General features: G+C 45.2%; 2 protein-coding genes, 1 long non-coding RNA gene and 3 other non-coding genes across 6 annotated transcripts; 1 reads left to right on the top strand and 5 right to left on the bottom strand.

Moving 5' to 3' along the window:
- Positions 1 to 22,596: 22,596 nt before the first annotated feature.
- LOC136159677 (uncharacterized) lies at positions 22,597 to 25,415 on the bottom strand. Its single transcript, XR_010661499.1, has 5 exons — positions 25,256 to 25,415; positions 24,835 to 24,943; positions 23,922 to 23,987; positions 23,523 to 23,600; positions 22,597 to 22,814 (listed from the first exon to the last, which is right to left on the bottom strand). It is a non-coding gene; the product is annotated as an uncharacterized lncRNA (long non-coding RNA).
- Positions 23,754 to 23,845, bottom strand: LOC136162314 (small nucleolar SNORD12/SNORD106). Its single transcript, XR_010662117.1, has one exon. It is a non-coding gene; the product is annotated as a small nucleolar SNORD12/SNORD106 (small nucleolar RNA).
- LOC136162315 (small nucleolar SNORD12/SNORD106) lies at positions 24,066 to 24,156 on the bottom strand. Its single transcript, XR_010662118.1, has one exon. It is a non-coding gene; the product is annotated as a small nucleolar SNORD12/SNORD106 (small nucleolar RNA).
- Positions 25,016 to 25,107, bottom strand: LOC136162316 (small nucleolar SNORD12/SNORD106). The gene has a single exon (XR_010662119.1). It is a non-coding gene; the product is annotated as a small nucleolar SNORD12/SNORD106 (small nucleolar RNA).
- A 139-nt stretch (positions 25,416 to 25,554) lies between the features above and the next one.
- Positions 25,555 to 51,875, top strand: ZNFX1 (zinc finger NFX1-type containing 1). Its single transcript, XM_065922153.1, has 14 exons — positions 25,555 to 26,013; positions 27,966 to 28,121; positions 31,815 to 33,626; positions 37,311 to 37,442; positions 39,026 to 39,174; positions 39,750 to 39,899; positions 41,171 to 41,285; positions 42,574 to 42,827; positions 44,509 to 44,648; positions 45,651 to 45,805; positions 46,240 to 46,385; positions 47,220 to 47,330; positions 47,654 to 47,749; positions 48,380 to 51,875. Exons 2-14 carry the CDS (start codon positions 28,061 to 28,063, stop codon positions 50,816 to 50,818), a joined length of 5,760 nt encoding a protein of 1,919 aa, XP_065778225.1. The 5' UTR covers positions 25,555 to 26,013; positions 27,966 to 28,060; the 3' UTR covers positions 50,819 to 51,875.
- A 1,284-nt stretch (positions 51,876 to 53,159) lies between these two features.
- Positions 53,160 to 70,223, bottom strand: DDX27 (DEAD-box helicase 27). Its single transcript, XM_065922151.1, has 21 exons — positions 70,073 to 70,223; positions 68,659 to 68,805; positions 66,688 to 66,747; positions 66,269 to 66,434; positions 65,344 to 65,387; positions 65,135 to 65,221; positions 64,251 to 64,356; positions 63,081 to 63,254; positions 62,271 to 62,421; positions 61,463 to 61,562; positions 61,201 to 61,342; positions 60,231 to 60,384; positions 59,163 to 59,244; positions 58,873 to 59,050; positions 57,216 to 57,322; positions 56,944 to 57,046; positions 55,544 to 55,638; positions 55,325 to 55,448; positions 54,494 to 54,581; positions 53,466 to 53,540; positions 53,160 to 53,331 (listed from the first exon to the last, which is right to left on the bottom strand). The coding sequence occupies exons 1-21, from the start codon at positions 70,163 to 70,165 to the stop codon at positions 53,313 to 53,315; spliced, it is 2,295 nt and encodes a 764-aa protein (XP_065778223.1). The 5' UTR covers positions 70,166 to 70,223; the 3' UTR covers positions 53,160 to 53,312.
- Positions 70,224 to 70,497: the final 274 nt, after the last annotated feature.

The raw sequence follows: 70,497 nt of genomic DNA, 5'->3' as shown, positions 1-70,497 counted from the left end.
TATACACTTTGAATATGTGCTATCTAGTGTATTTCAATTATACCTCAATAAAGTCAAATCAAAGAAAAAGAACATAGGACCAAAAAGAAAGACGTGTGTTTGGATGAGCGTGCGTGCTAAGTTGCTTCAGCTGTGTCTGAATCTTTGCAACCCTACGGACCGCAGCCTGCCAGGCTCCTCTGTCCGTGGGATTCTCCAGGCAAGAATACTGGAGTGGGTTGCCATGCCGTCCATCCTACAGGGGATCTTCCTGAATGAAGGATCAAACCTGTGTCTCTTATGTCTCTTGCATTGGCAGGAGGGCTCTTTATCACTAGCACTGCTTGAGAAGCCTGTGTTTGGATAAATACACACCAAAAATTAATCATCATTACCTTGCAGAAGGGTGTGGGGCAAGAGCTATCACTTGTTACCTTGCATGCACGCAGCTTCCTAGGTTAAATTTCCTATGACAAGCGCATATGACATGCGTTTAAGAAAAAGAGCAATACATTTTTTTTATCCCAAGCCTCAGCCCAGCGCTCAGGAGGCCTGTGTCACATGCCCCCAGTGGACCAGCTTGTTCCACTAAACAAAGACACCTCCTGGAGTTGAGCCGAGGGTTTCTAGGCCAAATTCCCATCTAGAGACAATGAAAAATGTGCTCCCTCAGAACAGGGACTTTATTTACACCTTATATCTACATTCTGGATGGAGGCCCATGTGGGATGATTGCCCAGGAAGATAATGGAGTCATTCATCTCTGCCCCAGACCGACTTCCCAGCCAACTTCCCACTGGGGAAATTAAACCGTCTGGCAGCCTGGTGTCCATCTCCATGGGGTCTGCAGGGCAGAGGGACCAGGCCTCTCTGGATGCCACACTTGGCTTCTCCAGAGGGGCCGGTTCCTGGGCGACTTTAAGACGAGCAAGCTGAACCCAGGCCGGGGTCCATGGTCATGACTCGGCTGAACCCAAGACTCAGGCAAACATGGACTTCTCGGAGTGGCAGGGGGCTGGGAACAGCTGCCCGAGCTTCTGCTTTGGTGAGGTTGCCCATGTGTATATGTCCATTCTTCTAACCTCACACTGCTTCCGTTGACGGGCCCAGGAGTGGGCTAGTCCACCTCTCCCCCGACTTTCTCCCTTCCTCAATCACAGCATCAAGACGTTTCCCCCTGCCCTCAGACCCAGAAGGTCATATTGGCGTGGCTTGGCCCTCACTATTCAGAACTGGGTCCAGCATCCGCAATCACCTGGGAGCTTGTTGGAAATGCAGAATCTCAGTCTCCACCCCAGACCTACTGACCTAGAATCTTTGTTTTTAAAATATTTACTCATTTGGCTGTGCTAGGTCTTAATTGCAGCACGAGGTTTCTTTTTAGCTGCAGCCTGGAGGATCTTTGGGCTTCCCAGGGGGCGCTAGTGGTAAAGAACCCACCTGCCATTTCAGAACACAGAAGAGAACCGGGTTCGATCCCTGGGTCGGGAAGATCCCCTGGAGAAGGAAATGGCAACCCACTCCAGTATCCTTGCCTGGAGAATCCCATGGACAGAGGGGCCTGGTTCACTACAGTCCATGCGGTCTCAAAGAGTTGGACACGACTGAAGCGACTTAGCCCAAGCGAGATGTTTAGCTGTGGCATGCAAACTCTTGAACCCTGATGCCCTGATGTCCAATATGCTGATCTAGCCACTTCCTCACGTGGCCTTCCTCTTGTCCTCTGTGTGTGTTTGTATCTTAGATAACATGTTTTTTTGAGGATAGAGCTAACTCAGTGGACAATGTGTAACTATGTGACTTCTTGTATGGCCAGTCACACCCAGAGAGAAAAGATGGATACCTGATAAAACTGGAATTTCCCCAGCTGATTTTGGATACCACCCAAGTCAAAATGCATATGGCACCCTCAGACACCAGGAAAGCATTATCTTCACTATTTCCTGCCAAATGCCTAGCTGGCTCCATTGGTAAATGATGAGGTTCAGGGTGTAGCCAGATGCGTGACCCTCTCTGGATGGATAACTTTCTGACTCAATTTCCCAGACAGAGAGAGTCTGGGAAACTGGAGGCCTGTGAGTTAGAGATGAGGAGAGTTTCTCCAAAGCTAATGAAACATGTCAAGTGTTTTTAAAGAAATGTCTGGTGACTTCCCTGGTGGCCCAGTGGTTAAGAATTGCTTTTCAAGGCAGGGGACACAGGTTCAATCCAAGGTCCAGGAAGATACCACATGCTGCAGAGCAACTAAGTCCATGGGCCACAACAAAAAAAGCCAACGCAATGAGAAGCCCACCCACTACAACTAGAGTAGCCCCCGTTCACTGTGACTAGGGAAAGCCCGCACGCAGCAATGAAGACCCAGTGTAGCCGGAGATAAATAATGAACACATAAAAGGAATACCTGGAGTTTTCCATTTTTACCCCACATTCACATGAGTCCAGGTCTGATAAGTGTTTAACTGGTGTTAGTTCTATGTGTCTAAGATCCAAGTTCCATCTGCGGACAGGTTGTTCAGAAGCTGAAGCAGAATGTTCAGCACAATTTTGCTCATTCCCACTGGACAGAGTTTGCACTTTCTATTCCTTTTCCCAGGATGCTTTCTCTTTCAGATTTTCTCCTGCCCAGCTCCTGTTCACCCTTTGGGTCTATCACCTCCTCAGAGAGACCCTCCCTGAATATTGTAACCAAAGCAACCCTCTATTCATTTTCTCTCCTATCCCCCTATTTTATTTCCCTTATCGCATTTCCCACTGTCCAACACTACCTTCTCTCTGTGTGTGTCTACCTGCTTATTGGCTGTGTCCCCAACTAGAGTGAAAACTTTACGGGATCAGAAACCACATCTTTCTGACTTGCTTGGCAGTATAGCAGTTAAGTCTCTGCACTTCCACTGCAGGGGGCCCGGGTTCGATCCCTGGTCAGGGAACTAAGATCATATATACTGCCCTGTGAGGCCAAAAAAGCAAGACAAACAAATAAATAGCTTAAAACACACACACACACACATCTTTCCTAACTCCACCTGCTAAGGGGCCTGGCAGCAAGGAGCATACCTGGTGCCTAAATCAGAGTTCCTTGGATAAAAGACTGTTTCCAGAGCTCAGCAGGTAAAGAATCTGCCTGCAACGTAGGAGACACAGGAGACACGGGTTTGATCCCTGGGTCGAGAAGATCCCCTGGAGGAGGAAAATGGCAACCCACTCCAGTTTTCTTGTCTAAAAAGTCCCATGGAAAGAGGAACCTGGCAGGCTAGAGTCAGTGGGGTCACAAAGAGTCAGACATGACCACACAAAACAAGAGCCAGAATAAGGAGCATGCACATTACCTAGTTAACATCAGCAGTTGCCTCCTGGACAAACTGACATCGTGTGCCTCCTGATATTCTATATGGAGAAGGCACAATAATATTTCTGTGTATTCTTGCTCAAATGTGTAGAACCTGAATTCTTCCATAAGGAAACACCAGACAAACTACGTGGAAGAACATTTTACAAAATAACTGGTCAGTACTCTTTACAAGAGTCAGGGTCAGGGAAGACAGAGTGAGGAACTGTTCCAGATGAAAAAGAGTTGAAGAAGAAGAAGAAGAAAAAGAGTCTAAGGAGACAGGACAACTAAAGGCACCATGGGATCCTAGATTGAACCTTGGACCAGAAAAACAATATTAGGAGGGAAACTGGAATAATTTGAATAATAACCAGAATAGACTGGTAGCTCTTAACGTGTTGCTGCTTAGGACACTTTCAGAAGGTCTGCAAGGTCAAAACTATTCTTCTAATAACTGTAAAATGTTACTTACCTTTTTCACAGTGTTGACGGTCACACTAATACTATGAAAGCAGTGATGGGAAAAACTGCAGTCTCCTCAGCATGAATCAATACACTGGCACCAAACTCTGCTGGATATCATTGTGCTCTTCACTCCTACACACTCACGGTTTAAAAAAGAAAAAAAGAGAGAAAACCAATTTCACCTAGGAATATCCGTTACTGCTGCTGCTGCTGCTAAGTCGCTTCAGTCGTGTCCGACTCTGTGCGACCCCATAGACGGCAGCCCACCAAACTCCCCCGTCCCTGGGATTCTCCAGGCAAGAACACTGGAGTGGGTTGCCATTTCCTTCTCCAATGCATGAAAGTGAAAAGTGAAAGTGAAGCCGCTCAGTCGTGTCCAACTCTTAGCGACACCATGGACTGCAGCCTACCAGGCTTCTCTGTCCATGGGATTCTCCAGGCAAGAGTACTGTAGTGGGGTGCCATTGCCTTCTCTGGAATATCCATTAACAAGGCAGTAAAAATTATTGACTTCATTACATCTCAACCTTTGAGTAAATCTTTTTAATTATGTAGAAAAAGCTTAGAAATAAAAATGATAGATTATTTTGTGATCACTTGCTATGTACTAACCATTTTTTTTTAGTGATTCATATCCATCAACTCACTTTACACTCACAGTAACTCCAGTCTGTCTAGATCATCAGGCACTGCTACGTAGAGATTCAGGATGAAAAATCATTTAAATAACCCAGTGCCCCTGTAGGAATGGTTTTCTTTTCTTTTCCTTCTTTTTTATTATTTATTTTTCTATTTGTTTTTGGTTGCTCTGGGTCTTTGTTGCTGCACCTGGGCTTTTTCTAGCTGCGTTGATCGGGGGCTACTCTTTCTCACGGTGTGGGGAGTTCTTATCACGGCAGCTTCTCTCGTGGCGGAGCACAGGCTCTAGGCACACCGACTTCAGTAGCTGCAACACGCAGGCTCAGCAGTTGCGGCGTGCAGGCTCTAGAGCTCGGGCTCAGCAGTTGTGCACAAGCTTAGTTGCTCCATGGCATGTGGAACGCTCCCAGACCTGGGATTGAACCCTTGTCTCCTGCAGGCGGATTCTTATCTGCTGTACCACCAGGGAAGCCCCAGGGATGGATATCACGAGCATCTTATTTGGGGTAAGCGCATCTCACCCAGAATCTGATTGTTCTGCCTCAAGAGCACTTTTAAGAGCTTAGCATCATGCAGGACTTGACATCAGGTAAAATTTATTGCTCGGAAAAATAATCTCAAGCTGAGCACTTTTCTCTAACCACCAACTGGCCAGCTTCTACAGTGATCATCAGCAATTTAGCAGAGTTTTCACTAGAAGGAACACATCAACCTAGGACTGTATTTGGTTATTTAGGGAGTCAGCATATTGAAAGAGACAATTAGAAAGGGGGAAAGGGAGAAAGGAAAAGAAACCCATGATTGTTTTAAGTGGATCTAAAAAAGAGAGAGAGGGAGAGAACTCAATTTTTTTTACTTTTTCCAGAATAATGCCTTCAAGGACAACAATCATCCCAAGGTTAAATTCAATAGCACGCTATTAAGTTGCCTGTGCCATTCACTCTCCTATCTTGCTAATATCTTTGGGGTGGGCATTAAGAGTTTTTACAGGACTTCCCTGGTGGTGCAGTGGATAAGAATCCGCCTGCCAATGCAGAGAACACTTGTTGGATCCCTAGTCCAAGAAGATTTCACATTTGCTAAAGCAGCATAACGACGGAGCCCACATGCTGCAGCTACTGAAGCCCTCATGCCCTAGAGCCTGGGCTCTCAGCGAGAGAAGCCACCTCAAGAGCAAGTCCAAGCTCCGCAACAAAGAGCAGCCCGTGCTCACCACACCTGGAGAAAGCCCGCACAGCAACAAAGACCCAGCACAAACAAATTCAATTAATTAGTTTTTTAAAAAGAGTCTGTCCATTTCACAGATCTTTACTGAGCTCCTTCACTGATCCCACACCGGACATTTTCCATACTTCATTATTGCCCCAACCCAGTAAGACATTGTTATGAGGCCCATTTTACAGGTAAGAAAACTGAGGCAAAGAAAAAGTACATGATTTTCTAAAGTCTCACAGCTGGGAAGTGATGTATCCCAGGACACCAATCTCTGTGGGTTTTGCATACAGAGTGGGAGTAGGAGAGGCAAGGATTCAAACACACAAAACATACTTTCTCTTCATAACAAGAGTCTGTCTCCCATGGGAGCCATGGCATATCCTGTGACTTTTTCTAGCTGGAAAATGTGAATAGAGATGTGCTTTGTATTTTAATACTGTTTTCTTTTCTAAATTTTTAACATTTTTCATAAGAGCCATATATTTTTATATTCAGAAACATTTAATAGTTTTATGTTCTTCCAGACTGGCTGCAAAAGCATCTTTCTTTATTTTTTAAGATAATACAGAAATTTTTATTTATCTCTCAAATGTTTCTTAAAAGTCATTTTATCTTAAAATAGAAGCTTCCTTTGTTTGTTTTTTTTTAAATTCATGGTGCTCTTTTATTTTTATATTTTTATGAAATTTTTATTGAAGTATAGTTGATTTACAACATTGGGTTAGTTTTTGCTGCAAGGCACAGTGACTCAGACATGCACATGCATACATCTTTAATATTCTTTTCTATTATGGTTTACCATCGAATATTGAATGTAGTTCCCTGTGCTATACTTCCAATGAACACCCAGGACTGATCTCCTTTAGGATGGACTGGTTGGATCTCCTTGCAGTCCAAGGGACTCTCAAGAGTCTTCTCCAACACCACGGTTCAAAAGCATCAATTTTTTGGCGCTCAGCTTTCTTCACAGTCCAACTCTCATATCCATACATGACCACTGGAAAAACCATAGCCTTGACCAGACGGACCTTTGTCGGCAAAGTAACGTCTCTGCTTTTTAATATGCTGTCTGGGTTGGTCATAGCTTTCCTTCCAAGGAGTAAGCGGCTTTTAATTTCGTGGCTGCGGTCACGTTTCGGTGGTGACCATGTCTTGGCTGTCGTGTATATGCTGCTATGAACATAGCTGTGCATGTACCTTTTTGTATCATAGTTTTGTCCAGATATGTGCCCAAGAGTGGGGGTGCTGGAACATATGGCAGCTCTATTTTTAGTTTTTTGAGGACCCTCCATACTGTTTCCCATAGTGGCTGCATCAACTTACATTCCCACCAACAGTAAGGGAGGGTTCTCTTTTCTTCACACTCTCTCCAGCGTTTGGCAATTATTTTTAACGATGGTCATTCTTACTGGTGTGAGGTGGTACCTCACTGCAGTTTTCCTAATGATTAGCAGTGCCTAGTATCTCTTTGTGTACTTTTGGTCACTCGTATATTTTCTTTGAAGAAATGTCTATTCAAGTCCTTTACCCATTTTTAATCAGATTATTTTGTTGCTGTTGAATTGTAGGAGTTCTTTATATATTCTGGCTGTTAACCTCTTATAAGATATATGATTTGCAAATATTTTCTCCTATTCTATAGTTTACCTTTCTTCTCTGTAGGCTGTGTCCTTTGAACAGGGCTTTAAATTTTGATGTAGTACAATTAATCTATTTTTGCTTCTGTTGCCTAAGAATCATCTTTTATGCCATCTTTTTAATTATGTAACACAACACTGAAGAAAGAAAATACAGAGACATACAGTTGACTAAAAAGCTTATTAAGATCTTCTACATTATAGGTCATCAGGATATGAAAATTAAAGTAACAATGAGATACCACTACACACCTATTAGAATGGTCAAAATCTGAAATACTGACAACACCAAATTCCAGAAAGGTACTGTCATATACATGGTTGGTTGGAGAGCAAAATGGTAAGGCACTTTGCAAGTTTCTTACAGAACTAAATGTACTCTTACCATATGATTATGCTCCAAAAGAGTTGAAAGCTTATGTTCACACAAAAAAACTGCACAAAGATAGCAACAGAAGCTTCATTCATAATTGCCAAAACTTGAAAGCAACCAAGATGTCCTTCATTAGAAAAACGGATAAATAAAACACGGTACATTCAAACAAGGGAGTATTATACAGTGCTATAAAGAAATGAGCTACCAGGCTCATGAAAAGACATGGAAGAACTTTAAATGTTGAATTGCAGGGAGACGCTTTAACCTCTGAGCCACTGGGGAATACCAGGGCTTCCCTGGACACGACTGACTGACTTCACTTTCACTTTACTATTACCAAGTAGTGAAAGAAATCAATCTTCTACTACTAGAAAAAGCTACTGTATGTACACAACATACTGTGTGATTCTGGCTATATTCTGGAAAAGGTAAAAACATACAGGTAATAAAAAGATCAGTGGCTGCCAGGGATAGGGAGGAAGGAGAGATAAAATAAGCAAAGCATAGAAGATTTTTAGTGAAAATAATCTTTATTATGTTATGTATGATGATTAATATATGTCATTAGGGGCTTTTCAGGTAGCTCAGTTAGTAAAGAATCTGCCTGCAATCCAGGAGACCCCGGGTGGATTCCTGGGTTGGGAAGATCCCCTGGAGAAGGGATAGGCCACCCACTCCAGTATTCTTGGGCTTTCCTGGTGACTCAGATGGTAAAGAATCTGCCTGCAATGCAGGAGACATGGGTTTGACCACTGGGTCGGGAAGATCCCGTGGAGGAGGGCATAGCAACCCCACTCCAGTATTATTGCCTGGAGAATTCCATGGACAGAGGAGCCTGGCGGGCTGCAGTCCGTGGGGTCACAGAGAATCGGACACGACTGAGTGACAAAGCATAGCACACATATATGTCATTAATCGTACTTTTATCTAAACTCATAGAATGTGCGATCCCAAGGGTGAACTGGAGGTGAGTTATAGACTTTGGATGATTGTGGTATGTCAGTGTAGGCTCACCCTTGGTTTAAAAAAGAAAGAAAAAGAACTTCCCTGGCAGTGCAGTGGTTAAGACTCTTCCCACTTCCACTGCAGGGGGCACGGATTCAATTACTGGTTGGGAAACTAAGATCCTGCAAGCTACTCTGTGCAGCCAAGAAAAAAAAAAGGAGAAAAAGAAAGAAAAAAATGTATTATTTGGTGAGTGACACTGACAGTGGGGACTTCCCAGGTGGCCCAGTGATAAAGAATCCGCCTGCCAATGCAGGAGATGTGGGTTAGATCCCCAGATCAGGAAGATGCCCTGGAGAAGGGAAAGGCAACCCACTCCAGTATCTTGCCTGGAGAATCCCAGACAGAGCAGCCTGGCGGGCTACAGCCTATGGAGTCGAAAAGCGTTGGACAGGACTGAGCAACTGAGCAAGGACACATGTTGACAATGAGGGAGACTTGACACCTGTAGGGGCAAGGAGGTGTGTGGGGAAATCTCTGTGCTTTGCTCTCAGTTTTGCTGTAAAGCGAAAGTTACTCTTAAATACTTGCATTTTAAAAAACAGATTCCTCCAAAATATATATACTATATATAAACACATAGAAAAAGGTCTAGAAAGATATGCAATAAGGCTTAACAGTATAGTCCGATTTATGTGAATATAATGCTTATTTTTGTTCTATATTTTACTTTCTAAAATGTGCTTATTCTGTTCTGGTAACAATGAAATATTTTAATTTTTTATGTGAAATATAGGTTCATAGGAAGCAGACCTTGCTTATTTAACTTACATGCAGAGTACATCATGACAAATGCTGGGCTGGATGAAGCACAAGCTGGAATCAAGATTGCCAGGAGAAAGATCAGTAACCTCAGATATGCAGATGACACCACCCTTATGGCAGAAAGCGAAGAACTAAAGAGCGTCTTGATGAAAGTGAAAGAAGAGAGTGGAAAACTTGGCTTAAAACTCAACATTCAGAAAACTAAGATCATGGCATCTGGTCCCATCACTTCATGGTAAATAGATAGGGAAACAGTGGAAACAGTGCCAGACTTTACTATTTGGGGCTCCAAAATCACTGCAGATGGTGATTGCAGCCATGCAACTAAAAGACGCTTGTTCCTTGGAATAAAAGTTATGACCAACCTAGGAGCATATTAAAAAGCAGAGATATTACTTTGCCAACAAAGGTCTGTCTAGTCAAAGCTACGGTTTTTCTAGTAATCATGTATGGATGTGAGAGTTGACTATAAAGAAAGCTGATCACTGAGGAATTGATGCTTTTGAACTGAAGTGTTGAAGAAGACTCTTGAGAGTCTCTTGGACAGCAAGGAGAGCCAACCAGTCCATCCTAAAGGAAATCAGTCCTGAGTATTTATTGGAAGGACTGATGCTGAAGCTGAAACTCCAGTACTTTGGCTACCTGATGCAAAGAACTGACTCACTGGAAAAAGACCCTGATGCTGGGAAAGATTGAGGGCAGGAGGAGAAGGGGAAGATATAGGACGAGATGGTTGGATGGCATCACTGATGCAATGGACATGAGTTTGAGTAAACTCTAGGAACTGGTGATGGACAGGGAGGCCTGGCGTGCTGCAGTCCATGGGGTCACAAAGAGTTGGACACAACTGAGTGACTGAACTGAACTGAACTGAAGGAAGGAGAAACATAATGCATAGACTATCATGTATCCTTCACCCAGCTTCCCTCAAGAGTGACATCCTATATAATGTAATGCAACATAAAATCCAGGGAATTGACTTTATTGCAATAATATTAACTAGACTGGGGTTTCCCAGGTGGCTCAGTGGTAAAGAATCCCCTGCCAGTGCAGAAGATGCCGGTTCCATCCCAGGGTCGGGAAGATCCCCTGGAGAAGGAAATGGCAACCCACTCCAGTGCTCTTGCCTGGGAAATCCCATGGATAAAGGAGCCTGACAGGCTACACTCCACAGGGTTGGAAAGAGTTGGACACAACTTCGTGACTAAACAACAATTAGCTAGACTACAGAACTCTTTCTGTTGTCACCATTTTTTCACACATTTATTTGTGTCTGAACACACAGGCACATATAATTCTATGTAATCTTATCCCATGTATACATTCATGTATTTGTGTAAACACCATCATAATCAAGATACAGAACACAGAGATTCTTCTGGCTGTCCAGTGGTTAAGACTCCTTCTTACAATGCAGGGGCTGCGGGTTCAATCTCCAGTTGGGAACCAAGATCCCACATGCCACATGGCTAAATCAAAAAGAGAGAGAGAGAAAACACAAAGGAATTACCTAACACTATCCATTTATGTTTGCACGCTTCCCCCCAGTCCCTATACATAGGCAACCACTAATCTGTTCTCCTTTTCTATAATTTGGTCATTTCAAGAATATTATATCCATGATCGTACATATGTAACCTTTTGAAATTTACTTTTGTCAGTAAATATAACACCCTTAAGATGAATCTAGGTTGTTGTATGTTATCAGTAGTTCATTCTGCACAGTAAAAATTTTATTTTTTAATCAGAATATATTTGAGTGTATATCCCACCTGAATTTAAAATTTAAATTTAAAAAACCTCTGTGTGTCCCTGTTTCCAAATGTGAGGCTAGAGTCTGGAAACCACAGGTAGAGAAGCTTGTTCTCAATCCCCATAAAATTCTAGCCTGAAAAATTAATCAGGTAGTTGGTGATATGGCTGTGAATTGTTTTAGGGCAGAGACTGAAGGAGAGTTATCCATCTTGCCACTCCTTTAGCTCCACTTAATGTTTTTCCACTTAGGGAATGTTCAGGAAGCACTTCTTAAAATGATTGTCATTAAGCACTTGGGGGTAGGCTGAGGATGAAGGTGCAAGTCTTCACTAAGAACAAGTCATATCAAGCCAGCGTTGTTTTTGATTTGTTTTTAATAGGGTCCATACACTAGCATGTGGCTTTCCAGTTGGTGCTAGTGGTAAAGAACCTGCCTGCCAATACAGAAGACATAAGAGACGTGGCTTTTATCCCTGGGTTGGGAAGATCCCCTGGAGGAGGGCATGGCAACCCTCTGCAGTATTTTTGCCTGGAAAATCCCCATGGACAGAGGCCCCTCATGGGCTACAGTCCATAGGGTCACAAAGAGTCAGACACAACTGAAGTGACTTAGCCCGCACACACATACATGAGCAGGCTTCCCAGACAGCTCAGTGGTAAAGAATCCACCTGCCAATGAAGGAGACGCAGCAATGATCCCTGGGTCGGGAAGGTCCCTTGGAGTAGGAAATGGAAACCCACTCCAGTACTCTTGCCTGGAAAATCCCAAGGACCGAGGAGCCTGGTGGGCTACAGTCTATAGCGTTGCAAAGAGTTGGATGCAAACAAGCACGCATGCATACAGTAGTAGGCACAGAAAATGCACTTTACAACATCTCCTCTAATTGTTGGAGAAAAGGAGTAGGAATAGACTAGGTCGTGATCCAAGCCTGAATGAAAACCCTGTGCCTGGTAGGAGCAAGGAGCAAGCAGTTTTAGAAGGCCATGAACAAAGAGGTTATTTTGGAGTCCTTGGGTTCGGATTCCAGCTCTGCTGTTCTACTGGTTCTGGCCCTCTAGAAAGAGAATAACAGCAGAATGTAATTCAAGAACACAATGATGCTCATAGGATATAAGGCAACCACAGAAGCTAGTGCAAAACCTTGGGGCTGGAATAGATGGGGTCCCGCTACATCTGAGAGGGCCAGGGAAGGTGCATCAGAGCTCAGAGGGAGAGTCAGGTAGAACATCTGGAGAGGTGACCCGACAGTGGGGAGCCAAGGGAATGCACAACTCAGGTTCACTCCTCAGCCCCATCCCGTCTCCTGTGGAGGACCACAGGGCTCAGAGCCGATGCTGATGAGTCCCTGCTCCAGGATCACTGAGGAAAGTAGACTAGGGTGAGGACGGGCCCTGGATGAGCAAAAGGAAAGGCGCTGGCAGAACCATTTACTAACTGCGTGACTTAGGAAGGCCACTTGCCCTCTCTGAACCTGGTTTCCTCACCTGTAAGTCAGGATAGTAATATTATTGCCCTCGTAGAGTTGACATGATGAATAAATTATTACTTTTCTTAAGGAATAAATTATTTAAAACAGTAAAGGACCTAGCAACGAAGCTGGTAAGAAATTTCAACAAATGGCATTTCAGTTATTGTGCTATTACTATTATGATTCAAGGAGGGAAACGTGGGGGACTTCCCCGGTGGCTCAGACAGTAAAGGATCCACCCGCTATGCAGAGAGGAATGGAGCTTAGAGAGGAAGGTTTGGATTTGACCAAACAGTGGGGCAGCGAAATATTTGAGGCAGCCTAGCTTGTATGATGATAAGTACCACCACACTCAGTAGGTAGCTCCTCTAGCTGTAAAAATCGGCAGCGACCAAATTGATGACGAAATCCCAGGCTGCACACGCCACCATATTAACACTGGAGAGAGAGAAAAACGCCCTTACCCACCAGGACCACCCCCATCCCAAATCCTCCCACCTGCAAACTGGCTCCATGGTGCCAGTCTGTTTTAGCAAAAGGACCATTTGTTTAAATGAGCCTGCCAAGCGAGAGGATCCAGATGTCTCCTTTTCTCTCTTTTTAAAAAAGCCACAGATAAAAATCTGCCCAAGATGGCCTGTTTCTGCCATGACGTACAGATAAAAGAAAAGACAGTTGCCTTCTAAACAGACCTGCAATTAATCAACATTGGGACCTCAGGAGAAATGGGTCCGCGAATCAGCTCAGGGGATTGTAGGACCTGCCAGTTCTACCCATCCAGGCCTTGAAGGTAAATTGTAAACTATTGAGAAGTTCCATAAGCCACCATTTCCCCGCGAATAATCCGGAAGGAAAGTTCAAGTCGGCAGAGACACAGAAGTTACTCAGAAGGTACAAAGTCCATCGAGGGTTCCTCAACGAACAGATGCATCATCCCAGGCCAGATGCTCTCTACAACGAGGTTGCCAGATTTAGCAAATAAAAATACAGAACACCCAGGTACACTGGAATTTCAGATAAGTAACAATTTTTTAGTGTGTGTCCCAAGCAATATTTGGGATACAGTTAAAATTATTTGTTACCTGAAATTCAAATGTAACCTGGCATTGTGTGTTTTTCTGGCCCAGGAATGACAGGGCCATTTTAAGGATTTCTGGCTTTCTTTAAAAACTGGAAGCTCCAGCCATGCTTGTAGCAGCTGCCCCACTGTAGTAACATAAAGAGAACAGAAGGGAATGTGGAAGAGTGAAAATTAATTACCGATATGTTAGATCGAAAAGATCATGGGCAAATTTGGTCTTGGTTGGTTTGTTACACAATGAATTGTGGTCGCAAGATCAGTAGCCCGAGCTTCAGACCTGGGGAGCTCGATCTTTCTCAGGTTCCCCACAGTGCTGGCTGCAGAATCCGAAAAGTTGGCCCAACCGCCAGGCTCCTGTGAACCATCTTCCCTCCTCCTAACCGAGGCTTCACGCTCCTGGTGGAGAAATGTGTGCGCACAGCGCCCCCTGCAGACACAGGCTGGAGCTGCAAGTTCTAGAAGGGATAAAATCAATACAGTTCAGTTCAGTCACGCAGTCGTGTCCGACTCTTTGTGACCCCATAGACTGCAGGACGCCAGGCCTCCCTGTCCATCACCAGCTCCCGGAGCTTGCTCAAACTCATGTCCATCGAGTCGATGATGCCATCCAGCCATCTCACCCTCTGTCATCCCCCTATCCTCCTGACTTCAATAGTTCCCAGCATCAGGTTCTTTTCCAGTGAGTCGGTTCTTCGCATCAGGTGGCCAAAGTGCTGGAGTTTCAGCTTCAGCATCAGTCCTTCCAATGAATATTCAGGACTGATTTCCTTTAGGATGGACTGGTTGGATCTCCTTGCTGTCCCAGAGACTCTCAAGAGTCTTCTCTAACAGCACAGTTCGAAAGCATCATTTCTTTGGCACTCAGCTTTCTTTATAGTCCAACTCTCACATCCATACATGACTACTGGAAAAACCATAGCTTTGACTAGACGGACCTTTGTTGGCAAAGTGATGTCTCTGCTTTTTTAATATGCTGTTTAGTTGGTCATAGCTTTTCTTCCAAGGAGCAAGCATCTTTTAATTGCATGGCTGCAGTCACTATCTGCAATGATCTCGGAGCCCCCCAAAATACAGTCTGTCACTGTTTCCATTGTTTCCCCATCTATTTGCCATGAAGTGATGGGACCAGATGCCATGATCTTCGTTTTCTGAATGTTGAGTTTTAAGCCAACTTTTCCCCTCTCCTCTTTCACTTTCATTAAGAGGTTCTTTAGTTCTTCTTTGCTTTCTGCCATAAGGGTGGTATCATCCGTGTATCTGAGGTTACTGATCTTTCCCCTGGCAATCTTGATTCCAGCTTGTGTTTCATCCAGCCTGGTACTCTGCATGTAAGTTAAACAAGCAGGGTGACAATATACAGCCTTGGTGGACTCCTTTCCTGATATGGAACCAGTCTGTTGTGCCATGTCATGTTCTAACTGTTGCTTCTTGATCTGCATACAGATTTCTCAGGAGGCAGGTCAGGTGGTCTGGTATTCCCATCTCTTAAAGAATTTTCCACAGTTTGTTGTGATCCACATAGTCAAAGACTTTGGCATAGTCAATAAAGCAGATGTAAATGTTTTTCTGGAACTCTCTTGCTTTTTCGATGATCCAACAGATGTTGGCAATTTGATCTCTGGTCCCTCTGCCTTCTCTAAATCCAGCTTGAACATCTGGAAGCTCACAGTTCATGTACTATTGAAGCCCGGCTTGGAGAATTTTGAGCATTACTTTGCTGGTGTGTGAGATGAGTGCAATTGTGCAGCAGTTTGGACATTCTTTGGCATTGCCTTTCTTTCGGATTCGAAGGAAAACTGACCTTTTCCAGTCCTGTGGCCACTGCTGAGCTTTCCAAATTTGCTGGCATATTGAGTGCAGCACTTTCACAGCATCATCTTTTAGGATTTGAAATAGCTCAACTGAAATTCCATCACCTCCACTAGCTTTGTTCGTAGTGATGCTTCCTAAGACCCACTTGACTTCACATTCCAAGACGTCTGACTCTAAGTGTGTGATCACACCATCGTGGTTATCTGGGTCATGAAGATATTTTCGGTGCAGTTCTGTGTATTCTTGCCACCTCTTCTTAATATCTTCTGCTTCTGTTAGGACCATACCATTTCTGTCCTTTATTGTACCCATGTATGCATGAAATGTTCCCTTGATATCTCTGATTTTCTTGAAGAGATCTCTAGTCTTTCCCATTCTATTGTTTTCCTCTATTTGCATTGATCACTGAGGAAGGCTTTCTTATCTCTCCTTGCTATTCTTTGGAACTCTGCATTCAAATGGATATATCTCTCCTTTTCTCCTTTGCCTTTAGCTTTTTATGTCTCAGCTATTTGTAAGGTCTCCTCAGGCAACCATTTTGCCTTTTTGCATTTGCTTTTCTTGCAGATGGTCTTGATGGCTGTCTCCTGTACAATGTCAAGAACCTCCGTCCACAGTTCTTCAGGCTGTCTGTCTATCAGATCTAATCCCTTGAATCTATTTGTCACTTCCCCTGTATAATCATAAGGAATTTGATTTAGGTCATACCTGGATTGCCTAGTGGTTTCCCCTACTTTCTTCAATTTAAGTCTGAATTTGGCAATAAAGAGTTCATGATCTGAGCTACAGTCGGCTCCCAGTCTTGTTTTGCTGACTGTATAGAGCTTCTCCATCTTTGACTGCAAAGAATATAATCAATCTCATTTCAGTGTTGACCATCCGGTGATGTCCATGTGTAGAGTCCTCTCTTGTGTTGTTGGAAGAGGGTGTTTGCTATGACCAGTGCGTTCTCTTGGCAGAACTCTATTAGCCTTTGCCCTGCTTCATTCTGTACTCCAAGGCCAAATTTGCCTGTTATTCCAGGTGTTTCTTGACTTCCTAGTTTTGCATTCCAGTCCTCTATATTGAAAAGGACATCTTTTTTGGATGTTAGTCCTAGAAAGTCTTGTAGGTCTTCATAGAACCGTTCAATTTCAGCTTCTTCAGCATTACTGGTTGGGGCATAGACTTGGATTACTGTGATATTGAATGGAATTGGATATTGATTTGGATTGATTTGATTCCAATTGAATTGGAATTGATATTGAATGCCTTGGAAATGAACATAGATCATTCTGTCATTTTTGAGATTGCACCCAAGTACTGCATTTCGGACGCTTGTTGAATAGGAGGGCTACTTCATTTCTTCTAAGGGATTCTTGCCCACAGTAGTAGATATAATGGTCATCTGAGTTAAATTCACCCATTCCAGTCCATTTTAGTTCACTGACTCCTAAAATATCGACGTTGACTCTTGCCATCTCCTGTTTGACCACTTCTAATTTGCCTTGATTCATGGACCTAACATTCCAGGTTCCTATGCAATATTGCTGTTTACAGCATCAGACCTTGCTTCTATCACCAATCACATCCACAACTGGGTATTATTTTTGCTTTGACTCCATCCCTTCATTCTTTCTGGAGTTGTTTCTCTACTGATCTCCAGTAGCATATTGGGCACCTACCGACCTGGGGAGTTCATCTTTCAATATCCTATCTTTTTGCCTTTTCATACTGTTCGTGGGGTTCTAAAGGCAAGAATACTGAAATGGTTTGCCATTCCCTTCTCCAGTGGGCCACGTTTTGCCAGAACTCTCCACCATGACCCGTCCGTCTTGGGTGGCCCTACATGGCATGGCTCATGATTTCTTTGTTAGACACACTGTGGTCCATGTGATGAGTTTGATTAGTTTTCTGTGATTGTGATTTGCCTGCTGTCTGCCCTCTGAAGGGTAAGGAGAAGAGGCTGATGGAAGCTTCCTGATGGAAGAGACTGACTGTGGGGGAAACTGGGTCATGTTCTGATAGGTGGGGCCATGCTCAGTATATCTTTAATTTTTTGTTGATGGGCAGGGCTATGTTCCCTCCCTGTTGTTTGACCTGAGGCCAAACTATGGTGGAGGTAATGAAGACGATGGCGACCTCCTTCAAAAGGTCCCATGCGTCTACTGCCGCACTCAGGGCCCCTGACCCTGCAGCAGGCCCCCGCCAACCCTCGCTCCCACCAGAGACCCCTGGACACTCACGGGCAAGTCTGGGTCAGTCTCTGTGGGGTCTCTGCCCCTTTCTCCTGGGTCCTGGTGCCCTCCAAGAGTCTGTTTTCCAGACCTGTGTAAGTTCTGGCAGCTCAGTGGTGGGTTAATGGTGACCTCCTCCAAGAGGCTATGCCACGCCCAGGTCTGCTGCACCCAGAGCCCCTGACCCTGCGGCAGGCCGCTGCTGACCCACACCTCCTCAGGAGACACTCAGCACGCAATGGCAGGTCTGGCTCAGTCTCTGTGGGGTCTCCTGGTGTGCACAGGGTTTTGTTGGAGCCCTCTGAGCGTCTCTGACAGGTATGGGGTTTGATTCTAAATGCGATTTTGTCCCCCTACCATCATGCTGGGGCTTCTCCTTTGTCCTTGGTCGTGGGGTATCTTTTTTTGGTGGGATCCAACATTCTCCTGTGGATGGTTGTTCAGCAGTGAGTTGTAATTTTGGAGTTCTTGCAAGAGAAGATGACCGCACATCCTTCTACTCCACCATCTTGTAAATGTTTTAGGGATAAAACAGGATGGTAGTAAACAAGGGTGGGGTATGGATTAATGAGAAAATAATTAACACAATATCGCCCATGGTAAGCACTCAATGAGCTCACTTCTTACATGTCTCCAATATAGATCTTCTTCCATCTCAATGTGGCAGGAAGATTTTATTCACTAGACAAGAATTATGTTTTGGAACTTTCCTGACACTTTAGTGGTTAAGGTTTTGCCTTTCCCTGAAGAGGGGATGGGTTTGATCCCTGGTCAGAGAACTAGGATCCCAGATGTTTCCCAGCCAAAAAACCGAAACATAAAACAGAAACAGTATGGTAACAAATTCAATAAAGATTTTTTAAGTGGTTCACATTAAAAAAACAAAAAACAGAGGTGAAGTGGGCAACAGCATTAAAAAAAAAAAAAAAAAAAAGGAGAAGAATTGTGTCTCTATTATGTGCCAGGCCTGGGCTAAGTGCTTTACAGACCTGATCTAATTGACACTTACAACTCTCTGAAGCAGGTATTGTTATGAATCCCATTTCACAGATGAGGAAACTGAGGCCTATAGAAGTAAAGAATGTGCCCAAGGTCCCTCAGCTAAGAGGACAAAGAAGTAGGATGAGTCTGAAGCATCAAACGTTTAGTGAGACTGAAGCTGGGGAGACAAGATGCAAAAAGTTTGAGCAGCTAAGGCCTAACATTGCCTGCAGAGTTCAGAGAAGCAGTAACAGCAAAGGTGTGAGATTCAAGCTGGGTGGGAGCTCTCTAGTGAATGTCTTCAACCCTGGCTAGTAGGCATCTGGGGCCACTTCTGACCTCAGAGGTATTTCACCAAGGAAGTCAGAAGAATTTGAACTTGTAAGAACCGGAAATTGACTCCTTCCTATAAGACTGCATTTCAGTAAGAGGCTGCCGTTAAGTCAAGGGTTATAGCCTCAAGACTGACTGGGTTTGAATCCTGGCTCTATTACTTACAGGCTGTGTAAATTTAGACAGGAAGTTTTACCTCTCTGAGACTGATCCTTCAACTGGCATATTCAATAATACAACTGTCTCATACAGTTGTTGGAAGAATAATGCTTTATTACGTGTGAAGAACTCTAATTAACACACAGTGAGGGCTCAATAAATGTTAGCCATTTCCTGTTTAGTTGCTAAATGGTATCCGACTCTTTTCAACCCCAAGGACTGTAGCCTGCCTTGCTCCTCAGTCTATGGGATCCCCACATCCCTTTTACTACAAGGGCAGGTACATTAAAGAGGGAAATACACCAATGTGGGGAAATGGAAAGCACATGACCTGCCTAAAAACATACACACAGGGACTTCCCTAGTGGTCCACTTGCTACGACTCCACACTTCCAATGCAGGGGGAACAGGCTCAGTCCCTGCTCTGCTAGATCCCACATGCCCACGTGCCGTGGGACAACTAAGCCCAGGCACCACAACCACCTTGTTCCTGGAGCCCGTGCTCCCCGAGAAAAGAAATCACTGCAATGAGAATCCTGTGCACCACAACTAGAGAGCAGCCCCTGCTCACCTCAACTAGAGAAAACCCACCTCAACTAGAGAAAGCCCACTTGCAATAACGAACACCCAGTGCAACCAAAAATAAATAAATGAGCTAAAATAAAAACATGCATACACACATGTGTTACTCAGCCACAACCAATTATCAGGTAAGAAAATGGGCCCCCTCTGACCAGATCTTCCAAATTTTCCACGAGAAGCCACACTGGCCTCCTTTCTAACAAGCAGGCAAGCAGGTTTTCACCTCAAAGCCTTTGCACTGGCCTGTTCTATCCCACTGATAAACCATTCACTCCCTGATCTTGTTCAGCTCTGTACTCAGATGTGCAGCTTAACGTTTCTATTCCTTTTCCTCGCTTTAGTTTTCTCCATTGCACTTATTAAATATCATAGCACTGCATCATTTTTTACTGTTTCTCCCTCTACTAGCAATGTCATGTCCCATGCAGGCAAGGGTTTTGGTTTTTTCTTTTCACTACTGTATCTGTAGCACCTAGAACAGAGCCTGACACGTGATAGATAGCTGATAGTTATGGAATGGATCATGTGAGTGTCTTTTAAGAAATATTCTGTGCACTCAATATGCCTTCCAGGTTGAGTGATGGTTCAAGAAATCATTTAATCAGTTTTGCTTCACTGAGCACCTACTATGTGCAAGGAACAGCTTTAGAAACTGAAGTGGATGCCAAGAACAGAAAATATTTGTTATGGTAAAAGGCAGTAAGTTGTAGACAGAAAAGGAGTCAAATTTTAAGTCAGGGTGTGTGACCTGATTCTGTCTCATACAGATTTGGAGAGCTCTCTGAGCCTGTTTCCTCCTCTATGCAATTAGACTGAGGATCATGGTAGTTCTGTCCTCAGAAGGCTGTTGTAATGAGTAACAAGATGCAGGTCAAGTGCCTGAGCAGTCCCACAATGCACTCATTTAACATTGACAGTGAACTACCATGGGCCAGGCACTGCCACAAGCCACGGAGGGGCCACAAAGGAGTGAAAGCTTCCTACGTGGTCATGGTCTAATGCAGGAGACAGGTGATATGTGTACTACATAAACATATAATGTATGTATACTGTATATGCATTGGCACAGTGAAAAATAAAACATAAGGGAATAGAAAGTGGTGCGGATGATTGTTTACTACGGGTCCCCATAGAAGGTAGTGTTTGAATAAGTGGAGGGAACCATTCAGGGGCTAGGGCTGGTCATTCCATATTGGAGTGAACGTGAAGGACAGTTCTATGTGGCTGAAAGAGAAGGAAAAGAGATGAGGTCTTAGGTTACAGTGAGGAAGATGGTCCAGGCCATTGACTCCACCTGTTACCATGTAAGGTGGGGAGAGGACAGGTGGGAAGAGTACTCACAGCATAGAGAATAGATGATGGCTCCAACAGTAAAGAATCTGCCTGCAAAAAAAAAAAATTAAAAAAAAAAAAAAAAGGAATCTGCCTGCAATGTGGGAGACCTAGATTATCCCTGGCGCAGGAAGTCACCCAGAAGGGAATGACTACCCATTACAGTATCCGTCTAGTCACAGGTACGGTTTTTTCAGTACTCATGTATGGATGGGAGAGTTAGACTATAAAGGAAGCTAAGCACCTAAGAATTGATGCTTTTGAAATGTGGTGTTGGAGGACTCTGAGTCCCTTGGACTGCAAGATCAAACCAGTCAACCCTAAAGGAAACCAACCCTGAATATTCATTGGAAGAACTGGTGCCGAAGTTGAAACTCCAATACTTTGGCCACCTGATGCAAAGAAATGACTCATTGGAAAAGACCCCGATGCTGGGAAAGATTGAAGGCAGAAGGGGACCGCATAATAAGATGGTCGGATGGCACCACTGACTCGATGGACAATAGTTTGAGCAAGCTCCAGTTGGTGATGGACAGGGAAGCCTGGGTTGCTGCAGTCCATGGGGGTCACAACCGACTGAACTGACAGTATTTGTCTGAAGAACTTCACAGGCGCCACCGAGTAACTAACACTTTCTCTTTCCCCTGGTGGTCATGACTAAGATTCTGTGCTTTCAAAAAAATAAAACCTGTTTCTACTGCAGGTGTATACATTCTAAGGGGGAACCAAGATCCCACACGCAGTGCACTACAGCTTTTAAAAAAACCAAGACTAAAATCTTTCTTGTTCAGCATCACACCAGGCTGCTGTCCATGGAATTCTCCAGGCAAGAATACTAGAGTAAGTAGGTTGCCATCCTTCTCCAGGGGAGCTTCCCAACCTGAGCATCAGGTCTCCTGCACTGCAGATTCTTTTATTCTTTACTGCCTGAGCCACCAGGGAAGCCCTTTTTGGCTGGAAGTCAATCTTAATTTCTGCTAGCTTGTTTCAAGGTTAGGAGGTTAAGATAGGAAGGAAAACTTATCAGTGGAAGTCAACAAGTCATTAAATTTTTTTACAACCGTATCAGACTATCCCTTTTGTCAGTTTTCTGTTCACTGGAAGCACTAGGTCCCCAGACTCAAGGGACCTGAGGGAGTCAAGACTGTATCAAGAGCCAGGTCAGAATATACAAGAGTAAAAAGTACAGTGGGGACAAAGCAGGGGAATTAAAACCAGATTAGCCCTGCATCACTAGTCTGTTTGGAACTTTCCATGGTTAAACCATGAAATCTTAAATATTAAAAAAAATTAGTAAAAGGTAGAGCTCCAACCACACTTCTCTTCTTCATCAGCTGCAAAGCACAGAACCCATGATTCAATGTACACAACCTGTTCAGAAATGCCTGTAGAAATGTAGAGTGTGGGATCCACCTTTTAACTCAGTGTCATTTGGTTCAAGGTCTTTCTAATGACAAGAAAACAGCCTTTTCATTTAAAGGATTTTATTTTATTTCTCCAGACAGGAAGGCTACAGTTAAACTTAATAACCAAAATTTAATATAATACTTCATTCTTCAAAAGAGCCACAAGCTTTTCACCTCTGGACACTCAGGTTACACAACAACCCAAACCTTTCTTTATGCTCTCAGAAGTAAACATATATCTTTCTGAAGAGGCCTTGCATGACTCCACAGCTGAAATTCCTTAAAAAGAAAGAAACATCACTTCAGTACTTCATTAGGATGCAAACGGCTACTTGTTTGGGACGTCGGAGTATCTAGACTTTGGGAAGTAGGAAGATGTGAAGCACCAGACCAAGGAGGGAGACCTCCAACCTGGGGTCTGCCCAAAGTCTGTATTGTTCCTGATATGCCAAATGTTGATTCTATTCAACATTCTGCATGAAATAAATGCAAAAAGATACTTTAGGGACAAAAGGAGGGATCTGAATATGAAGTAGATAAGCAGGCATGCAAACTGTTATGTTTAAGAAAGGAGGCAGAAAGTATAAATTGTCTCCCTGATCTGCTCACTGTGATGATGCAAGGCAGTAGTTTTAAAATATTTTCTATTGATTTGACTGTACCAGGTCTTAGTTGATGCACATAGAACCTAGTTCCCTGACCAGGGATCAAACCCAGACTCCTTGCCACTGGACAAACAGGGAAGTCTTTCCACCATGTTGAAGAGGCCCATGGAGTAATGTATTGAGGTTAAGAATTCAATCTTTCATAATGAATTACAACCCTTTTGGAACTCAACTCAAAAGGTAACCTGGAACCCAAATTACAACTGGTCCCCAAGTCACTCCCAAGTGGGCAAACCCAACACTTCTCTACCCGCAACACATTCAGTCATCATTTTACCGAGGGGTTAACACCTAAGGGGACAAAAATTTACAGAAATCTTACCTGTTACAAAACTGAAACAAACTGAAATCAGGCCGCCATCAACCTACGTAGGGCCCTGATGAACACAGGGCTCTGGCCCTGTAGGAAAGTAAGAGGAAGCAAAGATAAATGACTTGAATGATGCCAGGGAGGAAATCATAGGGCAAGCCCAATTCTCACTTAAAAAAAAAAAAAAAAAAAAAACACACCCCACACAGAAAATGGTAAGCAGAAAACAAAGTTATCTTTGAGGCCAATGCATCAGACAAAACTGGCTAATAATTCAGCTGGATCAACAGGGTCGATCTGATGGGGAAAAAAGTTAAGTCATCAGCTGCAATGGCCATACTTGAGTCACAAAAAAGTAGAATGCAGGGGGATAACCCCTTCAAAAGAAAAGCAATTATAGATACGACTTACAAATTCTCTTCCCAATCCTGGATCCATCATGGCCCATTCAATGCCTGTTTGCTGCCAAGAGTGAGCCTGAGATGAAAACATTGAAACATGACCTCTAAATCAGCTAGATGCAAAAGCAGTTGGGGGGACAAAAGAGCTGCTCAAGCTGGCATATCAGACAGAAACTGGCTTAGAGAAGTTAGATCAACATGATCGATCTGTCGGGGAAAAAAGTTCAGTCATCATTAATGCCAGCAGGAAGTTCTTGGACTCGACAAGGCAAACACCCCAGCTTTCTGTGCTTAACATTTGGTAGAAACCAGCATGGCTGGCAAGAGCTGTGGGAAAATGGTTGACTCTTACTTAATTGACGGCAGGGTTTTGACTGTCAGGATATCATCACACTTGAAGGTAACATGTCATCACTTCTAACACATCAAGGTCTAAGGAAAACTTGGTCCCAAAAGATTCCAGCATTAGCGTGGCATTTTTGGACTGTTTTAAAAGTTAAGCCGTTGGGAATTAGAGTAATAGATCAAAAGAAACATTTGGCCTTCCTTAAAAAAGCAATGTCATCCCAGTATGCACCCACTTGGAAATTTAAGTACAAAAAAGCTGTTTATGATTTAAAAAGGAAGGAATGGCCATCTGAATATGTGCCGTAAGAGGCATTTTAAAAATGTTTAAATTTAAAAAACAATTTAAAAAACACCGATTCACTTATCCTGGTTTGAAATATGTCTAATACCTATGTTTTTCGTGAATTATAATAAAATGAAGTATCCAGAATACCTCAAGAAAATCGAGTAACTAAAATACACTTATTACCCTTACTCTCCTTTGTTCCCCTGCAAGGCGGCCTAGCAAACCAAGAGGTTCCTCAGAGCACACATTTCCTGCAATAGGTCAAAAAAAATAAGAAAAATGTGCTTACTCCAGAGGTCAGGAAGCTGAAGGTTCTGCCTGTCGACACGTGGTTCTCTTGGAGCCCCAGCAGGGACCCCTCCACCAAGATTCATTCTGTAGCGTCTGATCACGCAAATCTGCGAACCAACAAAGAAAGGTCGTCAGTCGCCATCTTTCCGCAGTCAGAGAACAGGGCTGCGCTTTTTGAGGCAGGTGTTGTCAGAATTAACTGGCAAGTATTCAAAGACATCAACACGGTCGATCTGATGGGGAAAAAAGTGAACTCATCATTTACACCGGCCGAGGAATCCTGGGTTTTTTCAGCTCTCATTCATCTCCCCAACGACGCTTAGACCTATTCGGTCAGAGCAGAGGGGACCACTAGGAGAGGCGACTGCACAAAGAGGGAAAAGGAGGCGCAGAGATGTAGCAGCGAGCTTTCTACTCACCACATACAGTAGTAAATTCTGATTCCAGGGTTGAGACGACATCGGATGAGGAGCAGAGAGCAGAAGACGAAGAACAGAGAGCGCCGCAGACGCGAAAGGAAGACCAGCCCGCGAGCCTCCCTTAAGTAGCCAGCGGGGCTCTCACGCCTGCGCACTGCCTCCGAGGCGCTTCCTTTTCCCCGCCCCCGCCCAACCCGTACCGCGCGAGGCCTTCTGGGAAATGTAGTCTCCGCGCCGCCCAGACGGAAGAGGTCTAATGGTCGTCCAGGAAGCTTTAGCCCCGCCCCTGCTCTGTACCCTGCTCCGGGTCCCGTCGGCCTTGCCGCCATGTCGCGCTTCACAGGCACCGAGCCTTCCGCTGGGTCCCCGCTACTTTGGGGACCGCTGAGGCCTACAACGGCCTTGGGTGCTGTTAACCCGCCGCCCGCAGTCCCCTCCCTTCAGCGGCGCCCGCCCGAGCCCTCCTGCCTAGCCGCCTGGGGTAGCTGAGGCGACGCCCGCGCATCCGCCCGCCCCTGACGGGCCGCAGGGCGTGGGGTGCCGGCTGTGCTAGGGCCTGGCCCCCTTGCTCAGCGCCCCGGGCCACCTCCTCCTCCTCCCACCGTCTTCCTGCCGGCCGGCCCCTTGCCCCGCCCCGTGTCTGAGGGGCCGGGAAACCGAAAGTGCGCGGCTCCGGGCGGGGCCGCGGACCTGCCTGGGCCCGAGTCTAAGCGCCAGTCGGCGGCGGCGGCGGCTGAGAGAGGACGCGCCGGAACCCGGTGAGCGACCCCTGCCCCGCGCCCCTGTCCCACACTTGGTCCCGCTCGCCGCCACTCCAGGCGCCCGGACCACCCTTCCCCTGTCTCTCCCGCTGCCCCGCCACCCCCTCAGCCCCCGTGTCCCCATCACCCGCCTCAGCGCCCCCATCACTCTCTCAGCACCTCCATCACCCATCTCCGCACTCGTCACCCCCTCAGCGCCCCCATCGTTCACCTGAGTCCCTGTCCCCTCTTCCCAGCGCCCCTCTTAGCCTCCCAGCGTCTCCATCACCACCTCCGCCTACATCCTCATCATCTAGTTCTCCTCTATCCCCCACATCTCCGTCCTCACTTTCTGCCACAGCCCCTCCTTCATCCTCACCTTCCATCACCTTACTCATCCCCCTTCTAGAAGCACCCTCTGCACCTAGACTCCCCGTCCCTATTTACAGGCGCCCCCCCACCCCGCTTCAGCAGGCAGCCCCCAGCTGAGCTCAGTTCCTCCCTCTTCTTGAGAACCCCAAACCTCTTCCAGTCTCCCCAACCTCCCCAGCCGCTCCGGGCTTCAGCCTTGCCCGGGCACCTTCTTCGTGGCCCCACCCAGCCCCGGCTGTCCCTTGACCCTGCTGAGGCCCTGGGTGTCGGACTTCTCCATCCTTTCTTCTACTCTCTCAGGAGCCTGGAGACTTCCTCTAACATCTTTCATCCCACCCTGGTAAATTACATTCTTCTCTGATTTAACTCCTCCATTGGCTTGAACATCACTGATTTTCTTCTTCCTGTCCTTTGAGGCTTTGATTCCCAAAGAAACCCACTCTAGTTTGCTTTTTTGGTAGCATTTCCTGTTCTTCCCTGCTTCTCCCTTTCCTTGCCTTTCTGCTTTCTTTTCTTTTGTTTCTTTTATCCCAGAAATTTGTGAGTTTCAATTTTAGTATTTTTTTTCTCAACAAGAGAAGGAATTGTTCCCTGAAAAGTTTTTATGATTAAACAGAAAAACTCTAATTATTGAGCTTGTGCCTTGAGAACTGGGTTTGATAAAATGAGAGATGAGATTCAAAAAATATTCCCAGCAGGAAGGAAGGGGACTCATTTTTCTCATGAGGATAAAAACTACTCCTCATATAATGCCAGATATGTTCACAGTTTCGATGTATGAATGTGTTCAAACTCAATGAGAGGGGCAGTTGGAAAAAGTCCCTTTGCTGTGAACTCTCAATTACCCACTCTTTCCCCAGTCCCAACCCAAATGATGTGTATGAGTAGGATGGAGAAGTTTCCTTAAAAGGGGCTTCCTCTTCCTCCTGTAAGACTACCTTTGCAAATCATCAAGATAGAAGAAAGAAGGAAGGAACTGCAGATTTCTGTTTATAGTTGGTCCTGAGAAAACAGTATCCAGTAGATGTTAAGCCTCCTGGTTTTTGAAAGATGTTATTTCTTTCGGGGGGGCGGGGGGGGGGGCTTAATCAGTTTGGCTCTGTTCCAAAGAGTAGTGTAGGGATATCTGCTCACTAATTATTTACAAACTATAGAGTACTGCAAGCTATAGAGTATTATATAATAGAAATGTTGGGTGGAGTGGTGAGTACATGATTTTGGGGTTAACAAAAATGTACTTTTTTCTGTCCTGGCAACAGTATTTGTTTGCTTTATAGGAGAGGAAAATGAAACCTAGCAACTGATTAAGTAACTTGGCTAAAGGTATAAAACAAACAGGAGTTTTGAATGGGAAATGATGACACTCGCTTAACCCCAAGAAAATACAAGGATGCAGGGAAGGGGGAATTTGATCCTTTGGAATTTAATCCTAAATTGTGAATTTCGTGTTTTGTATCATAATTGGTCATTCACAGAGTTGGACACTTGTGCACATGATTTAAGTCTGTGTTTGATTCTTAGTTAACAAAGCGTTAAGATACAGAGGCAGAAGGATTAGCTTGATACTCTTTGGGTGTTTGTTTTTCTTTTTCTGCTAGATGCTGTGTTTCAAAGGCGCTGAAAACGGTCAAACCGTGCGGACTTCCAGACAACTGAAATAACGTGACCGTGGAGGAGATCAGGTGACTCAGACATGGAGGACCGAAGACCTTGTCCAGAGGTGGGGCCCAGGAATCCTCATATCAACCACAGAGGTGAGCAAGGTTTTCTACCCTTAGACGATCCCAGGTTGATGTTGGTTCCACTTATGATTTTTGACTTTACAAGATGGTCCAAAAGCAATATGCATTCGGTAGAAGCTGTGCTTCAGGTTCGAATTTTGAACTTTTCCTGGGCTAGTGATATGTGTGTGCTAAGATGCTCTCTTGTGATGCTGGGCAATGGCAGTGAGCTTTAGCTCCCGGTCAGCTTTGCAGTCCCAAGAGCAAGCAATTAATACACTTAAAACCACTTGTATCCAGACAACCATCTTATTCTTTCAGTATATTATTCAGTAAATTACATGAAATATTCAACACTTTGTTATAAAATAGGCATTGTGTTAGATGAGTTTGCCCAACTGTAGGCTATTGTTAATGTTCGGAGCACATTAAAGGTAGGCTTGGCTAGGCTATGATGTTTGATAGATTAGGTGTATTTAGTGCCTTTTTAACTTAATGTTTTGAACTTATAGTGGGCTTATCAGAAAATAACCTAACGTAAGTCGAAGAAAATCTGTAATGGGAAGGAAATCAAGTTCCTTATGGATGAGCAGGCCCACCAAAATTGACTGCATCTCTCAAGTAAAGAATGGTTTATTCTTGAGAATTCCCTGCAGGTCCAGTGGTTAGGACTCAGTACTTTGCTGCAGTGGCCTGGGTTCAGTCCCTGGTTGGGGAACTAAGATCCTGCAAGCAGAGTAGCAAGTCAAAAAAGCAAGAATGATTTATTCCTTAGCTATAGCATGAGTGACTTTGAGACTGGACAGCCCTCCCCTTTCCTTAAGAGAGCTTCTAAATTGATACAATTCACTTTAGCAACGGTAGAGATGAGGTATCAGAAATGGCAATAACTGGTTTAGAGCAGCATTATCCAGTAGAAACATAATGCAAGCGAAAAACATAATTTTTGATGTTCTAGTAGCATCATTAAAAACAAAAAAGAAACAGGTGACATGAAATTTAAAAACTTAATACTAAATAATAATTTAATAGAATTTGATATTTGTCTTATTTAAGCCAATGTATCCAAATAATATCATTTTATTATAATTGAATATCTTTTATTATTATAGTTCTTTTCTTGGAGTTTTTTCCTTTTAGTTTTTTTGAAATATAATTGACATAGAGCACTGTGTAAGTTTAAGGTATATAGCATAATGATTTGGCTTATATATATATATCATGAAATGATTATCAGAATAAGTTTAGTGAACATCCATCATCTCATATGGAAACAAAACTAAAGAAATAGAAAAAAAGTTTTTTCCTTGTGATGAAGGAAAAAATTAGGATTTTTAGGGTAATTCTTAGGATTTACTCTCTTAAAAACTTTAATGTACAGTATATAGCAGTGTTAACTACATTTATTGTGTTGTATGTTATTTCTCTACTATTTATTAATCTTATAACTGGGAGTTTGTACCTCTTAATCTGCCTCATCTATTTCTCTTCTCCCCCTATTTCCCTCCGTGTTGGTAATCACCTATTTATTCTCTGTATCTATAAATCTGTTTCTGTTTTTTGTGTTTGTTCATTTCTTTTGTTTTTTTTAAGTTCCACTTATAAATAAAGTCATAGAGTATTTGTCTTTCTCTGCCTCATTTCATTTACTATAATACCCTCTAGGTCCTTCCATGTTGTTAATATTTCATTCTTTTTATAGCTGAGATATAGTCCATTGTGTGTGTGTGTGTGTGTGTGTGTACACCCCACATCTTTATTCATTCACTTAGGCTGCTTCCATATCTTGGCTATTGTAAATAATGCTGTGATGAACATAAGAGTGCACCTGCCTTTTCTAATTAGTGTTCATAGTACTTCAGCAATTTCAGTTTTGTGTTTATTCCCCCGAAGTATTCAATATTACCATTTTCGGATGTTACCAATATAAAAAATTTTAATGAGGTGTTTAGCTTTTTTTCTGCTAAGGCTTCAAAATTCCATGTGTCATTTTACACATATTAATTCAGACTAGTCACATTTAAGATGCTTAATAGCTACACATAGCTAGTAGCTATGTATTCGATGGTATGTGTCTAGAGTCCTAGTCACCAAAGAAAAGTTAGTTCCAAAAGCATCACTCTACTGCAGTGATTATTCTGTTTGCTCAGAATTGTCTAAAACAAAACTAAGTGGAGTCTTGCCTTTTCCTAAGTTTGCAACATATCCTCCGAATTTCAGTTGTGGAACAGATGAGAAAGAACTGTAGAATATTATTTTATGAGCTATGTGAATGTTGAAAGGTTGAGAAATAATACAATTTTCCATTCTTCCAAAACATTGTTTTCTAATCAGACCAGCATTAAAAGTAGGACTTTTTAATGATATCTTGGGAGTTTGAAAAGTAAATGTAAAAGCAACAAGTTATAAGGAAATATGTACATTAGTAGATTTTTCTGGATCTAATGGCATGAAATGGTACAGTCATCTTGAATATGATATTCATTTGAAACTTTCATAACATTTGTTATCATCAAATCATTGCATACAGTCTTATTTTGTTTATTTGTTTTTAAAATCTCCAAGTCGTTCTGCTAAGTTGGGTCAGCTCCATACTCAGTTTTAGAGGAAAGGAAAGTGAACGAAAATGGGTTTGGGTAAGTTGGCCAAGGTCATTATGAAATGCGTGGCAGATCAAGAAAGACATGTTCAGCTTCATCCACAGGATGATGTTAGCTTTCCAGTGTTTGCTGGGTACATCTGCTCTTCTGCAGGTCTCCTTGTCTGGGCATTGGTAATAGAGAAGTACTATGTGGATGAACTCGTGCTGCAGAAAGGAGGAAGAGTTAAGTTTCATTTTTCAGGTTTCTGAGTTACAGTTTGAGTTTCACTTTTCAGTTTCCTGAATCAAAAGTTTGAGTTTCATTTTTCAGACGTGAAACAGAACTTGAGTTTTGTTTTTTGGTTTCCTTTATTATCTGTTATTTGGCTCAAAAACATCTTGGTAAAGGAAGCCCTACCTTCCCCTTTGCCATCTGATGCTGAACAAAGTTCAAATATATATTTCCCTGTATACTTTTACCCCACTTGATGCCTCTGGTGCCTGTGACCTAATTGTTTAGAGACAGAAACTATGGCCCTAGAAATCAAGAGAGTATTCCCAATAAAAAATGATTAGTATTTCTGCTAGTAATAACTAACATTTCATGAGAGCTTTTTATATGTCAGATAGTATACTAAGCATCTTATAAACATTTACTCTTTACAGCAACCCAGATAGTGAGGCTTAGAGAAATTATACAACTTAGCCAAGGTTGTACAGTAGGGAAGTCCTTAGACCAAGATTTGAATCAGGTCTGTTTGGCTATGAAACTCATGCTTTCTCTCTTGTTTGGTATTGGCAAGAGACTGAGAAAATGAGATGATCTTTTTGAGCCCCTGATATAATCCCAGCTTATGAAGATTAAATGAGTAATTATTTTCTGTCATGTATGAGGCACTCATCAAATGTTTATTCTCTTTTTTCTTTTTGTACTCTGAAAAAACAATATTTTCATAATATATACAGCAACCATAGTAATTTATTTTATATTTATTACATGACTTGGTAGGAAACCTTTTTTCTCTCCAATTAAAACCTAAGCTCTTTAGTTGTTTTGGATAATAAGAGTATGTTCATATTGTTGTACTATTGGATTTTCTTGCATCTTGATTTTTTTGTTTGCCCCAAATTTCCACTGTGTTTAGGACCTATGAATGGAGAATTACAACCAAGAGCTAGAAATCAGGCCAATAACCCACCAGCTAATGCTCTCAGAGGAGGAGCCAACCAGCCTGGAAGGCATCCCAGGGCCAACAACCATCCTTTTCCTCATCGGCAGAGAGAAGAGAGGTTTGGGGCCATGGGCAGGAACCCACATCAGGGAAGGAGGAACCAGGAGGGGCATACCAATGATGAGCCTAGAGGCCAAAGACATGGTCAGGAAAATGACACCAGGAGGAGAAATGGCAACCAGGAGGGAAGGAACCGCAGACCCCCACCACGACCTGATGAAGACTTCCAGCAGTGGCGGACCCCCCACCAAAAGCCTGCGGAACAGCCACAGCAGGTGAAGAAACTGGGCTACAAGTTCCTGGAAAGTCTTCTGCAGAAAGACCCCTCTGAGGTGGTCATCACACTTGCCACATGTTCAGGACTGAAAGAACTCTTGTCTAATTCTTTTATGAAGTCCGACTTCCTTGAGCTCATCTGCCAGGTTCTTCGGAAGGCTTGCAGTTCCAAAATGGACCGCCATAGTGTTCTCCATGTCCTGGGCATATTGAAGAATTCCAAATTCCTCAAAGTCTGCTTGCCAACTTATGTGGTAAGGATGATCACTGAACCCCTCCCTGAAGTTCGAAACCAGTATCCAGAACACATTAGCAACATCATCTCCCTCCTCCAGGACCTTGTAAGTGTCTTCCCTGCCAGCTCTGTACAGGAAACTTCCATGCTCATTTCTCTCTTGCCAGCTTCTGTTAATGCTTTGCGGGCCTCTGGTGTTGACATAGAAGAGGAGACAGAGAAGAATCTGGAAAAGGTCCAGACCATCATTGAACATCTGCAGGAAAAGAGGCGAGAGGGCACTTTAAGAGTGGACACCTACACTCTTGTGCAGCCCAAGGCAGAAGACCATGTTGAGAGCTACCGGACCATGCCCATTTACCCCACTTACAATGAAGTGCACTTGGATGAGAGGCCATTCCTTCGCCCCAACATTATTTCTGGAAAATATGACAGCACTGCTGTCTATCTAGATACCCACTTCAGACTCCTACGAGAGGATTTTGTCAGACCCCTACGAGAGGGCATTTTGGAACTTCTCCAAAGCTTTGAGGACCAAGGCCTGAGGAAGAGAAAGTTTGATGACATCCGAATATACTTTGATACCAGGATTATCACCCCCGTGTGTTCATCAACAGGTATTGTCTACAAGGTGCAATTTGACACAAAACCACTGAAGTTTGTCCGCTGGCAGAACTCTAAGCGATTGCTCTATGGGTCCTTAGTGTGCATGTCCAAGGACAACTTCGAGACGTTTCTTTTTGCTACTGTGTCTAACCGGGAGCAGGAAGACCTCTGCCGAGGAATTGTCCAGCTCTCTTTCAATGAGCAGAGCCAACAGCTGCTCACAGACGTCCAGCCCTCTGACTCTTTCCTCATGGTGGAGACAACCGCATACTTTGAGGCCTATAGGCACGTCCTGGAAGGACTCCAGGAAGTCCAAGAGGAAGATGTCCCCTTCCAGAGGAACATTGTGGAGTGTGACTCTGATGTGAGGGAGCCAAGGTACTTGCTCATGGGAGGCAGATATGATTTCACTCCCTTAATAAAGAATCCCTCAGCCACTGGGGAACCTCTGAGGAATGCTGAGGGCTTGAGATATACCAGAGTTAATGTCTTAGACCCCTGCCAGTGGCCCTCAAAAGAAGCCCTGAGGCTGGATGACTCCCAGATGGAAGCCTTGCAGTTTGCTCTCACAAGAGAACTGGCTATTATTCAAGGACCTCCCGGAACAGGTAAGATAAAATTTTTCACAGCACACCACATCTGCTCTATGAGATAGGCAGGGGTGGCTTGACTCTAGGTTTCTAGAATGTCTCAATTTAAGATATTCCCCCTGAAATGGGCATCAAACTTGTTTAAAAAGTAGCTGCTCAAAAAATAAATAGGTAAAGATTTTTAAAAATTAAAAAAAAAGCAACTGCTCATACTGATTTTTCAGTGAGGACTCTTGGTATACAGACTCTTGGTGATAGTTCAAAATCACAAGATTAGAGAAGACTGCTAAGGGGTCAGACTTAGGGAGATGCCTGACTTCTGTCTGCTTCATCAAAGGCTGTATTGATTTGCTTGATTTTATATAAATTTAAATTAAATAGTATCAACTATAAATACCCTGTGTGCCAAATACTACAGTGTATTTTTTGCGTATGTTAGCTCATTGCTAGGCTGTGAGGTAGAAGCCAGTCCATGTTAATAGATGAAAAAACTAAGGCACAAAGGAGTTGAATGGTATTTTGATGCTCACCCAGATGGCAGTTGACAGACCTGAGAGTAGAACTCAGGCAGTTTAGAAGCTGGCTCCTGGCTCTGTCATCTACCTCATTGTACTTGTTTCTCTTGGAAACACACCTCCCTGCCTTCTCCCCGGCCCTGCGTGCCACTCTGATCCTTCTCTGGAATGATAGCTGCTATTAGCAGTTTGACGTACATCATTCCAGATGTTTTCCAAAGTTAAAACTGATATATCTTTGTGTCTCTGAGTGTATTTATATGTTTACATACATACATGCATACTTTCTTATTGTTTAAATAACAAAAATAAGATTATGCTACATTTATATATTATATATGGGTCTGCAATTTATATATGTATGTATATAACTATATGTTAGGGATATTTTTACATTCCTTACCCCACAGTCACATTTAGAAATGTACATCATGCTTTTTACAACATGCCTGTATTCATGGCATGAATGTACCATGTTGTGTTTTTTTTGTTTTGTTTTTTAGTTTCACAGACAGTGCTTATTAAGTATTCATATATCTATTTCTGTGTGTGTTTATCTTTGAGTACTCTGCTTATTACTTCTGTAGTGTTTTTCCTAAGATGGGAATTCACATAAATAGAGTAGGTACTGCTATATTACCCTCTCAAAAGAATATTAAAAAAACAATGGGAAGAGGTCCTTAAAAAATACTAATAAAATAATGGCAACTCATGATAAGAAATTAATGTAACAAAATGGAAAGTGTTTTCTGATGAGACACCCGTATGTTGGGAAAATATGCATAAGTAAAGTGGTGTTTTCAGGGCTTTAGAAGAAGAAAAGGATGTGCCAGTTTGTACTGCCACCAAGAATGAATTAGTGTTCCTATTTCCTTATTTACTTTCCAGCATTGTTCCCTTGTATGTTATCAGTCTTCTTTTCTCATCAGCAGTTTTTGCTGATCTATGAGATTATAATTTTTGGCTCATTTTAATTTTAGTTTTATGTTTTAATTGGTTCAAAAAATTTTTTTTGAATCCATGTCTTTCTCTCCTCACCATCCCACTAGGTTCCTTTATCTAAAGCAAACGATGTTATTGTCTTCCTATTTATCCTTCCTGAGATATTCTATGAATATTCAAGCAAATGCATACTTATATCCATTTCCCCCCACTTTTTTTTTTTTTAACTCAGTATGCTAGAAAACAGTTTGCATGTTGCTTTGCTAACTTATAAAATATCTTGGTGATCCTTTCATATTGGTGCACAAGTGGTATCCTGTTTATGACTATATAATATTCCATTATAATTAGTTTATAATCTCTTTAACCAGTTTCCTATGGAAAGATTTACTAAAACAAACAATGTCAGTGAATAACCTTGTTTGTAAGTCATTTCACAAAGAAGCAGAGTATATCCAGGGGAGAAATCCCTAACTGGATCAAACAATATGTGAATTTATAGTTTTAAGGTAGTGCCAAATTGCCCTCTACAAATGTATATCACAGTGGTTAATCTGTATTTCTTTAATCAAGAGTGAGATTCAATATCCTCTCGTCTTTATTAGCTACTTATATCACTGCTTCTGTGGATTGCTTTTTTGTATTTCACTTTTCTATTGGATGGTTTCCCTTTCTTACTGATTTGTAGGAGCTGTTAGTATATTCAGAATATGTGTGTTCCAAATAACTTCCCCTAATATTATCATTTGAATTGGGACTCCTTAGCTCCAAGTATAGTAATAATTTGGCAATTTCACACTAGCTTTATGCACATACACACACACACACATGCTGCTGCTAAAAAAGAGCCTACCTGTGAATTTGAGGGGAAGTGACAGAGGGGTTATCTTGGAGGTAGAAATCCCAAAAAGTATCCATTCTAAGGAGAAGAAAGCAGTGGGAGAGAATGGGGTAAATATTGAATTATAATGATTTTCTTTCCTCTGGAGGTCTCCTTATCCATCCAAGACTCCAAATTAAACACATAGGAATTACTGTTTTCTGTTCCCCACCCCAGCCCAACCATTATCCTGTTGCAATCAAGTTTTCCTCTGAAACTTCTCCACAGTCTGCCCCCTTAGCTCAGCTGCTGGAGCCAGGCCTTATCCTCCATCACTCCCTGGAAGAGGGCAGGAACCTCTCAGCCAGTCCATTCCTATTCCCTCTTGCCCAGCCTTCCTCAGTTGTCACTTTCCCAGAAGTGATCGATTAGAATCCTGTTCTAGTCTCACTGAGTAGACCAGAATCCCAGTTGTTTTCTTGGTACCTTGTAGTTCTCATTTCCCACATTTATGATTTTTACATTTGTTTGTGTGATTATTTTTCTCTTCTGCAAGTCTGTAAGTTCCAGGAAGACAAGAACCATGGCTGTTTTGCTCATCATTGTATTTCTTGTACTTAACCCCATATCTAACACCTATTTGGCACTCGATACATACTATTTGAAGAAAAAAAAGGAAGCAAGAAATTGTCATTTATTTATCTATACTGAAAAGTATTCAGCTATACTGAAATTTTTTATTTTCTTGTGTTACTCAGTATTGAGTATTTTTGAGGACATTGGCTACCTTCTCAGCCTGACACCATGTAAGAAGTTAGCATTTACTAATGAGCTCATAACTTTAACTCCAATGTTGATTTCTGTGACTTTTTCCCTCCTATCACAGAGGCAAGTCTACTATGGTATATTAAAAGCATTTCTAAATAATTTACCATGTGAGATTGGAAGCAATGTATTAATATATGTCTGTCAGTAGAAAACTAGCTAAAAACAATTCCTTCCAGCTATGAAAAACAAAGGATTCTTTTTCTGTGCTGATAGAGAACTACCTCCAATTTTAGTAAGTGAAAAAAACAAGATATAGAACAGTGAAAATAGTCTGCTACTATTTGTATTTTAGAAAGGAAGGGGGAAGCTAGAAAAAGGCTGTATATTCATTTTTGTTTGTGTATGCATAGAATGACTGTCTCTGAAAAGTTATGCAATACACTAGTAACGCTGGTTGTTTCCAAGAGAGGAACTAGGTAGCTGGAGACATAAGAATGAGGAGAACGTGATACAAAACCATTTGTGTTCTAGGATTTTAAACCATCTCAATGTATTGCCTTAAATTTTTAAATAATAATAATTTGCTTTAAGTAATTAATTACTCCTTTTAGAAAGTCTCTTTAAGTTTTTTAACTCTCCTTTTCCCTTGTTTTTTAGGCAAAACCTATGTGGGTCTAAAAATTGTTCAGGCCCTTCTAACCAACGAGCCTGTTTGGCAAATTAGCGTTCAGAAGTTCCCCATCTTGGTTGTGTGTTACACTAATCATGCTTTGGACCAGTTTCTGGAAGGTAATGTCTGTAGGCAAAATTGTTCTCTGTTGAGAGTTCTCTGGCGGTCTGTGGTTAGGATTATGGGCTTCACTACCGCGGCGCAGGTTCATTCCCTGGTCAGGGAACTGAAATTCCACAGACCATGCAGCACAGCTGAAAAAATAAACTTCTCTATTAAGACATATATAGTTGAACCATGAGCAACTTCAGCTGCTGTCTGTTGCACTTTGAATAAAGTCCACAGTCCGTACTTAGCATGACAGGAAAGGCTGTGTGTTGCCTGTGTGCTGTGCTCAGTCGCTGGTTGTGTCTGACTCTGTGCGACACCATGGACTGTAGCCCAGCAGGCTCCTCTGTCCATGGGGTTCTTCAGGCAGGAATCCTGGAGTGGGCAGCCTTGCCCTCCTGTGTGTTGCTGCTCCAGCCTAATTCTTGTGCTCTTGTCCTACCTCCTCCCTTGTTCTAATTCCAGCCACACTGATTGTCTGCAATTTCTTGTCTTCCTCCAGCTTCTTCTTGGCCCATGCTGTCCCCTCTGCCTAGCATGTACTTTTTCTTTTCTTCTCTTTCTCAGTCTTGATGCATCCAGCCCAGATGGTTCCAGCTCATTCCTCAGGTCTCACTTTATATGGACTTTGCTTCTTGCCCCAGGTCCTGTTTTTCTTCTAAGACTTAATTGGCACATATGTAACCATTTATTTGTGTGTGTCTCTACCCTGGACTATAAACGCTAAGAGCTTTGGTCCTGTTTCTTTCTATATTCACAGATCCTGACACATACTAGACACTCAAAAAATATTAATGGCATTAATGAATGAATACGTATTTATTTTTTCTTTGGAAAATAATGCTTAGACTATTATTTTCCACTCTTTTATATCCTTCTTTCATCTACATTAAATCTTTAGTATTCCTGGAGTCTCAATTTAAATTAGATCCTCAAAGATTAGATCCCTACCCAACCCAACTAGTTAAGGTCCCCTGTTACACACTTTCAGCATGTATTTATAGTATTAAATCTTATTAAGTTAAAATGTTTATGTGTCTTCTCTGATAGACCGTGAGTCATGAGAACAAATGAGGAACTGAGCCTGCATTGTGGCTACTTTAGCTTCAGAGCCTAGCACATGCCTGGCACAGAATAAGGAATCTGAATATCTATAGAGTGAGTAATAGAGAGCATTTACTAATGCTTTCTTTGGGCCAGCCCCCCCCTCCCCCCAGAAGCTAGAAAGATACTCTCTCGTTTATCCAAACTATAGCCCTATAGGGAAAGTATTACTGTCTTCAAGTCACAGGCAAAGAAACTGAGGCTCAAGTTAAGTGACCTGCCCCAGGTTACATAGCAGTAAGTGGTAAAGATAAGACTTGGGTCCCCAGGTGATTCTAGAGCCTTTGCACTGAACCATCACACTTTACTGCTCTGCAGGTCACGTCATCTATGGGGCCTTCTTGTTCACTGGTAGGGTAGATTTCCTGTAAGTACCAGTTTGTACCCTAAGGGACCAGCTGCACCAACACCCCAGACACATGCAGCTCTTACCCAAGAGAATCCAGCATAGCTCCTCTTAACTCTGCCCATGCTCCACTTTGCTCCTTAGGCATCTACAAGTGTCAAAAGCCCAGCATTGTGCGGGTAGGTGGAAGGAGCAACAGTGAAATCCTGAAGCAGTTCACCCTGAGGGAGCTGCGGAACAAGCGGGAATTCCGCCGCAACCTCCCTATGCACCTCCGAAGGGCCTACATGAGTGTAAGTCCCAGCTTCAGAGATCTGAGGTTGCTCAGGGGAGAACCAACCAAGACAGCGGTGGCTTTGTGGGTGGGCAGTCCAGGGGAGATAGGGAAGCTCCACAAACCTGGGAAGGACCCAGGTTCCTTCCAGCATTCCATTCTGCTGATCCTATGGTGGGATCTTTGCCCTCGTAGTCCAAGATGGAGAAAGGACAGAAAAGGGCACACCACCCCTCCCAGCCTCTGCCAGGACCGTAAAGCTGCTTCCCCCAAACCACCCATAACACTTCTTCTAGCCTGTTGGCCAGGTAAATATCATCTTCTAGCTGGCAGTATTGTGCCCAGCCATAACTCTGAATTCTTACTACTAAGGGAAAGAGAAGTCTCCACCATAGTATACTTGGTCTGTTTTCCTGTTATATTTGCTTCCTTTTCTTACTAGTGGTAGGAAGCTTTTAGACATTTTAGATACTAATCCTCTGGTTTTAAGACTAGCTGTTCCTGTGTTCCCTTTGTTTTCCCTCAAGGCAGAGACTGAGTTCTGGGCATGATGACATACTTCTTCATCCACTTATTTCCCTCTGCTCTTGGTAGATCATGACACAAATGAAGGAGTCAGAGCAAGAACTGCATGAAGGGGCCCAGACTCTGGAGTGTACCATGCGTGGGGTACTACAGGAACAGCATCTGGAGAAGTTTATCTCCCCCCAGCACTGGAAAAGCCTAATGAATGGACCAAACCAGGTAGAGGAATCAAGGGGTTCAAGCATCTCTCGTCCAGTATTGTGAGGGAGCCTCCAGCAGAAGTAGCAGTTGAAGTATTAGCTACAATCTGCCATGATGCTGCTGTGATATGAAAAATTCCTTCTCGGGAGAAAAGCCACCTGAATATACTAGTCAAAAATAAGACTCTAGAGCCAGTCTGCTGGATATGAATCCTGATTTTGCTCTAAACGAGTTACTTAATTTTGTTGGTTCCTGTTACCTCTTTTATAAGGGGGGATAGGAACTTCCCTGGTGGTCCAGTGGTTCAGACTCTGAGCTTCCACTTTAGGGGGCATGGGTTTGATCCCTGGTCAGGGAACTAAGATCCCACATGCCATGAGGTGCAGCAAAAAAAAAACCACACTCATGGGGATCATAACATTTAGTTGAACTATGTGAAATTGCCACTATTTGTAAATTTAACTTGCAAAAAGGCAGTCTTTTACAGATCAACTTAAATCTTATAGGATTGTTATTGGATAAGCAAGTTAATATCGGTAAACCTGTTAACTTAATAAGTGTGCTCAAAGTATTTGTTAAATGAAACCAAATCATAGCAAGGCAACCTAGCACATATAGAGGGCCTGGGACTTGACCAACCTGTCACACAGACTGACTGTGTGACTTGAGCCAGTGTGATCTTCAGGTCCCTCAGCAGTCAACAAGAAGAAGAATGCTTGCATTCAAAGGATCTTATAAGAAGTATCTGATATACTCTGGCTTTCTCTTTTGGCTGTGCCGTGCAGCTTGCAGGGATCTTAGTTCCCCAACCAGAGATTTCTCTTGTCCCTCCTAAAGTTGAAGCGTGGAGTATTAACCACCGGATCACCAGGGAAGCCCATGACACAGTCTCTGTGAAGTGCTTGGCTAGGAATTCAGTGAAATGGTAGCTCAAACCCAAAAACTTAAAAAGGGTCAGTCAGCGCATGAATGACTGAAGCAGGCTAGTTAACTGTCTTGTTAAGTAGTGAGGTCTGAGACAAACCGGAACAGGCGTGGCAGCAGCTCTCTTCAACCATTTGTTGCCGGTCAGGAATACAGGCTCATTGCTCCCATAGCTCCTGCCTTTGTCAAAAGAAGCAGGAAAATTTTGTTTTTAAAATTCTATACAAGTCCTATTAAAAGACCCAGTGGCCCAAACATTGCATTTTAAGAGAGTTCTAGGGGAATTACCTTTTGATTCCTTGAGAAGACCTTTCCTTCATTCTGAGTTGTCATAGAATTCTCATGACTAATAATTCTTTCCTCAGGATAGTGAATGGGTTTGCTTCCATGGCCGGAAACATTCCATGATGTTGGAGTTTCTCGGTCTGGGTGTTGGTTCTTTCACCCAAAGTGTTGCTTCAGCAGTACCTGAAAATACAGGTAAGAAGTCCATGTCTACCTAGAATGACATCTTATGGTGGAATGTGGTAAAGACTAGAAGAGCAAGACTTTAAAGTAATGCCCAGAATTTATAAAGAGCTGTAATCAATCAAAAAAGACCAATAAAAACTTAATATGAAAACAAATTAAAGATTTAAAGAAGCACATCACAAAATCTTCATGGCCAATAAACATGAAGAGTGCTCATTAGAAACAAGAGGAATTAAAACTACAATAATATACTATTACACACCTACTAGACTGGCAAAAATTAAAATGTTTGATATAATCCCACACTGATAAGAATGTGAGCAGTGGGAACTCTGATATGATACTAGTGGAGATATTGATTGGCAGAACCACATAAGGAACTCAAATGTCCATCCACAATTGTACCCATCTATTCAGATAATAGATACAACTGTGAAAAGGAATGAATTACAGCATATATAGCAATATGATATGACTCTCAGAAACATGCTGAATGAAAAAAGCAAGTTACAGGAAAATATATTCAATGTGATTTCATTTACTTAGAGCTCAGAAAAGTCAAAGCTAGATAATGCATTATTTGGAGATATATATACATTGTATCCTAGAGAAGGGAATGGCAATCCACTCCAGTATTCTTGCCTGGAGAATTCCATGGACAGAAGAACCTACTGGGCTACAGTCCATGGAGTTGAAAAGAGTCGGACACAACTGAGCGACTAACACAAATACATTATATATGTGGTATCATCAACTCAATGGACATGAGTTTGAGAAAACTCTGGGACATAGTGAAGGACTGGGGTGCCTGGTGTGCGGCAGTCCATGGGGTCACAGAGAGTTGGACACATTTGAGTGACTTAACAACAACACATATATGGTAAAGTTAATAGGGAGGAATAAGTAATAAAAAATTCAAGTTAGTACAGCCCACAAATGTCTTCAAAGAAATTGGTAACTTTCTGCTTCTTAGGTTGGGTGGAAGATACCTGGATGTTCATTTTGTATATTTTTATTATTTAAATTGCACATTTATCTTGTATACTTTCCTTTGTATATGTATTTACATAAGTAAAATCTCCCTTAAAAGACATGCATTCATGTGATTTTCTAAATGTAACAAAAACGTGGGTAAGGAAACGTGTCTTTCTCCCCTTCATTCCTCCTGTGTTTCTCTAAGCGGAGCTGACCATTTTAAGCTGGAGAATGTCTCCATGCATCTAAGCTCTCATAGGTACCCTTGTTCACCCTCTGACGTTAAGACTCTCCATCCATGTCTTACCTGCTTTCCTCTCAGCCCAAGCAGAAAGGGAGGAGGAGGAGGAGGAGGAAGGGGAAGAAGAGGGCTCGCTGATCGAGATCGCAGAGGAGGCCGACCTGATCCAGGCAGACCGGATGATTGAGGAGGAAGAGGTGCTGCGGCCCCGGCGGCGGAAGAAGGAAGAGAATGGGGCGGTCCAGGAGTTGGCGAAAGTGCTTCTGGCCATGAGGCTAGACAACTATGGCCCCAGGACGGCAGCCAGACAGGAACAAGCTGCGGGAGAGTGGGAGGTAACTCACTTCCTCACAGTCCCCGAAAGCCCTAACAGAGTGGGAAAGGGGAGTTCAGTTATTACTGCCAGGGGGTTGTGGGTTAAACTCTCCCAGGAGAGACCTGAGAGCATCTGTCCTGACCTGATTTTCACCTCCTTCTGTTGCACTGTATTCACTTCATCCTCATAATTAGCTTAATTTACCCTTTTACAGGGCTTCCCTTATGACTCAGCTGATAAAGAATCCGCCTGCAATGCGGGAGACCTGGGTTTGATCCTTGGGTTGGGAAGATCCCCTGGAGAAGGGAAAGGTTACCCACTCTAGTATTCTGGCCTGGAGAATTCCAGGGACTGTATAGTCCAGTGGGTCACAAAGAGTCAGATACAATTGAGTGACTTTCACTTTCATTTCCCCCTTTTATAACCTAATCCTTGTATAAGATAGGTCCAGTTTTCAAGGGTATAGAAATTATGGCCTTTTAGAGGGGCCCTCCCAATAAATGCTAACTTAGAAAAACAGGAAGCAGGTAGCCAAGGACTTCCCTTGAACTTTTAGAGAAACGTAGCACATTTGAGTCAGGTCAGACACTGATGGCCTTAGTGCTTGGTGCTTTTAAGATATTCTCAACAGCAAACCAGCCCGGGCATTAGGATTTTAGAGGGTTCAAGTGAAACAGAATGAAGTAAGCTGTGTAGACTGAATGGAATGTTTGTCCTTCATTCATTTTGAAATTTGTTATTTCTCTTAGAGCCAGAATAGTATAAATGCCCAGACTTTCTGTCTGCTCCTTCCTTTGATAGAATGCTGGGGTCCTCAGAATTTACCGTGTGTTACTATGACAAAAGAGCACTGAACCCTGCTGACGACTTAAGGGACTTTGAGGGCAGGTTTTTACTGAATGCAGCTTTCTCCAGTCTTCTGGCTTTGAGCCTGATCTCCTAGTTCAGTTCAACGTCTCTATATGTGAGGCACAGAATCACAATCACAATACATAGAAGCATGGATTGGGCATCTCTCTGCTGTGTGGCCTTAGGAGGAGTTGAATTGTTTGGTTTTGAAGCAAACAGGAGTCCATAGTATTTTGACATCCATCTGGCATGCTAGTCCTTCTAAAGGCTCATGGCCTCAGATTCTAACAGAGCCAGGGAAGAGTACTTTCTCCTAAATGGTGCTTTTCACCCACATGTTTAAGATACTATCTTGATACAATGGCATTAAGACCATCTTAGCAGGATTTGTATAGCATTTAATGAGAGAGATGTATCTCCACTATTGTCGTGACATATGTTTTAGGAATAAGAAGCAGACTGTGGTCAAAAGACCCTCAGTAATAACTGGTGTACCAGCACTCTTCTAAAGTGCTTTCCATGTATCTTACTGCTTCAGTCAATCCAGCCACTCTGTGAAGAGGTGCTGTTATTATTCCCATTTTATAGACGGGAAGGCTGAGGCACATGGAGGTTCAGTAAGTGACTGTAGGTCCCACAACTAATAAGCAATAGATGGGACTTAGAACCCAGACAGACTGGCTACAGAGCACTCATTTAGCAATGAAATACCTGTGGAGAGAGTGTGGAACATTTAAGAGATGTTCATCAGAGATGACAGTTCCATTTTTCAGTATGCTCTGGCCCCCATCTTGGGCTTAGAACCCGGCCCATCTCTACTCAGTGACTCTGACTGGTATTGATATCTGCAGACCCAGCGCAGCCAGAAAAAGAGAATGAAGAAGAAAGTGAAGGTTGAGCTTCGCAAGCTGAACACCATGACTGAGGCCGAGGCCAATGAAATCCAGGATGTTTGGCAACTGGACCTGAATTCTCGCTGGCAGCTTTATAGGTATGGTGCCTGTCCCCATCCTTACCCCCACCCCCACACCCACCCCCAGCCAGCCCATGTAATTTCCCCAGGGTGTCCCTTTTCTGTTTCTAGAATATAAGCCCTTCAAATCCTCAACATTAGTGCTAACTGATGATTGATCAAGCACTCCCACTGAGCTGAGTGCTAGATGCAGCCATGGGATAGAATAGACATGCTTGACTCTACCCTATGGGATTTAGAGTCTAACTAGGGAGACAAATTAGTTTGTCCCACAAATAAAAAGTTACAAGTAGGCATCACCACTAAGAAAGAAAGAACCAAGGAGCTAAGAATATTAACATGGTAGCTGAGCTGGTCTGAGCTATCCAGGAAAGTGACACTGGAGGCAAGATCTGAAAGATAGTAGGCCTTTTAGGGCCACTTGGGAAGGGGAGCAGATGAGCTTGTGAGGACCACATGCATAAAGGCCTTGAGATGGGAGGGAGCATGTTTGTTTGAGAAACTGAAAGAAGGCAACCATTATGGCTGTGGCTCAGACAAATGGAAAGTGAGGTCAGAGGGGGAGGCAGGGGCCAGGTTGTGCAGGGCCTCTTAGGACTGAAGAGGACTGTTGGAAGGTTTTAGAGCAAGAGTGCTGACATCATTTGTTTTACTTACGGAGAATTGGGGGAGGGTGTGGAAGAGGGGAGAGGGCTTAGCAGGAATGGAGTAGGGACAATTTGTGAGAAATTCTTCTTGAAGCTTTTAAAGTTCTTTACTCTTGTCCAGTAATTAGCATCTGTTCTTTATCCCCCTCCTTCCTTGGTTCCTGACCACTTACATACATCCTCTGCACATATGTTTTCTTGGGCATTTTTTGTTGTGCAGGACTCTCCGGTCCCTGCACATCTGGGTCTTGTCTTCTTTCTCTGTGGCCTGCAACCTCCTCTAGGGTGTAGGTTCCACTTATGCACAGGGCACACTGAAGGCGGTTCCACCACATCTCAAAGAGCACATGGCTTCCTCTCCCTCATTCTTCAGGCTGTGGCTGCAGATGTATCAGGCTGACACCCGCCGAAAGATCCTCAACTATGAACGCCAGTACCGCACGTCAGCAGAGAGAATGGCTGAGCTGAGACTCCAGGAAGACCTGCACATCCTGAAAGATGCCCAGGTTGTAGGAATGACAACCACAGGTAAGAAAGCATGGAGTTTACTGCTGATGCCAGATGCCTATCAGGTTATCTGGGACAGGTAAAGAGAAACTTCTTTAGTAGGTTAGAGGAAAATACCAGGAAGAGCTCTTGAGAGCAAGCTCTGTTTTGGATTCTCTTGGTGAAATTCACTCTCTTGCTTCCATTGCGTTTGGAACTTCAGCAGCTGATGATCCCAGTGCCGAGGTTCCAAACGCAATGAAAGCAAGTGCTCAGTAGTGATGGCATGGGGATGCAGCTTCTCTGGAGACTGTCCAGCAGCACTCTTTTTCGTCCAGTGGTCCTCAGAGCCCTGGGTGGATGGGAGGACTCAGTTGGAATAGACCCAGGCTCAGGGTGCACCAGTCCAAAAGCCCAGTGACACAGGGAGTCCAGTATATCCACTCAGAGGAGTCTCTTTCTTCTCTTGACTCAAGGTGCTGCCAAATACCGCCAGATCCTGCAGAAGGTGGAGCCCCGGATCGTCATCGTGGAAGAGGCTGCAGAGGTCCTTGAGGCCCACACCATTGCCACACTGAGCAAAGCTTGCCAGCACCTCATTCTCATTGGCGACCACCAGCAGGTAGGCCTGGGCCCTCTGGAGATGAACTGACTCTCCGCAGGGGTGGAATCAGACAGGAAGACCCTGGCCTCTGCTTCCTTCCTCCATCTTCAGGCTTGTCGGTGGCTTTCTGTGATTCCTCTTTTCCTCACCTCCCATGTCCAGTGTAAGAGCAGGTCTTCTTAGATTTGGGGTGTATTTTAGAGATAGCGTCATTGATTCCAATTGGCCTCTTTGCTGTTTTTAATTTACCTTGTCATTTTAAGTGGGCTGTTAAAACAGCATGCTCCCCATCCCACTGCTTCCATTTTTTGCCATGCTGTAATCCATTCCTCATAAAGGAACCAAAGTGAATTTTTAAAAAAAACTCAAATCAGGTCATGTTACTCCCCAGCTTAAAACCCTTCAGTGGTTACCCATTGAACTTAATATAAAAATGAAGCATCTTAAAGTGGCCTACAAAGACCTGCATTCTCAGAGTACTGCCTGTTTCTCTGACCTCACCTCACACCACCATCTATCTCATTTGCTCACTGTGTTCCAAGTCCTCTCCTTTCTGTTTCCTCTTATGGCTTCCTTTTTGAATGACTACCAACTTCCTCCATGCTGGTGTCAACTCAGATGTCACTCTTAAGGGAGACCTATGTAAAGAAACTCTACCCCCAGACATTCTGTCACATCACCCTTATTTCTTGGCTTCATGGTCTTTGTCACTCTTTGCCCTTAGCCTGTTATCATCTAAAGCCGAGCCTGGAACCCAGAAGTCACTTGAAAAACATTTGATAGGTGGGTGGATGGGTGGATGGTTAACATACATTTTCAGTGGACAGTCCTCAGCCATGTTTCTGTTTTCAGCTGCGCCCCAGCGCCAATGTGTATGACCTGGCCAAGAATTTCAACTTGGAGGTGTCCCTCTTTGAACGGCTGGTGAAAGTAAACATTCCTTTTGTCCGTCTGAATTACCAGGTAAGAAGCTAGATCTTCATTATTACCAAATGTCCAGGTGAAGGCTCCTGGCAGCCTGCCAACTGCCAACAAGAAAGGGTTCATAAAATAAAGCTAGTTTAGTAATGAAATGGCTCTGTCTGATTTTCTTTTCTGTTTGAAAATAACACAAGACCAGCCTGTGGTGAGTTTGTGTCAGATGAAGGAGCTGTTTCTCTTCTGCTGTTTTCTCCCTGTTCTTTCAAGTGTCATCGCCCCAGATTTTCCACTAGCAGCTTAGTCTCTAGAAAACCGTCCATTTATCCTCTGCCAATGTGTTTAATGACATACATGTCTTGTTTCAGCACCGCATGCGTCCTGAAATTGCCCGACTTTTGACCCCTCACATTTACCAGGATCTGGAAAACCATCCTTCTGTTCTCAAATATGAGAAGATTAAGGTGAATCTGCTTTACCTGATCTTTCTCTGATGCTGTCAGCAACCTAGGAGGTTATCTTTTCCTCAGGATGAAAAGGGGCTTTCAGAAGGGTATACAGCCAGCTTTCTAAAAAGCTAGCTATTGGGAATTCCCTAGCAGTCCAGTGGTTAGGACTTGGTGCTTTCACTGCCAGGGCCCAGACTCTATCCCTGATCAGGGAAACAAGATCCCACAAGCCGAGCAGCGGCAAAAACAAAGCAAAACAAACAAACCAAAAACCCCAAACAGTAAAAAGCTAGTTATTAAGAAGAGGAGTGGTACAGAGGTTGAGAACACAGACCTGGGTTTTTGAATCCCAGCTCTGCCATTTAGCAGCTGTGTTGCCTTTACCAAATTATATACCAGTTCTAAGGGTCAGGGTATTCTGTACAGTGGGAATAATGATTGCTGCCTGATCGCATTACCGTATTGCAGGAGATAATGTGTATAAAGCACTCAGCACAGCAGATGCTCATAAATTAAAGATTGTGGTATGGAGTATACAGAAGCCTTCTAAGGTTCCTCCCTGGAACAGGGCCAGTGGCCAGCACACATGAAGCGTGAAAAAGCTGCCGTGAGTAAACCTAACATGTGTCTTCTTTGTCTTCCTAGGGGGTCTCTTCCAACCTTTTCTTTGTAGAACACAACTTTCCTGAACAGGAGGTCCAAGAAGGCAGAAGCCACCAGAATCAGCACGAGGCTCGCTTTGTGGTGGAGCTCTGCAAGTACTTCCTGTGCCAGGAGTACCTGCCCTCACAGGTCACCATCCTCACCACCTACACCGGGCAGCTCTTCTGCCTGCGCAGGCTCATGCCTGCCAAGACCTTCGCCGGCGTCAAGGTCCACGTGGTGGACAAGTACCAGGGGGAGGAGAATGACATCATCCTCCTCTCGCTCGTACGCAGCAACCAGGAAGGCAAGGTGGGCTTTCTCCAGATATCCAACCGCATCTGCGTGGCCTTGTCCCGCGCCAAGAAGGGCATGTACTGCATTGGGAACATGCAGATGCTGGCCAAGGTGCCCCTATGGAGCAAGATCATCCACACCCTTCGAGAGAATGATCAAATCGGCTGTGCCCTCCGGCTCTGCTGCCAGAACCACCCCGACACTCACACTTTAGTTTCCAAAGCTTCTGACTTCCAAAAAGTGCCCGAAGGAGGCTGCAGCCTACCCTGTGAGTTCCGGCTGGGCTGCGGACACGTCTGCACTCGAGCCTGCCACCCCTATGACTCCTCACACAAGGAGTTCCAGTGCATGAAGCCATGCCAGAAGGTGATCTGCCAAGAGGGGCATCGGTGCCCTCTTGTCTGCTCCCAGGAGTGTCAGCCTTGTCAGGTGAAGATGCCCAAAACCATCCTCCGGTGCGGCCATAAACAAATGGTCCCGTGTTCCGTGCCTGAGTCAGACTTCTGCTGCCAGGAGCCTTGCCCCAAAGCCCTAAAATGCGGGCACAGGTGCAGCCACCCGTGTGGTGAGGACTGCGTGCGGCTGTGTTCAGAAATGGTCGCCGTGAGGCTCAAGTGTGGGCACAGACAGCAGGTGAAGTGTGGCAATGTGGAAGACCTCAAGCACGGCCTGCCAGTGAAGTGCACCGCCGAGTGTGGCAGCATCCTGGACTGCGGGCATCCGTGTCCCGGCTCCTGCCACAGCTGCTTCGAAGGGCGCTTCCATGAGCGCTGTCAGAAGCCCTGCAAGCGCCTGCTCATCTGTTCACACACGTGCCAGGAGCCCTGCACTGGCGAGTGTCCACCCTGCCAGCGGACCTGTCAGAACCGCTGCGTCCACAGTGAGTGCAAGAAGAAGTGTGGGGAGCTGTGCACGCCCTGCGTGGAGCCCTGCACCTGGCGCTGCCGGCACTACCAGTGCAGCAGGCTCTGCTGTGAGCCCTGTGACCGGCCGCCGTGCTATGTGCCTTGTGCCAAGCTGCTGGCTTGTGGCCACCCCTGCATCGGTTTGTGTGGGGAACCGTGCCCCAAGAAGTGCCGTGTCTGCCACCAGGAAGAAGTCACCCAGATCTTCTTTGGCTCTGAGGATGAGCCAGATGCTCGCTTTGTACAGCTGGAAGACTGCAGCCACATCTTTGAAGTGCAAGCCCTAGACCGCTACATGAACGAGCAGGGTGACGAAGTTGCCATCAAGTTGAAGGTCTGCCCTATCTGCCAGGTGCCCATCCGCAAAAATCTGAGATACGGAACCAGCCTCAAACAGTGCCTGGAAGAGATTGAAGTCGTTAAGGAAAAGATCTTGGGCTCAGCAGGGGAGATAGCAGTCAACCAGAAGCGACTTACGGATGTACTGGAGGGGAAGAACCTGCTCTGCCAGCTGCTCCCTGAAGATTTCCTGAAGTTGAAAGAGAAGCTGGCCCAGAAAAATCTGTCAGTGAAGGACCTGGGCCTTGTTGAGAATTATATCAACTTCTATGACCACCTGGCTGGCCTGTATGATTCCCTGAAAAAAGTGGATGTCTCAGAGCAAAATAAAGTGAGGACTCGATTAGACCAGGTTCACGAATGGCTCGCCAAGAAGCGTTTGAGCTTCAGCAGCCAGGAGTTGGATGACCTCCAAAGTGAAATCCAGAGGCTCAGATACCTGGTGAGCCTCCTGACCCGCTGCAAGATGGCCGAGGGGAAGGTGAGAGGCAGCGTCGCTGAAGAGGTCAGCACCGTCCGGAACATCCTGGAGAGAACATGTAAGTTCACCCAGCAGGATGCACAGCTTGTGCAGAGAAAGATGGAAGCGCTGAAAGCCACTCTTCCCTGCTCTGGCCTGGGCATCTCAGAGGAAGAGCGCGTGCAGATCGTCGCAGCCATGGGCTACCCTCGCGGCCACTGGTTCAAGTGCCCCAACGGCCACATCTATGCGATTGGCGACTGTGGGGGGGCCATGCAGAGGGCCACGTGCCCCGAGTGTCGGGAGGTGATCGGGGGGCAGAACCACACGCTGGAAAGGAGCAATCGGCTCGCTTCCGAGATGGATGGAGCCCAGCACCCTGCCTGGTCGGACACGGCCAACAACCTGATGAACTATGAGGAGATCCGGAGGATGATGTAGGAAGGTGGCAGCCCACTGCCTTCTGCCCTGGCCACCACAGGGTTGGGGCCAGCTCCTTCTCGAAGGAACTGGTTTGTTTTTTATTATTGTCTTTAGTCTTAGCACCTATTTAAGGATCCACTTTTAGGGCTTGCCCACATTTGTTTCTAGATTTACCCCTGCGCTAGAGTAAGCACTTTACCTCCAGAACCGAGAGCAAAGTTAACAGATTTCTCTTCTTTTTCTCTCCTACAAGTTAGTGGACAGACTGCCTGGAGCATGTTTGGGCTTCCACCCAGGGCCACCTGTAGTGTCTCTGGGTCCTGACTCAGTCAGTTGTTCTTTCTCTGCAGTGCTCCAGAGGCAGATGTGAGCTCAGTGAAGCAGACTCATTCTAAATTGCCAGGCCCTAACTTGCAGGCTGACTTCTGCTCTAATAAACAGAGGCCCAGAGTTGTTGTTTGTGAATTGCTTATCATTTCAAGGAGCACAAGAACCCCTCCTCTTCTCGGGCACCTTCGTTCCAGGAGAGGGAGGCATGTGATGAGAGACTTCACGGACCAATCATGACCCAGTTACATATTCACTGAGGTGGGGGAAGGTGTGACCCCACAGCTGGGGGCTTGTGCAGCAGGCCTAGGCTGAGTGACCCCCGTACCCTTCCTGTGACTTGCACTTTGGGATGGTGGAGGTTACTTTCCCTTTAGTAGGGGAGGTTCAGTAGCTGTGCTAGTCCCCCAGGGCCTTGAGTGGAACTGGACTCTGATTTGGTACCAGAAGCACCTATCCAAAGTGTGACCCTTTGTCCCAGCACCCTCTATTGCAGCTTTTACCTGGGCAGGGTTAGCATGCCAGCAGCTTCTACAGGTCCCAGGTCCACACCAGAAGCCAGCCCCCAAGTCTGTGGCCTGCGTACATACACCCTCAGTCCAGTGTTCCCTAGAACTGACACTTAGGCATCTCAGGTCTTTCTAATGTTTGCGAGAAAACATCCCTTTGCTATGTATACGTTTCCTTTTTTGTCTTTACTATGCACTTTAGCCTATAAAGCCAATTAATAAAAACAATGAGAAAACCAGTGGTCTGTGTTTGTCCTCCTTAACTGTTAAAAGCAGCTCAGGCAACTTGAGACGGTGAGGATGGGGATGGATGCACTGCCTACAAGGAGGCCCTTCATCTGCAGAAGGGAGGGGTTTTGTGTTTTTTGTTGTTGCTGTTTTTGGCTGGTAAGTCATTTTTACTCTTGGTAAAAACAAAATTTTTCAACTTGTACAAAAAGGCATACTTGAAGTTTCCTTCCCCAGCAGCAGTGAGTCTTCCCAGAGATAACCATTCCATACATTTGTAATATCTAAGCCTTTAAAACATGCATAGTTCTGCACTTGGCCTAAAAATCTAACTTGGGGTTCTTGCTGTAAGCACGTGAAAACGGTGAGTCTGGGATTTTCCTGGTGGTCCAGTGTTTAAGACTCTGCGCCTCCACTCCGTGGGGCCTGGGTTCAATCCTGGTCTCCGTCTTGTGTGGGGGCATTATTTACTGAACTGGAAATCTCTGCTGGCAACTTTGAGGTGAAGCCTAAATGAATAGCATTGATCATAATCTAATACTGAGGGTATGTGCTACTGGATAACTAATTATAACTTGAAATTATGTATGACAAACGACAATCACAATTTTCCCCTGGCTTCATCTAATTGTCAAAGGGAACTGTGATTCAGAAAAGGAAAAGAACCATCATTCTACACGGTACAGGCTGTTTTTTACAACAAAGAGTTAATTTATCTAGTATTCTTTCTGTTCCCTTTGAGCGTCCATCTCTCCAATACCATTTTCCACATCACTGTAAAGTCAAGTACTCTTTATAGGTCCAGGTACACCCTGATTTCAAAAACCTGAATTCCCAGCTGGACAATTTCGGGAAGAGACTCCCATCTTTCTAACCCTCTATTTCTTTATCTGCAAAATGGGGATTACAGTACCTGCCTCATAGGAGTGTAGTGAGGTGGATGAGACAGTGCTCAGTACACAAGTATCTGGTACACAGCTGGGGCTCAATAAATAACAGATTTTCATTCTAGGACATTGAAAGAGAACTTCTGGTAAGAGCTTCTCTACTCCACACCCAGCTCCTCTCCAAGCACAGAGATACGTTCCAAGTGTATATGGCAGTGCCAGGCTAGTCGGTGACACTGAGGGAGGAGACAGAAAGATGTACAACTACACTGGTCTCGCCGCTCCCCAAAACACTCCCTCCATTTGGTATTTTCTTTATGTGAAAGTTAATCAAGAAAGCCTTAAAAAAAAAAAGGGAACCTTGGCTGACAAGGATGCTCAGAAAACATAACATACATGTCCACGACCTCCAGTTTCTCCCTTTCTTTAATGTACAAATGACAAAGACTTACTAAAGTTTTAAAGAATGTTTTTTACAGAGAGGAGAGAGACCAAGCCAGGATGACTTCCCACAAGGAAGAGATCTAAGAGCTGCCAATGAACTTCCTCAGCTCACCACGGCTACTTCCTCCTCTTGTACCTATGAAGAAAATGAGCAGGGTAAATAAAGACCAACCCACAAGCCCAGACAGGAAGGAGAAGCTCCTTTCCCAGAAAAGCTTTTTTCTCTAACCCCACTCGTAGCCTCCGGCCCTCCAAAACTGTAAACATTACCTGGATTTAGATTTAAAGTTTCCTCCTCGTCTCTGGTGGGGCAAGCCCAATTTTTTCCTTTCTTCAAAGGAGGGGCTGTGAACGAGAAGACGGCGGGATGGTGGACAAGCGGCAGGGTCTCGCCACCCCCACCACCAGCTCCCACACCCACAGATGCGTCATTTTTAGGGCCCGAGGTTCTAAGTCTGTTTTTCCACCTGATGATGCGGGTTTATCAAAGTCAGGACCCAGCTCTAAAGCAAGACTGGAAGAGGCCCTTCCTTCCTGTGTATATTAAAAAACTGCTTGCGTAACTTAGTCTGCCCAGCCGCCAACCCCGGCCCAGAGGATGAGGGGAGGAACACCACCTTCCAGAGCACGCGCAGCCCTCTGTGTTCTATCACTCCCCTGAGGGGGGCTACACTTCCAAACCATACTGTGCTATTTTACCTCGAGGGCAGAAGGGCCTCACACTTCCCTCACCCTCACCCTGGGACCCAGATGGGCTCGGGTAGGCGGTAGATGGGAGCCCTTGAAATTATATACAGGCAGACCTCAAAGGTACTGTGGGTTTGGATTTTTTTTTTTTTTTTTTTGGTTTCCCACTACATGTAACAGTTATGTTTATACTACACTAGAATCTATTTAAACTGTGCAATAACATTATGTCTAAAAAACAATGCTCATATCTTAATTTAAAAAATACTCTATTACTGGGACTACCCTGATGGTCCGGTAATTAGGACATATTACTTTCACTGCTGGGACCCAGCTTCGTTTCCTAGACAGGGATCTAAGATCCTGCAAGCCATGCGGTGCGGCCAAAAAATAAAAACTAAATAAAAATAAGAAAACTCTATTGCTAAAAAATTTTTTTAAAAAGCTAGCCATCATCTGATGACGCAGGGTTGCTGCACTAAGTACAATAAAATGAGGTATGCCTGTATTATTAATCTGTAGGTATACGAGAATTAAGAGTGGGGAACAAGGGAGAAAATTCACAGCTTTCATCAGAAAACCAAGAGCTCCATGATGACTTAAAACCCTACCCAGCTCGATACTGTTTCAGGGCCTTCTTGCTCGTGTTGGTGAGTTCTTCATCAAATACTGATTTCTTCACCTGCTTTTGCTTCTTTGCTGCACATAGAAAGAATGGGTTAGATAAGGTTTCTTTGTCCCAAGCTCTTAAATCCCCTTATGCTCAAGGTTCCCACTTTAGTGGGTGCTCCGGCTTGATGTTTTATTGACATGGAAGTGACACAGCAGATCCCAGCAAAAAAGAGATAAGGAATCAAAAGTACCAGGTTGGGGGGTGGGGGTGGGGGGAGGATGCTTAAGGACTCCAAAGGTGGAATGGACCACCTAAACATAAAATGGGCCAAAAGTGTCTTCACATCATTCTACCCTGACCCACTCCTCCAATAGCAGCTGCTAGACATCTTGGCTCCAGAAACAGGAAGTGTTAGTTGGTCAGTAGCATCCGACTGTTTGAGGCCCCAACGACTGTAGCCCGCCAGGCTCCTCCACCCATAGGATTCTCCAGACAAGAATACTAGAGTGGGCTGCCATTCCCTTCTTCAGGGAATCTTCCCGACCCAGGGATCAAACCTGGGTCACCTGCATTGCAGGTGGATTCTTTCCCATTTGAGCCACTAGGGAAGCCCAAGAATGAGAAAGACTGGGGTTCAAATCCTAGCTGTCCCCACTAACCACTGCACCACTTGGAGCCAATGAAGGACACTGTACATGCAGGCGCATGCTCATTACTCAAAAGATGTGGGCCCTTGTCATCATCTTCCCTCCTGTTTCCTCCCTGACCACAAGCACAGGCTTCAGGCAGGTCCTTCCTACCAGTTCCTTTAGGCTCCCCATCTACGTACCAGGCGCCCTCACTGGCTCCTCCTCAGGCATTGCTCGGGCCCGCTTGGCTCTGCGGTTCCTCTTGGCCAGCCGCTCAGCAAACATCTGTGCCTTGAGGATTTCGAACTGGGATCTCTCCTCCGCCTGGGGAGAAGGATGACGTGTATGTAGGGAACGGACGAGGCAGCCCTGACCCAGGTCCCCAGGCAGGGATCAGCTCCAAAGGGGAGGCCACTCACTGTCATCTCCCCCTTTTTCTTGGCTTCCTTCATAAACTTCTTCCTTTTCTTCTTTCCTCTTAAGGCTAAGTCAAACTCCTGCAGAGCCTTGGCAACTAGGATGAGGAGAAAGCATGAAATTTCAGGTACTGTTTTATAAAATGTTTTTATCTTTTAAACTCACAGTAACTGCACATATTTTAAAGTGATACATTTACGGTCTTAAAATGAAAAGAAGCAACCACTTCCTCTTCTGGTGGTTACCTCCATCTCACTAAATAACATGTTTATTCCACTATTTCTTAATTAATCCACTTGAGACATTCATTATCTGCCTCTTGTTATGAAAGACATACTCCCCATACCTTCCCACAATACAGTTTTAACCCTACTTATAACAGAGACTTAACATACTACAGATACCTTAATGTTTATTCCCATAACATAAAGGCAGTGTTTCTTAAATTCCTGGTACAACCTCTGTGGAAGGTAACTGTGCAACCCCTTACAACATAATGAATACACATACCCACTGATATACAGTTTCACTTTCTGGAACTTACCTTGCAAATCAAATATGCTTGCTTAATCGTGAAAGGACATCTATATAGCTATTCACTTGTTTATAACAGCAAAAGATAGGAAACAATCTCAGTGTCCCTCAGTGGAGAAGTAATACATTATAATCCACCCATATGATGGAGAAGACCACAATCATTAAAAAAAGAAAAGGCAGCTATGTATGTGCCTATATGAAATGATCTCCAAACTACAAAATAAATGGAAAAAAGCAAGGTGTAGAACAACGTGAATTCATGTTTGTTTCTAAAAGGGAGAAAGAAAAGAATATATATATATATCTCCAACTTACTTTTTTTTTTAACTAGAGCAAAATATATATAAAATTTGCCATTTTACCATTTTTTAATGTACAATTCAGTAGCATTAATGGCACAGTATTGTACAACCATTGCCATCACCTGTTTCTAAAACTTTCATCATCCCAAATGGAACATTAAGGAGCAACTCCTTGCCCACAACCTCTAGTAAGTTCTGTGTCTATGAATTTGTCTCTAGGTACCTCATATAAATGGCATCATAAAGATTGGTCCCTTCGTGTCTGGACCATTTCAGTTAGCATGTTTTCGAGGATCCTCCTTGCAGCATGAACCAGAACTTCATTATGGCTGAGTAATACCCCATTGTACGCACATACCACATTTCGTGTATCCACTCATCTGCTGATGGACATGGTTGTTTCCACCCGTTGGCCATTGTGAATAATGCTTCAATGAACACTGGCATACAAGCATCTGTTTGAGTCCCTGTTTTCAGTTATTTAGGGCATAGACCTAGGAGTGGAACTGCTGGGCCCGATGGTAATTCCACGTTTAGCTTTTGGAGGAACCTCCCCGACATACTTTTTTCCTTCTTCCTCTCTTCCTTGGTCTGGAACCAGCTCCTCTCAGGCTCAGGGTTGGATGCCTCCTTCCCTTTCTCCAGGAGCCGCTGTGCTGTGTTGATCTGTGGGGACAGCAGAAGGATGAAACCCACATCTGGGAACACAGAACACGGCAACTGCAGGAGCCACGGCCTGCAAACGCCTGGGGCTCTGATGGTACGTTTGGCAGACACGGCCCAGCAGGCGGCAGACCAGCAGGGGCCTGCGTGGTCTGCTCATTGAGCGTCTCACCTGGGCTTCCGACTTCTGCATCTCTTTCTCCTCCGCCTCCAACTGCAGAACTGCATACACGTCTTTCTCCATTTTCTCAATCTTGTCCCGGAATTTGAGGATGACGTCTCAAGGGAAAAGAACAAAAAAGATTTTAAAATAAAGATGAATATGGTGTAACTGATGAAAATAATGCAGGGGGGTATTTAGTGACAAAGTGTTTTTTTAAATGTGTGGCTTCTCTGCCTAACACCTCCCCGAAGGCTTTCTGATGCTCCTGGAATAAAACCTGAGCCCCTCGGCACGGCTTTCCGGCCTCTCTGACCCGTCTGCCACGTGCTCACAGGCCCTAGGCCTCTGGTCCTCCTCTTCTGCCCACACACCAAGTGTGTTCCTGTCTCTGAGTCTTTGCCCTGGTTTTCTCTGCTTGGCACACTCTGTCCCCAGACCACCCCCACCTCATTCTGATCATCTAGGACTCAGCTCAAATGCCATCTGTTCAGAGTCCTTTCCCAACAGCTTTTCAAGAATAGTCACTTCTCCTGTTATTCTCAATCACATCTACTATTAGCTTGTTTATTGTGCCTTTTTCTCATCAAAGTCAGCTGCTTTGTTTCCTGTTGTATCCCCAATACCTAGAATACAATAAAGAGCAATAGACTAAATGAATCAAATGAAAAACTTTTAAATGAAAGGGAAAAAAAAAAGACCTATGAATGGGAAAAAAGGTTTGAAAAAATGTACATCAAATGCTACAAGCGGTGAGTTCTTTCATATGCAATTACTTTTTTTAAGATTTTTTTTTTTTTGATGTGGACTATTTTTAAGGTCTATTGAATCTGTTACAATATTGCTTCTGTTTTATATTTTGGCTTTTAGCTGCAATGTATGTGGGATGTTAGCTCTCTGACCAGGAATCAAACTCACACCCCCTGCACTGGAAGGCAAACTCCTAAGAACTGAACCCCTAGGGTGTGTGTGTTCAGTCACTTCAGGCGTATCTGACTCTTTGTGATCCCATGGACTGTAGCCCGCCAGGCTCCCCGTCCATGGAATTTTCCAGGCAAGAATACTGGAGTGGGTAGCCATGCCCTCCTCCAGGGGAATCACCCCGACACAAGGATGGAACCTGCGTCTCCTTATTTGCAGACGGATTCTTTACCACTGAGCCACCTGGGAAGCCTGGACTGCTGGGGAAGTTCCTACAATCACATTTTCACTCTTATTTTTTTCCAACACTGAATACATATTATTTTTGTAACTTAAAAAAAAATTTTTCTAAGGATGCGCTTTATATGACCCTTATGGATGAGAACAACAAAAAGAATGAGCACTGACTTCCTCCTCACTCTCTGGAAGAAGGGAGGAAGGGTTAACAGGGGTGGCACCTCAACAAGGCGGCTTCTCTGCCCGAAGGCTGGCAAACGCTGTGAGTAGGCACTTGGGGCACAAGCCCGCCCTCGTTCCCTTTCACACAAAGAGGCGAGGGGAGACCTGCCCGGGACTCCTCAACAACCAAGTGGCGGAGCCGGGATTCTGATCCGGCTCCTAACAGCAAAGCACCTGCTCTCACCCGTCACCTTCTGTCCCTGCCCCGCCCTCCTGGGTCTGATCGAGGACCCTGCCCGCCCCATGCCCCCCCAAACCGTCCTGGGTTGCTGCACCAATGCCTGCTCACCCTGGGGCAGAATGCGGGCCTTCACGGGGGCCTTGGCGGCCTTGACAATTTCCTTCAGCATCTTCCGCTCCTCCTCCCCGACCAGAGAGACCGAGCGCCCGGCCCGGCCGGCACGAGCTGTGCGCCCCACCCGGTGGACGTAATGCTTAATGGTGTTGGGCATGGTGAAGTTGATTACCTGGAAGGCCAAAGTTGAGCATCAGTCAGGTCTGGGAGTCGGCAGGGAGAGGAGGGCACAAGGAGGCAGGAGGAGTCCCACCGGGAGCTCAAGGAAAGGGAAGCCTGCTCACCGTTTTGACCCCCTCGATGTCCAGTCCACGAGCTGCTACATCGGTGGCCACAAGGATGTCAATCTGTTCATCTTTAAAGCGCCTGGAAGCAGCCACAAACATGTTCCTCTGAACACCGGACCCCAACGCTCTGCAGGGGCCTGAACCCACGAGCACACAAACCCTCTGGAGTCAACTCTGCAGAGTACAGACCATCACAGTGGGGACAGGTCCTCCACGTCAGCCTAACAACACGTACATGCCCCCCAGACATCCCACAACACACAACAAACATAGTTTTGTGTATACCACTTTAAACAGAAATTCCTATGAACATGGAAGCTTGGTAACCACAGAGCTAGACTATAAGCAGCAGCATACGCAAATATCTCAGCATTCAAGGCAGCCTTTAAGAAACAACTCTGGGGCTTCCCTTGTGGTCCAGTGGCTAAGACTCTGAGCTCCCAGTGCAGGGGGTCCAGGTTCAATCCCTGGTCGGGGAACTAGATCCCACATGCTGCAATTAAACATAACTAAGACCCAGTACAGCCAAATAAGTAAATTAATTTAAAAAAAAAAAGAAAAACAACTCTCAACTGCCTATGATGATAAATAGGGACAGGTAGGGTCTTTAAAGGGTACCTCCTTGCCTACCAAGCTGATCCCATTCTGTGGGAATTAAGTAAGAAATCACGTGGAAAAGCACAGGGTCTGGCAAAGTAAATGCTCAAGAAACAGCGAATGGATTCAATTCAGGATCTCACTCTAGCAGACCCGGGGACATCCACCACTCTGAAATGGCTGCAGAGATCAGAAACTACTTCTTCCTAAGTCAGAATTTCTTTCTCTGACGCCATCAGCAGATCCCAGACTCTAAGTCCTGGGGCAAGGGTATCACTTTCTACAAAGTCCAAGTTCTGAACGTATCTGAGACATGACCCTACAATGGCTAGGCTAGAAAGTCTGAGCGGGGAACCTGCTGTGTGCCCTGCCGTTACAGTCCCATGACCTCTGGGTGTCCCCCCCTCTCTGGAATGAAGACAGCCCTCTCTGAAGGATGGGTGGGAGCCTCAGCCCCTGAGACTTTACCGGAGGGCCTCCAGCCGCTGCGTCTGAGACAGGTTGCCGTGGAGCTCGCCCACCTGCAGCCCCATCAGCCCCAGAAGGATGTGCATGCGGTGGGCCTGCTTCTTGGTCTGGGTGAACAGCATCACATGGTCGGTGAAGGTTCTCATCAACAGAGCTGCCAGGGAGACAAGAGTGAGCCAGCGGCCACCTCCACGCATGTCCTGCTCCTCGCCCGCGGCGTGGCTGCTGTGCCTGGGGCCCCGCCGTGTGGAGCTTCACCGCAGGACAGAAGCAGGGAAGCCAGGGCCGCTTCAGGGCTGGCCTCTCTGAGGAGGTGACGTTAGGCTGAAGGACAAGACAGGCTCATCTACGAGAAGATCTGGGGGAGGATTTCAGGCAGAGGATCAAATGTAAATGTTCACTCAAACATAAAAGCTCACTGGGTTTGTGAAAGCGAAAGCAAGCGAGTATGACTGGAAAACCGTGAGCTAAGGCTCCAAGGCCAGGGGCTCCAGGCAAGCAGGGGCAGGTCCAGAAGATCTTACAGGACTCTCTAGGGAGCATGGATTTCAGTCTAAGAGCGATGGGAGATGGCAGAGAGGTTCAATAGCAAAGGAACGGGGTGAATGCTTATAACGATCCTCTTTAATGATGTGCAGTGTGAAGAAGAGACAAGGTGGAAGTGGACGGCCAGGTAAGAGGCTGCTGCAACAAGCCAGGGGATGCTGTAGTGGCCTAGGCGAAGAGCCAGAGGGACCACCGGAGGAGGTGTCCACAAGTTCAGCAGGACATGAGGAAGGCTGGATGGCCGAAGGGAGGTGAGGGGATGAAAGAGAGAGGGGAAGCACTCCTGGTTAAAGTGTGGCGCAGACGGCAGGCCCGGGCACGGGACTGGGGGAGACGGGATGGAGGAGCTGGTGCCAGGGGAGAAACCAGCCCTTCGGTGTGACGCTCAGGGGCGCTGAGCACCCCACCCTGCCCGAGCTCGCACCTGCCACGATGGCTTCCCGGTCCCCTTCCCGGTTTGGCCGGATCCGGATGAACTCCTGCCGCAGGAAGGGGGCCACATCCGTGTTGCTGTTCACAAATATCCGGACGGGATTCTTCAAGGAGACAGATGCCAGATCTTTCACCTGCCAGCCATAAAGCCAGGGAAGCTGACTGGCCTGCCAGGGGGCAGGAGGGAGGGAGGGAGACGCTGCCCCAGCCCAGCCAGGAGCCCCGGCGCTGTCTCTCCATTCCCCGCGGCCCACCTCGTCTGTCATCGTGGCTGAGAACAGCATGGTCTGGCGGTGGTGGGAGCACATTCGGATGATCTCCTTCATCTGCTCCTCAAAGTACTCGTCCAGCATCCTGGCCAACAGGGGAGGGGAGAGGTCAACAAAATTGGGCTGGGCTTGCGTCTGTATCGACGAAGCACAGAAAACATCAGACAGGTGATGTTTGCATTTCATCACCAGTTATGTTTCAAGCTCATGTATTTCCTTATTTTATGAGTGTTACTTTACCCTTTTACCCAGATTCATCAAGAATTACCACCTGGCCACATTTGCTTCATCTTTCTTTTTTTTCTTTTGTGGAATTGCTTTTAAGTTGCAGGTATCACAACACCTGACCCCTAAATACTTCACCATACGTTCCCTAAGAACAAGGATTCTTTCTTACATAGACACAATGTCATTATCACAGTTGAGAAATTCAGGTAATCGAGGCTGCTGGCTGAATCCTCACCAGGCACACTGGCACTTTACCGGAGTTACTCCTTGAATCCTTAACACCATGAGGTTGGGTGCTTAACTCTCACTTATAAACAAAAAGGATTTGCTTTGAGAATCTAAATAATTTCTTCCCAATCTCAGGAAGTGACAGAGCCAAAATCTGACCTGCCTTCTCTCTTAACCATCCCATTATGGAGAGAGAAAGAGAGCCGGATAATCTGGGCGAAGATAGACAAAAGGCGCAAACGTGAACAGCTGAACTGGTGAGAGCCACATGGGACCATGTGGAGTGCAGGTTCCCGTCCAGGGCTGGGCCCTGGCGACCCCGGCACTTCAGGCGCACCTGTCAGCCTCATCCAAGATGAGCACCTCGATGCTGCTCAGGTGGAAGGAAGGACAGTTGTGGAGGTGATCGATGAGCCGGCCCGGTGTGGCGATGAGAATGTCAGGCGCTGCCCGAAGCGCTGCTTCCTGAGACTTCACATCCAGGCCACCTGCAAACAGCAGAGCCCACCAGGTGGACAGCCAAGTCGTTACCGTGAGGACTCGCTACCCGGAAGGCCTGAGCCCTGCCACCCGCCAGGTCTCATGGCAGGTGCAGAGCAAAAGGCAGAGAACAAGGCCCATGGAGGCCCCACCTGCATGGACTTTACAGTACACTGGGAGAGATGGGTTATATAACTCCAACTGTAATAAATGCAAAAATCAAAAAGGAGGATGACACAAAGGACTTCGGAATAAAAGGAACCACAGAACAGAACGAGTCGACCATCCAAGGGCTGAGAGATGCAGATGAAACCAGTAATCTTTCTAAATCACCAATGACTTCCTACTGCATAAGGAAGGTAAACTGAAGGCTGAGTGACTATCATATAACATCACCAGGAAAACCCTGCTCCAGTTAGTATTTGATTCATTATTTGTGCAAGACAAAAATTATATCCTAAATTTGTTGAGTACCAAGAAAAAAAATATTTTCAGCATTCTGAGGCTCCATTTTGCAAGGTTCCCCCCTCCCCGTGCCCCTCACTGTCTACTGTGGAAACGCCATCTGGTTTTAAGAGGATTCAGCCCCATGAAGGTTTCCCTGCACCCGTCACCCTCAGATGGTGGCGCACATCCATTCTTCCCAGGCCCTCAACTAGACACTCACCCACAGCCAGGCAGGTGGTGATGCTGCAGAACTGGGCCAGCTGCCTGGTGACGGAGTGAACCTGGATGCCCAGTTCTCGGGTGGGAACCAGCACCAGCACGCGGGTCACCGGAGCCTGGCGGGGTTTGTAGATCAGACGCTCCAAGACCGGCAGGGCAAACGCTGCCGTTTTACCTGGAGGGGAGGGCAGCAGCCACACATGAGCACAGCCTCCGTCCCGCACAGGCCCGGGGGCCCACCTGCGTGCAGAAAGCCTACCATCTGCTCAGGGGGAAGTGAAGGAACTCAGTTTTCATAAAACTTTCTTTCTGGCTTTAAAATCACATGGTCAAAAAAATAAATAAATAAAATAAAATAAAATCACATGGTCAATGTAAAAAACCTGGGGAAAAAAAAATTTCTTTTTTTAAATCTTCCACAGTTCATGGGGCACACATGTAAATCTGTGGCTGATTCATGTCAATGTATGGCAAAAACCACTACAATATTGTAAAGTAATTAGCCTCCAACTAATAAAAATAAATGAAAAAAATAAATCTTCCACAGTTCAGCCAACCACAGGTAATATTAACAATACAGTATCTGTATTACCAATCTTTATTATTAATGGACAGAAATATATAAAAATATTCACTTAATGCAATAATACTATATACTGTTTAGTAACTTCCTTTTAAAACATATATTTTCCCATTTCTTTACATACTCTACTTTTTTTAAATGATTACATCATATTCTATTACATGATTATTTCCACTCTATGACATGACTATAGAATTAACTGCACTAGTCCACGATGTTGTGATAAACATCCCTTTTATAAAATCTTTACTCTGACGACAGGGGCCTATCACGGGAGTGCCAGGAGATCATGGTCACAGAGACACCCCGATAGGATTAAACAGAGATGACCTGCACCAGACCCCCTAAAACCTGTGACCTGTGACTGCCCTATCCGAAAAAAGTAGAATATTTAAAGAAAGAGAAAATATATATAAGCATTATTTACAAGGGAAGTTATTATACAGAATATATAGTGTTGTTGCATTAAAATCTGTGTCTGCATATTTAGCAAAGCGGCCTTTCGGCAGCCAGCCCAGAGCCTCTTCTCCGTCACGGGTCTTCCTCCTGCCGTCCCCGCCGCCACCCCCAGGTCCCTGTCCTCGGTACCTGTCCCCGTGGCTGCGCAGGCACAGATGTCCTTCCCCAGCAGCCCCATGGGTATGCACGCCTTCTGGATGGGGGTGGGCTGCTTGAAGCCCATGGCTGTGATGGCCTGAAGAGAGAAGGTGGGGCCGGACAGAGCGGGGCGGTCTCAGTGTCAATCCAACAAAGCAGGTTTCCATCGGGTTTCCGTCCCTTCCGGGCATTCAGTCCGTCTGGGGGGTGTGTGCGTGCGTGCATGCAAGCGTCTGCGGGGTGTGTGTGTGTCTGTGTGTGTGTGCGTCTGCGGTGTGTCGGTGTGTGGGGGTGTGATGACATTCAGGCACTGAGGACAGAGCAGGCAACAAAAGAAACAACCCTGCCCTTAGGAATCTTAGAATCCGTGAGGAAAAAAACAGGCCAAAACCAAACAGCTGTGACATGAAGAGAAATGCTGCGGGGAAAACCACAGCGGTCGAGCGGGCTAGGGAGGGCGGTGGGGAGGGGGTGAGAGCGATTTCCAGTGCGGCGGCCAGGGACGGACAGTCTCACTGAGCAGGGTTCTCTGAGGAGAACCCTGAGAGAAGCAAAGAGCACCCCAACCAGGTTTTCGGAGCCACCTTCCAGTCACTGGGAACAGCAAGTGCAAAGGCCTTGAGGAAGAAGACGCCTGACCCGTGTGAGGGTCAGTGAGGAGGCCAGCGTGGCCAGAGCAGGCCGGCTGCCGGGAAGCATCTCAGAGGGGACCGGAAGGGGCAGGGCTTACGTACAGGCCAGCAGGGGATCTCTGTGTAAGCGGGCCCTCCGGCAGCTGTGTGGACAACGCAGCTCCGGGAGGCCACCGCCCCGTTTAGGGCAGAGAGCCCAGGGGCAACTGCGAGAATCCCGTGGGTGACAAAAGTAGCCCCTACCTTCAGAAGAGGGCGGGAAAGGTTCATGTCCTGGAACGAGAGGCTTTCATCATACTGAGACGCATCTTCAAAGAATCCTCCTGCTTCCTACACCAGAAAAGCAAAAGACACAGAGAATTCAGCAAAAGGGGCCTAAGAAAACTAAGTGACCTGAAAATCCTTCCAGGTTGTAAAACAAGCTCTATGCGGTTGTCCAAGCCCATGCTCACCTGTCCTTTCTTCTTCTTCTTCCGCTCCTTTACTTTGAGTGTATCTACAGAGAAAAAGAGAGCAAATATCAGGGCTCACAGCTCCCGAGCATTCAGCCAGCCAGACACTGTCCTGAGCGTATTACCTGGACGGACACCTCACTGAAGCCACACAACGACCTGGGGGAGCCGCCGTCACCAGCGTCGCCTCACAGAAGAGGAGGCTGTGCGGCTGGGAAGCTAAGTCACTCAAACGAGGGAAGCTCACCAGGCTCCAGAGACCAGACTCCCAGTCACGGTGCCGCACAACAATGCTCTAGCTTTAGCACCCATTTCTGCAAGAAGTTATTCATGGAGCAGCCACTACGTGGGTGGACTCGTCTGAGGTGGGAGACCCATCACCCCAAATAAGTCTGAGTCACAGAAGTGCTAATAGCTGTGTGGGGCTGGAGATGAGGAAAAGAGTGAGCTTGGGACCTCCTTGGCGGTCCAGTAGTTAGAGCTCATGGCTCTCACTGGGGCCCACGTTTGATCTCTGGTCAGAGAACTAAGATCCTGCCAGCCATGTAGCATGGCCAAAAAAAAGAAAAAAAGATTTCCCTGGTCCCCCAGGGATTGGGACTTTGAGCTCCACCCCACCAAAAACAATTAATTAAGGAAAAAAAAAAAGATCGCACTTGCAATCCAGGGGGCACAGGTTCAATCTCTGGTCAGGAAAGAGCCCACATACCACATGGCATGAGCCAAGAGGAAAAAAAAGACAAAGAGTGAACTCATTCTGCGAAGTACACAGCCCTAATAAAATCCCAAGGAAAAAGAGAAGCTAAAAGAAAGGAGTTCAACATGGAGATCTTAAATTTAACTGTGCAGAAGGGCACAGAATAATCTACAGAAGTCAAGGCGAACACTCCGGTTTCCTGTCCCTGCTTCTGACAGCATCACCTACCTGCCTTGGTGAGGATGTTCTCGTCAGCTGATGAGTAGTCAGTCTCTGATTCTTCATCTTCTGAGGCTTCTTCATCTTTTCCTTCAGGGTCTTCCTCCTCCTCTGGTTCAGAGCCCTCCTTTGCTTCTTTCTCCTTCTCTGACTTCCCAGACTTGGCTTCTTTATCCTAGAAAAAGAAACTGTAATAAAGCAAGACGACTACATGCTTTAGGAAATCGAGAACCTGTGAAGAACGATGTTATACTGGCCACCCTGGGAGAACACTATGTGGATTCTGAGTGAGTATTAACCACAGACACACAGAGAAAGCCTGCCTGGACCAGCTGCACTGCGACCTAGGCTCAATGAGAAACAGGGGGGTTGCTCTGAGAATAACTCAGTGCTGACCAACAAAGAGAAGCGATGCTTGGCTTACTCACCTCTGTTTTCCTTTTCTTTCGAACTTTCTCAATCTTCTCATCTAATGTTGTGGCAGCCCTCTACAAATAAAAATGAAGAGATGAAAAAGAAACATACATATGCGAAAGAGACAAAGCAAGCATCTTTCGAGGGTTGGTTCTGAGATATTCAGGATAGAAAAAGCTCGTCTGTCCTTGGACAGATTGATCAATCTAGATTATTCACAAAGACAAACAAGCAAACAAAAAACCATTAAATAAATGGTCTGTTAAAAAAAAATCTTTAAATTACCTGGAACCAATAAGGACATCCACATTCTAGAAAGTGTTGACTAGTCAGAATTATACAATTACCAAGACATGTCAAATCATATCTGAATGAATGCTACTTGGAAAAAATTTTCCCCCTTGCCAACTGAACATAATTTAGCCTATCAAATAAAATGTTGAAATCTGAGCAAATTGAGGGAATGCTGGATACTGCTAAAACTCTAGAAAGAGTAAGTAATGGCAGGTCCCCCTTTGGCATGCTCAAAGCACCTTGAACTGCTATGGCACTTACCACAACCACAATTAACAGTTTAATTATTTGTCTAGTTATTTTCTATCCTGCTAGGATGTAAGCTTTATAAGACCAAGTCTTTAATTACATGAATTTCATATGAAAGCAAAAAAAAATCCTTTCAAGATGACTTTGAAAAGGCCATGCTATTTCATTTCACTCAGAACAAGGACCAACAGTTCAGTTCAGTTCCTCGGTCGCGTACGACTCTTTGCAACCCCATGGACTGCAGCACACCAGGCCTCCCTGTCCATCAGCAACTTCTGGAGCTTGCTCTGACTCATGTCCATCGAGTCGGTGATGCTATCCAACCATCTCATCCTCCGCCATCCCCTTCTCCAGCCTTCAATCTTTTCCAGCATCAGGGTCTTTTCAAATGAGTCAGTTCTTCGCATCAGGTGGCCAAAGTATTGGAGTTTCAGCTTTAACATCAGCCCTTCCAACGAATATTCAGGACTGATTTCCTTTAGGATGGACTAGTTGGATCTCCGTGAAGTCCAAGGGACTCTCAAGAGTCTTCTCCAACACCACAATTCAAAGGCATCAATTCCTTGGCACTCAGCTTTCCTTATGGTCCAACTCTCACATCCATACATGACCACTGGAAAAACCATAGCTTTGACTAGACGGATCTTTGTTGGCAAAGTAATGTCTCTGCTTTTAACATGCTATCTAGGTGGGTCATAACTTTTCTTCCAAGGAGCAAGCGTCTTTTAATGTCATGGCTGCAGTCACCATCTGTGGTGATTTTGGAGCCCCCAAAATAAAGTCTGTTACTGTTTGCATTGTTTCCCCATCTATTTGCTGTGAAGTGATGGGACTGGATGCCACGATCTTAGTTTTCTGAATGTTGAGTTTTAAGCCAATTTTTTCTCTCTCCTCTTTCACTTTCATCAAGAGGCTCTTTAGTTCTTTGCTTTCTGCCATAAGGGTGGTGTCATCCGCATATCTGAGGTTACTGATATTTCTCCTGGCAGATCAGCAGTCTGGATTAAACTGCTCTGAGCAGGCAATAATTCTCTCTGAAGCACATGAAATGGGAAATAACTTTCAAGCATCTTCTAGCTTGTTAATAACAACATTCAAAGGACAGCACAAGATTTGGGCAAACAAGCAGATGACAACATTTGTGGTGGTTTTGCCTGTGATGTGTGGGAACCAGGAATCCTAAACACTAAGGTCACCTTGAGATCACCTGACAAGTGCCAGAGAGTAACAGTCTCTGTGGGACTGAGTCAAGCTTTAAAAAACCCGACTACCAAGGGAATCTGCTGGATTGTTCTTTGTAATAAACTGACACAGCTATTTTTTAAGTCAAGCAATTTATGTGTGACATTTGGTATCCTACAACATTGGACCCTGAAATCCAGTGTCCAACCTTAACTGTGTCCGATTCTCAGCGTGGAACCGCCTATCACTGTCAATCTCACCTTCTTCTTGAGCTGGCTCAGGACATCAGCCATGGCCCAGCTGCCATCGTACATTCCCTCCTTCTCAGTGAAAACAAAGTCAGGGTTGAAATCAGCGCTGCGGTTCTTTTGTAAGGCTTTCTGCTTTCTGCCCAGCACAATGGGCCCCTGGGAAGAGGGAGAAGAAGGATGACTATGGGACTAAGATAAAAGAACACCAGCGAGAGAAGAAATGAGGGACTTCCTTGGTGGCCCAGTGGCTAAGACTTCACCCTCCCCATGCAGGGGACCTGGGTTCAATCCCTGGTCAGGGAACTAGATCCCAGATGCTGCAACTAAAGATCCCTGTGCTATACAGAAGGACCTTGTTGCTTCTCCATCTTATATATATATAATAGTTTGCATCTGCTAATTCCAAAGTCCTAATCCTTCCCTCCCCTGCCACAAGTCTGCTCTCTATATTTGTGTCATGTTTTAGATTGCACATATAAGTGACAACTTTTCTATGACAGCTTTCCATTCGAGAAGTGAAAAGATCATTCTGGCTGCTAAGTGGCAAATACACTGTCGGGGAAGAGGGAGGCAAGAGAAACAGCTAGAGACCAGGTATGTTAAGATTGTAGGTAACCAGGTACAAGATGGTAGTTGGCTGGACTAGAGTGGAAGTAGTGTGGACTGAGTGGGGAAGACGCTAAAAAGAGATTTCCAAGGTAGCCTACAGAGCATTGGAAGGGAGAGAGGAGAAAGAAGCTGCATGACTGCAGGGTTTCTGGTGTGAGATGGAGCGGGTTGGCAGGGTGAGGGAGACCCAAGAGTTCAGCTTTGAAAAAACTGAACCCATAAGAGGCCAAGGGACCTCCAAACGGAGGTGTCAGTAGGCAGATGAGGCCGCAGAGGGGGAAATACTTGAGCTGGATCTTTAAAGGGTGAGCACCTTTCCAGGACACCTATGCCTTTTTAATCTCCATCCTGCTCGTCTCTTAACTCCCCATCCAACATAAGCTTCAGGAGAGCGGTTTCCTTGTCTACCCTGTTCACCGCTACGCCCTGGATGCTCAACACTAGGTGTAGCACAGGTAAATCAGTTCAGTCAGTACTGACTTAATGGATGTATGGATAACACGGCTCCTTGAATAAGAACCAGAACTGACTCCGTCTCTGGATCTCTATGACACAGGCCTGGATTAAACTTCAGTTCAGTGAATGGGTACGGAGTTCACCAAGGCGACACGGAATGGCACGGACACAGGTGAGGAAAGGCTAGTAGCAACCACCGGGGGTCCAGGTGAGGCCCAGGGACACTAGGCAGCTGGGCAGAGGATGCCAGAGAGGATGCCGAGAACCTGGGGGCAGGGACCTGAGGCACGGCGGAGAAGGGAAGCAGTCAAGGACAGCGACTGCCTGCCGCCGCGCTGCCACCCCGATCGGCCCGTACCTCCTCCTCCTCGTCCTCAGAGTCCGTCTCCGGCTCCACCGGCACGTCCTCATCTTCGCCTATCGTCCCGATGAAGCCCAGCTCAGAGAGCATGGTACCTCGACAGCCACTTCCGGAAAGCAGCGCGGCCCGCCGGCCGGCTCGCACACTTCCGCTCCCCACGCGTCGTCACTGAACACGTGCTGACGTCACTTCCCCTCGGCGCCCTCCTCCGCCGGCGCCCGCCCAAACTCTGGGAGCGCGCATGCGTGCTTTGCGTGGGGAAACGAAGGATCGGCGTGTATGTTAAACAAATTCTGTCTTATTGGTGCTTGGAAAACGGTGGGGTGGTTGGAGGTGTGTGCGAGGAGAAGGTCTACAGAGATGCGTGGATAAGCCCCATATGCTTCTGTACAAGGAATTGAGAAAGAAAAATACAGTAAAAC

The sequence above is a fragment of the Muntiacus reevesi genome, chromosome 2, assembly GCF_963930625.1.
Source record: "Muntiacus reevesi chromosome 2, mMunRee1.1, whole genome shotgun sequence".
NCBI classification, from domain to species: domain Eukaryota; kingdom Metazoa; phylum Chordata; class Mammalia; order Artiodactyla; family Cervidae; genus Muntiacus; species Muntiacus reevesi.
Note: the sequence above shows the minus strand (reverse complement) of the source record. Positions and strands in the feature narration are given on the sequence as shown.

Bases quoted from the DNA above. Each gene is read 5' to 3' on its own strand.
- ZNFX1 (XM_065922153.1), top strand. From the start codon at position 28,061: ATGGAGGACCGAAGACCTTGTCCAGAGGTGGGGCCCAGGAATCCTCAT. The intron at 28,122-31,814 runs GTGAGCAAGGTT...CACTGTGTTTAG, and splicing joins TCCTCATATCAACCACAGAG to GACCTATGAATGGAGAATTA. The intron at 42,828-44,508 runs GTAACTCACTTC...TGATATCTGCAG, and splicing joins AAGCTGCGGGAGAGTGGGAG to ACCCAGCGCAGCCAGAAAAA.
- DDX27 (XM_065922151.1), bottom strand. From the start codon at position 70,165: ATGCTCTCTGAGCTGGGCTTCATCGGGACGATAGGCGAAGATGAGGAC. The intron at 59,051-59,162 runs GTGAGCAGGCTT...TTGGCCTTCCAG, and splicing joins ACATCGAGGGGGTCAAAACG to GTAATCAACTTCACCATGCC. The intron at 54,582-55,324 runs GTACGTAGATGG...TTCTATGTGCAG, and splicing joins GGAGCCAGTGAGGGCGCCTG to CAAAGAAGCAAAAGCAGGTG.